This window comes from Ambystoma mexicanum, chromosome 7q (assembly GCF_040938575.1).
Source record: "Ambystoma mexicanum isolate Mex_15411 chromosome 7q, UKY_AmexF1_1, whole genome shotgun sequence".
In the NCBI taxonomy this organism is placed as follows: domain Eukaryota; kingdom Metazoa; phylum Chordata; class Amphibia; order Caudata; family Ambystomatidae; genus Ambystoma; species Ambystoma mexicanum.
The window spans coordinates 347,166,979-347,239,067 of record NC_090941.1 but is presented as its reverse complement, the minus strand read 5'-3'; positions in this window follow the sequence as shown (position 1 = coordinate 347,239,067).

The following is a 72,089-nucleotide window of genomic DNA, read 5'->3' as shown; positions in this document are numbered from 1 at the left end:
GGCGGCAGCTGCTGTCTGATTTGCACATGGCTGGTCCCCTTTTGCAATGGCGCAGATGGGCTAAAAAACGGTGGTGTGGAAGGTTGCCCAGAGCAATTGCCATTGGTTTAGATTCATTCGAAAACCTTCCACCCATCACTTTTGTGGTCAGTTTGTTTCTCCTTGTGAGAGAGGGTATGCCCAGACGTGGGTCCCTTGCTTGCTGCGCCACAGGGAACCAGGCTGCACCTCACTGAGGAGGTCCAACAAGGCAGAAACATGTCTGGGGTTGCTTGGTTTTCTGTGCAGAGGGGACCTGGCCTAGCAGTTCGGGCTGGGCTGCTACCTTCGGTGGCGGCAGCTGCTGACTGATTTGCACATGGCTGGTCCCCTTTCGCAATGGCGCAGACAGGCTAAAAAATGGTGGTGTGGAAGGTTGGCCAGAGGAATTGCCAGTGGTTTAGATTCATTCGAAAACATCCACGCATCACTTTTGTGGTCATTTTGTTTCTCCTTGTGAGAGAGGGTATGCCCAGACGTGGGTCCCTTGCTCGCTGCGCCACAGGGAACCAGGCTGCACCTCACTGAGGAGGTCCAACAAGGCCGAAACATGTCTGGGGTTGCTTGGTTTTCTGTGCAGAGGGGACCTGGCCTAGCAGTTCGGGCTGGGCTGCTACCTTCGGTGGCGGCAGCTGCTGACTGATTTGCACATGGCTGGTCCCCTTTTGCAATGGCGCAGATGGGCTAAATAACGGTGGTGTGGAAGGTTAGCCAGAGCAATTGCCAGTGGTTTAGATTCATTCGAAACCTTCCACCCATCACTTTTGTGGTCAGACCATTCTAATATAGTTGCATAAACCCGGAAACTGCTGAATTTGTCTCACTGTGTTCGGTTTTGGTATTTTCATAATTGCCTCAGCCTTTTCAGGTGTCACTTTCTTTCCTTCATGTGAAATTAACCTCCTGACAATACTGTGATTTCTCCTTGTCCACCTTATATCCTTTGTCGGCTAAAATATTAATCAATTGGAAAGATTCTTGCCTACACTCATCTTCTGTTTCACTGCAAATCAAAAGGTCATCTATGTACTGTATCACCTTACTCTTAAGATTGATATTGCCTAGGTCCATCTGTAGGACTCTGTTAAAGATTGATGGGGACTCACAGTACCCTTGAGGCAAATAATTGTGTTTTAGTCTCTTTTGGGGAAACATAAAGGAAGTCAAGTCTTGTTAGTCCTTGTGAAATAGGATTGAGAGAAACAAATGTTTCAAATCGATCACTGTGAAGTACTGAGCTTCTATTGGGATACTGCACAATATTGATACCCGATGAGGAACTAAAGGAAACTTAGCATCTACAATCTGGTTCAGAGGTCTCATATCCTGTATAAATCTCCACGACCCTCCTTTAGATTTTTTAATCGGACACACTGCGGTATTGCACGATGATCCCGATGGCACCAGAATCCTCTGATTCTGATGGCACTAGAATCCCCTCATTCATCAATGCTGAAATAGTCTGAAATATGGCTTCCTCAGCTTCTCGAGACATGTCAGGATATTGTACCCTGAGAGCCCTCCCAACATCTGCCCTACAATTATTAAAAGGTGCTCCATCATGCACTGTGTTTTGTGCAGTCACACTTCAATATCCCGCTCATCTCCTCTATATGTCATCAGCCCTCTCTCCAAGAATGACGTCCAGGAGATCCTTTATGTCCCCTATGCCAGTGTATTCTGTCCTGTCATTTTTGCAGCCCCCAAAGTCAAACTAGAGAGCTTGCATCTTAAGTTATCCTTGTCCATCTGTGGCCATGAAGTGTATTGCGGTCTTGCTTTCCCCTTCTCCAACAAGGGGAACTGCGTGAAACCCATCCCATAGTTGGATCCCACTATTAGTCTATAAATGGCAGGGATAATCGTCCTTGCCTTTCTCCTTGTCGGTAATGCCTTTAACCTGATTATACATGGCAGAGACTCTCCCTTCTGACTATGTGATCATCATCTGGGACTCTCGGGATATGCTATGGGATGTGGCATTCTTTCTTTAGGCTGTTCCAGATCCAACCCTCTCACTTCTTTATCCAATTGTGGGCTTCCTACAGGGACACACTCTTTCCCTCCTTCTGCTCTAAGATCAAACTCTCTTTCTTCGTCTGATATTGCTAAACCCCAGCTGGTGTGACTATCCTCTTGTTCTTGGTCTAAATTTAATATACTTAATGACAATGCTCTGTGTTCATCACTAAACAGGTGTCCCTCCTCACTTCATGATTGAGATATTGGGGATCAATCATCATTCCCTCGAGGTCCATGCTCACTATCTCATCTTTATTGCTGATAAGCCTTTTCAATCCTTTCTCCAATGCTTTCCATATCATACCTTTCATCATATAGCATTTCCCTAGCTGAATCTAGCATCTTCTCCTTTATTGGGAGAATATCTCTCCCTCTCTTTCTCTATCTCTGCCATTGTATTTCTGGGCTCTGCCTAATTTGCTCTTTTCGAATAAGACTAGTATCCGAACCTTGCTGTCTTCTATTTTTTCTATTTCTTCATCTACTTCCCTTCGCTTTCTCACATCTCTTCTAACACGTTCATCCCCTTGCCTTCATTCTTCTCTCCTAACTCCTTCACTTCTTGCCTCTTCTTCCCTTCATCTCTGTATTCTTTTGTCCCTTAACATTTGTGCTTATTCCTACCCTCTCTTTCTTTCCTTTCTGTCCCTTTCTTCTATCATGCTTTGCAAATTCTCATTCTCCCTTTGTCAGTATGCCCGCTTTTCAACATTCTCCAGCTCCTCCTGATATGTCTGTTCTCATATCTCCATACTTTTCCATCTCTGCTCATCCTCCTATAATCTCTTCTCTTGTTCCTTATCCTTCCTTTCTTGTTCGTCCTTATCCTCTCTTTGCCTAACGTACACAATACTTTTCACATCTATTTTGAGTAATATCTCTCCTCCCATCCATTTGTTTTATACGAGTGCTACCTCGTCAGCCTTATCTTTTTCTCCTTCCCATCTCTTGATTTACATGTCTATATCTGTCGACAAGTTCGACTGTTTGCTTTTTTCTTCATTGTCTTGTATGACTTAATAATATCTTCCTTTCTATTATTCACTTCTGGACTGTTGTCACCATTGTAAGCGGGGGTTCATATATCGGATTACTATACCCTGTTGCTGCTCTTAATTCCTTTAAAGGATACACTCCTATCTCTTCCCGTGCAACACTCTTTGCTTCAGAAAAGGTGATGGGAGCTGAGGGCTTGTCGCCTTCCTCCTTATGCTGATTAAGCATACATGCCTCAGGTGACACATCTTCCTTTTCCTCTTGGTACATCTTCCAAAGTTCTAAAGTTGCTTATCTTTTCTCTAGTTTCTTCCCTGTGTATGTGGCGTACAAGTATGTGGTCATGTGGTGCAATACCGCTTTTGACAATGATCCCCTTGTGGCCACGGCATGAACATTTTATCCGCTGAACCCTTTACCCATTCTGCACTGTACTGTTTGAGGTTGGGCATATGTTTGTATAGGTGCATGAGAGAAATATCCCCCATAATGAAAAGTCTCAATTAACTGTCAATACTTACCAGCTCTTTAACTAAATGTTTGCTTTTAACTTAAATCACCACTTTTAACGTTTTAAAATAATAAATATAAGCAAGCACCATCAATCACTACTCAATCCTCTTATTTCATTAAACTATCTATTCTTTTTATTGGCACCAATCGTTTTTTTGTTTGTTTGTTTCTTTATTTATAATGCGCGCCAGACCCGAGGGTTTTGCTAAACTTTATCTTTACTCACTGTTATATTTCCACTCTTCGCAATTCTATCACACCTTAATATTTAACTCAACAAACAACATTTAGCTTAGTCAGACATTATACTTTATAAAAAACTGTGATACCTCTTCTCTCGCCTTTACTTTTTACCCTGTACAGGGTTTGATACATCACCTTACATGGTCCTGACCTGTGTGTTTTTCTCTATTTCTACTCCGTTGAAGTTTGAAATGTCTCCTTCTAATTCCCTTGAATTAGGACTCCTAGGTGGTCTCTCTTCAATCCGACCACTCCACCCTCCATCTGCAGAGTACCAGTGGAAACTGAGCAGGGATTTCTTCAAAGTGGGACCTGCCCACTGTCTTGATTCTGCTAGCATGTTTATTTCTATTCGGCCGGTCTCCAAAGGAAACTCTGCGTACCTTTAGCTAATGGCGGAGGATGCCCAATTGTACAAAACTCTTGATATGTACTAGTTTGGATCTTTAAACCATCCACACTGCTACCACATGAGCTTAAGGCCCTTTAAGAATGGGTATGTGATAGATGGGATCTCACAGAATAACTCCAAATCCAAATAACTGAACCAACTCAGGAAGGTGGCAAAGTACTGTTTTATTAACAAATATCTAAAACAGGGAGTTTAAAACAAACATCAATGGACGTATGCTTAGTTTTTCTGTCAGTGATCTTTACACAAACAGTAACTTTTATATCAAACATACATCAGAGGTGACTTCATAATATGTGGCAATAATGCAAAATCTATCAAGGGTCAGGATTGGATAAGGGGAACATCTACGTATGTCTTCTATAAGAGCTAGTTTTGTGATTGGCTGCTCACTATCAGGTGGACAACATATGCCTACTTCTAAAACATGTCATCTTCAGAAACATTTAGATACACAGTTTCTCATTGGTTTTCAAGCTATAAGGTCCATAGTTATATGGATTACTACAATTGGTTGGCACGCTTGTACCATGTCTGGAACATTAGGTTCACTTAGAAGCACATGAACCCATACCCATGTGCAAGGGGATGGGGCATGTCACTACCTCCCCATCCAATTAGCCCAGCATTTCTCATCAACCATGCCTTCTGCCATGAAGATTGTGTTTGTACTTGGCCTTGTAAAAGTACCATTGTCTTTTAGAATGCACAGAAGTGAGGGCAGTCACTATTGTGTCTAGGACTCCAAGTTCGAACTCTATTTTCATGCAAGGCTGGCTCACGTGACAGGAGGCCACAATTTGGTCCACTTTACAGGTTGTAAATGCTCTAAATGAATTAAACTTGGCATTCTTGGTGTTCTTTCTTTGCACATTAACAAGGGAAGATTCATCCTCCTCACGTTAGCTCCTTTCCTGAATAGATAACTGAGCTTGGCTGCCTCAGTCTTGACTCCAGGCCAGAAAACCTTGCCATGCAGCTCCATGATTCTGCTTATTCTTGCTGCGACACAGTTTTGCCTTCCCACTTCCTGACTTACTAAATTCATGATACCGATATCCAGCTTCTATACAATGGTGGCCTCACCTGTTTCTATTCACTAAGTATAGCCAGCTTCTATGACGACTTAGTCTACCTTGCATTTCAACATCTGTACATTTATTGAACAGTTGAGTCCCTGCAGCACTTTGTGCACAAATAATCTTCTTTGTATTTAAAAGTTCACTTTATTCTTTACTTCGTCATTCATTTCCTTAGGATCTTTACATCCTCTTCAGTCTGTATCCTGGGACTTTGTGCATACTTTTTGTGATGTCACTGGCTTCTTTTCTTTGCTCTTTCTCATATTCCTTCAGCGAGTTCCTCCCTTAGTTTGTCATCACTTAGGGGATACATTCGGAAGGGTTGTCTCAACGATTATTTTATTTCGAACACACTCTGTGGTATCGGTACAACGGCAGGTGTCAAATGCGGCACTGTCTCATTTTTCCAACATATGGGCGGAAGGAGGGCAGGGTCTCATGCAGAGGTGTAAAGCTGCTCCTCTGCAGCTGCCTTCCTCACCCTTGTTCCATTGAACTTTACTATGCTAACAGAACCAAGTGCCCTGTTTAGTACTATGGATATGTTTGCTTTCATTTATTTGTATACGGCTCGTACTATGGATATGTTTGCATTCATTTATTTGTATACGGCTCAGAACAAATATGGTCACACACTGCCTACGAGACAAGTATTACAAATCTTCATTATGTACATCTGAAATGTGTTTAAGATCTGCTTTACTTATAACTGTTTGGAATAACTTCTTTTATTGAAATATGTTAGGGCAACATGTTCTATATTTTTGAGAAGGCATACAAAGAAAACTAGACAAGAGCCTTCCATTTTTCCATGTCTCCATGACCCACTAGGAACCTCTGTCATTTATTATCCAGTGATTTGCCGTTTACTCCCCAGGTTGGACAAGTATGTTGGATACACTGGTGGGACAAAACCTACATGTTTGCACAATGTACGACAAGCAGATACTGATCGTGCTTTCTCTTGTACAGAATGTAAACAAGAAAAACCCTACAGGCTGCTATAACAGGCATTTGCATAACCAAACAAATGGCAACAAGTTTTTAAAAACAACAAAGATAGTCTTCCTGAACATATCATTCAACACACCGCTCAAACAGCGTTTTAAATCTGATGAAACTTGTAATTAATTGAATCCAGTAATATTTAATGAATTCAAAAATCGTTAAAACCTTCAAACAAAGACAAAGGGGCTGATTCATGGAATTATTTGCACCGAAAAACAGGGATTTGTGTGCCATTCTGCCCGTAAATCCCTGTTTAACAAATGGGGATTTGTGGGCAGAATGGCGCACAAATCCCTGTTTTTCGGCGCAAATAATTTCATGAATCAGCCCCAAAGTGAAATTGCACTGTATCCAGAATCCCTGATGCAGCATAAAAGATGTAAAAAAAAACATAAATCACACGTTTTATCACTTGAAATGTGGACATAAAGTCAAATGCACTTTTACACACAGGGAAGGGTGCCCAGGCAATCAGGTGTTTGAAGAAACGGGTGAGAGTACACAATGCCGGCCCGCTGTTCTAACCACCGAAGGCCCGTCGCCTGGTGGCGCTTCTTTTCCTTTTTCTTTTTTTTTCTAACGTGGGTAGGCAACAGGGAGGCTCTCCCTGTTGCCTCCACACATTAGAAAACCCCAATTCCCCTTCCACCCATCCCAATGTACCTGCGGTGCTGGAGCCATGTGCTCCGGTCCCCAATGTCCTCCCATAGAAAAGGTCCCTTTTCGGATGACAGCAGCCATTTTGGAACATATTTTCCACGGCCGCCGTCATCTGAAAAGGGACCTTGTTCATTTTCCATTTCAATGGAGGTGGCCATTTTTATCGCATTTTTTTTCTCCGACAGAGATGGGCTCACGCCAGGCTAATTTCCCAATGTGATGAAAACAAACAAAAATGTACGTACCCTGGTTAATTCCAGGTGCGAATAGCTTTGACGGGCCGGCCACATCCCGACCTACCAAAGCGCAGGCTCGAGGGCCTTCAAAACCCATGTCCGCCCCCCCGAGCCGTGGTGTGAAATCTATATTATCATGGAAAAATACATATACAAAGGATGTTGCACAGTCTGGGTTTTTGTAAAACAGGAAAATTCATTTATCATTTCAATATTTACATTATAAGGCATAACAAATAATTTGTCAATTTTTAAATCTTCTTCCACCGAATAGTATCTCTAAGAAATGCCAACTGGAGTTTCAGCTGTGATGTCTGTTTGGTCAGGCCGTCTTTAAGGAGAAACATCTTACTTTAGTGGTAGGTTCCCTTTCTGCAGTCCATCTTGAAATACAATATTGAGTCTGTATTCAATATAGCGTTAATTCTAACTGTCGGCTGTTTAGAAAAAGATATGTACTTCAAATGTTTTTTGTTGACGTCCTCTGAAGGGTATTCTGAAAAGGGTACATCTTAACATATGAACTACGTTGCACACAAATCAATCATCATGCGTGATCACAATCTATAATGCTGCAAGACAAATGCTAACAATGTTACTTATTAAAGAATGTTACTTTATGCATTTGCATTCAGTCAGTCAAACAAGTTTATTCAGATTTAAAAGTTCCATCAAACAGCATAAAAATTATACAAACAGCTCAAACATTACACATTTCATAATTGATTTCTAAAATCCTACGCAAACAACAATTAAGGAAAGAAAAATAAGAAAGACAAACTAGAAAACGGGGCACAATAGGGTAAAAACAATAGTTATTTCATGATCACCAATCCCTAGGGTCCAGTTTTTACAAGAAAACCTTTAAATCATTGTAAACAGAATAATTCCTCCAATATTAGGCTTTTTATAGTTGGCTTTCAACTCCCTGAAGCCTCATCAAACTTTTCCTAAAATACATCGCTCTCTTTAAAATAGTGAGTAAGGCCCAGGCCGTAAAAACAGTGTCTGCACTCAGAAGAAAAACGAGTGCAGCTTTATAGTGAGGTATCTTACACTTTTTTAGCGCAGGTAACAAAGTTGCCCCACGACTACCTGCATAACCAGTACAAAAGAACAATAAGTGAGCCAAGTCTTCCAGCTGATGGCCACAGACCGGACAACAGGCCGCATCTGGGAATCCTTTCCAACTGGCTGTGTTCGCTTGCAAGAGGAGGGAGTCAAACCGTGCCCTCTTTATTAGCCACCTGTCTTTTTTGTAGGGACTCCAGGTTAAATAGGGTTGAATCCCAGAGGGCCTACTGATCTTGGAATGGCATTCATCAGATTTATTACCATATTCCAAGAGTATTATTTTCCTTGCCATAGCTTCACCTACCACAATTTTTTGGCTAGACCCCTCAGGTTTGGTTATTAGAAGGGCAGTCGGGAAAAGAGCACTAAGGTTGACCTCCCCAAGGGCATTAGATATATAAGCGATCTATGGGATTTTTTGTCACCCCACTGTGCGCAACACAGTCCCGATAATAAAATGACACAAAGATGCAAATTCATAGGTCCACAGCCTGACCCAAAATAAAAGTGGGGCCAGCGCCCACTGCCCTTCCCAAAACTCCATTCCCAGTTCTCTATGAATTGATGCACTGGCTGCAGAGTTCAGGAGCCCCAACAGTTGCCTAAAAAATGTATTCTCTTTGATTTGAATTTCCGCAGTCCTTTAAAACCCCAAATAGGGGCATCGTACATAGTGACCGCCAAAGTTTGGGCACCATAAATCTTGGTTATCACTTCCAGAGGCTGTCCCTTGCACCTTGACATAAATCGGAAAATGGCCCCAAACTGCTGGCTCATTTTGGCAGATTGTTTAGCCACATGTGCCCTACCAGTCAGGGCTTCCGAAAAACTAAAGGCCAAATAATCAAATGCCTTAACTCGGGGTATGATTTCTCTGGCACACAGCATTGGTTTCATAGCCACAGGCCGTTTTCTGCCCACACATGCCATCACTGCCGATTTTTTGTCATTGATTTTTAAACCCAATTCACACATGAAGGTTGCATTAATCAGGGCCTGTAATGCTCTAGCGGTTCTTGCTAGCAAAACTGTGCCATCAGCCTATGCTAAGACTGGGAAAACCTGTCCCCCCAGGACTAAAAAATCCACCTGAATATTAGTGAGATCCAGAGAGAGGCCATTAATGTAAAGGCAGAAACAGTTGGGAGCTATCACACAGCCCTGCCGTACACCGCACCCCACCCTAAAGCAGGCCCTGCAGTATCCCCCTGGACCACTACGCACAACTAGTACGTAGGTAAATCATTTTTAACAGTATTTCGTTTTTGGGGGTTTGATTGTTTTCCTCAGTTCTTGTTAGGTTAGCGCTGAAATACAGTGTTTGAAACGATACCAAATGACAGGTCATTGTAGGAGCATTCAAGAAACAATTTGCAGCATTTCACACATTATCACAGTATTTTATTTCTATTTATGCACCTTCTTACTATTATTTTGTCACCTGGTGAACTGTTTCACACGTATGCTTCTCCCTTTGTGTCGTCGGGGTGATCGGGTTGTAGGTGCGCAAAAAAGCTGCTATTGCCAGCTAAAGAGTGCCCGCTGCAGCCAGATTTATCCAGGACTCAGACCTGCTGCAATTTCAGGGATAGTTTGTGAACTATTTGAATCTTGATAATGCCTGTATAAAAATGTACACTTATCAAAATATTTTAGCAGAGTAAGGCTTGCCAATATAAATCCTTACTCAGACCCGTCACATGTCTTGAAAATCTCTGAATTCACTCTTGTTCTAGTTTTTGTAATCTGTTGGACTTTGAAAAGCTTTATCTGCTTTACGTAAATCTAGAATGCTCCAGTCCAAGTCATTATCTGTATGATGAACTTAGAGGAAGCGTTTCACCAATGGTGCTTGTAACATCTGGTTAGATATTTTGGACAGGTGTTTTATGATCCTATTAGACACGGATTTAGTAGTCATTCCAATGTATATTTTAGCCCATGGGCAAGGGATCATATACATGTCATTTTTGATGTTGCAATTACTAGAATTAATAAAGTCTGTTTCCTCGTGTATGCTCCTACAATCTCCACATGGATAATGGCGCAGAACAAGGATCGGTTGTAAATTCCAAGCTCTATCTATTGTATTCGGTTAGTTGCTTAGTTTCTGAATATTTAGCTTGAACTAGTTTGTCTCTGATATTCAAACCTCTATTCAATGCAAAAATAGGGTAATTTACTAAATTGCAACCCGTTTTGAGTAAAGTCCAGAACTGTTTAATAACTTTTTTGGTTTTGGGTGTGTTATTGGTCACACCATCCATTATATATTTGGACACATCATCCATTATATATTTCCTTTTTTGTCTCAAGTAAGCAGTTTTACTAATCTGCGGGGATAGCCTGCAGCCAGTATTTTTACCATTAATTGATTAGCATGCATAGTCATAATCTCTTTATACGTGCAGTTGCGCTAAATTGTCAGGAACTGCTCGTATGGCAGATTATTTGAGAAGTTTAGGATGTTTGCTGGAAAAAAGCAACATAAAATTCCAGCCTGCCAGTTTAAAAAAACGAACAGTTCCTGCTATCACTTTCTCATAACATTCCAGCAAAAGATTTCCTGCAGTGTTTCTGAAGTTCCACATCAAACCCTTCTGGATTTGCAAGAAATGTCAAACATATCCCATGCTCTCCCCAGACTGCAACAGAGTGATGCTCTGACCCATGAATATTCTGTAATGTTATTGTATCCAGTGTACATTTCATAATGTTTTATGTCATCAGCTTGGTATTGACACCCCTCTGACCATTATTTCAACTCTGCAGTATATCTCTCGATTCCTTTGCAGAGAAACACAAGTTTAAATCTCCCAGGGATTTGGCATAAGAAGGCAACTTTGTGGCTTCTTAAAGTGCACAAACAGCATAGCCTGTTGAGATGATATGTCACATTAAGCCACATTTTCAAATGTATTTGGTCAAATGTCTTTATATAATTGAATTCATCAGGGGCAGACCATGTCTTCCAAGCAGACACTGTCACAATTGGAGGGCATGGCAGATGTTCAATGTCTTTGCAGATGATGAAAATACAATTCCTCACGCATTGCAAAATATATTCAACATGCGTCTTATGTGAATGATTCCCCTACACCACCATCCAATATATCCAAAACCGAAGAGAGCTTTTCAGTTTTGGGACTACCACTGTTGTGGGACCGAATACCCAAGTGTCCCATTCACTGAATGTCATGCAAAGGAACCAATGTTACGGCAGAATAGTTACAGAAGCATAGCACATCAACAGTAATGGACAGGACTGAATCATCTCTCTAGACTACACACCAAGGAGATTGAATTTTGGCAGTACATTGGACAATCAAGGTGTTAGCCCTGAGCTGTCAAGGACCTCACACTAAACATCCACTATACGGACTGCAGCACTCGCAGGACTGCTCACAAATCTGGCCCATATGCAGCACAGAAATGGCTACCATCAAGATGATCGCCAATGGTCATCAAATCCTTGATGATGCCATTCTTGAATCCTGGTTCTCCTTGACCTCTCATCAGCATTTGACACAGAAGACAACCAGCCACTCAGCAACAATTTACATCATCACATGGGGATCAGAGAGATTATCCTCAACTGGTTCAAATTGTTACTTGCTAATCGCCACCAGTTTCTAAGAATGGATTCCTCCAGATCACCAACTCTACTCATATTCTATGGAGTCCCGCAAGGATCCATCCTCTCCCTAGTAATCTGCAATCTTTACATAGAACCCTTAGGAACCATCCTTGCTCGACACAACATCCTCATCCACCAATACGCAGATGACATGCAGCCCTACCTCAAGATATTCTCCATCGATGACATCCACAGCTTTAAACCCTGCCTCTCAATGATCCACCTTGTGGATGTCCAGTGCTTACCTGAATCTCAAACCCCCCAAGACTGAATTCATACTGCTGACCAACAATATTGAACACCCGGACATCCAGATCTGAAAGGAATCTACAAATTCAACCACTTCACCCTTACCCTCATCGAACTGTACTGTCTCCCACTGCAAGCCTGTATCGTCTTTAAATACTGCTGCATCATCTACAAGGTTGATGCCCCGAAGCCCCAAAGTTACCTCACTGAGAAACTCAGCATCTCTGGAGGTCTCAAATCCACCAGAAGTAAGGACATTTGCAGACTTTAACTCCACCGGTGCAGGAAGAAAAACAACAGACGATAGGCCTTCTCTTTTTAAACGGAATATCATATTGCGCCTCCTTTTGATTTATATTGGCCTAATCCTAGTCGCTCTGTGAAGAAAACCACATTGCAAAGTTCGGATTTTAGATTGACTTCGCCACCATTTTAGAATCATCTGCCATTTTGATTTCTGTTCGAATAATTCTCTGTTCTGAAATGGTGGACTGTGTTTCTAACTTGCAACCAAGCCTTCCCGACCTTTGAGTTCTGTTAATGGTTAGACTGTCCGAGGACCGACTGTTTAGACTAGGTAATGAGACCTTGTACTGAGTATGACTTGTTGTCCTAGGATTGTCTGTGCTAACATCCTCCTCCACGAACAAACATAGTTGACAATGTTATGTAAATGCCAAGCGTGGACACTGGCAGAACTACATTGTGAAGGGATATGTTCTAAGGCTTATTGCTGAATCCAAGAACATACTTCGCCATTGTAACTTGATGGAAATGCAAACTCATGTAATCCATGTGCATATTATTGAATAAGCTGCATGTGAACTCGGCACGAACTGTAGACCTCAGATTATTAACATGTAGAGGTGCTGGACAATATTGTTAGAAATGTATAAAAGTTTGAATGTTCAGATGTCCAGCACTCTCCCTCCTCACTCTGACAGGCTGGTACTCATTGCGGGGTGTCGAGAGCCAGATAGCTATCTGATCTGTATTTCTTTGTAACTGCACAGTATTAAAGATCTGTGAATCTTTATAGCCTGTGTTTGGTGTATTTCCTTGTGTGGCACTCAGCCTCGATATTTCCTTGCCTTTACAGATGGCGCCCGGATAGGTTCCCTCAAGATTGATGCCATCTCATTGAAGTGTTGACGCAGCCATCGGACCGGGATCGGACAGTGAGAAAGGCGGCCCCTTCTTGGATGAGATGCAATACCTCAACTGTACTGCACAACCCGATCCCTGGAAGGTGAGCCTGCGGTCCGAGACAGCATCTTGACGAGGGTCCATATATCGAGGCGGGCAGTTTTGCCGAAATCACCAACCACAAGGGTCCTTTGTTGTCCTTTGTAATCCGATCGGAACTCCCTTAGTTCTTTGATCAGGTGAGTCGTGCCCCGATTACTAAGTATCCTGATAATTTGATTTGGCGCATTGTCCTCGCAAGAACAATTATTGACCAGTTAACACCGGGAATCTGATATGCCTGAGACATTGTCTGCCTGTTTCAGGGCATTATTCAGCAGAGACAGAGAATCTTTGGAATTTGGCCGTCCAGCACCGCATGAGGGGTCGCTGGCGTGTACTATGCACTTTAAGCACAGCATTGGTAGTATATTGTTTAATGATATTTGGCACAGACAAACTAGACATGCTTCTGAACTTCAGTGGCCAATCAATGGTAGCTTTGAGATTTCTTGCATAGAATATTTAGAGTCTATATTGTTAAAGAAAAAGGCTAGACCTGCAGCATTTGATGTATTACAAAATTGGAAAAAAGAAGCTATGCAGCAACTTAAAAGTAGAGAGACACATGCGCGCCGACATATGTCAAACGCTGAGAAAGCGTTATTGTATGATCAAAACAAACAGTCAGAGTCAGTTAGAAATATGGATAGGGATTTTCAACTTGGCATCCAGAAGATATATCCCTCTAAAGATTTTCATGTGTCTGATGGATTAATTGACAAAGTTCTAAATGAACAAAGGTCTGGTGCCACTGCACCACCTCTGTATGTACCTATTCCTGTTGCTTTACCTTTTCCTGCTGGTGTTCCTCCTCCCGTAGCAATTCCTGCTCCTCCTATGATTCCTCATATTGCTCCTCTTCCTCCGGTTATTGTTCCTCCTCCTTTCGTTGCTCCTCTGCTTGTACCTCCGCCTTTGCCTACTGTTATGGGTCTGGTAGATTTGTCTTTTGCACCAGTGATAGCACCTTTGTTACCGATTGTACAAGATTTGTCTACTCTTTTTCTTCCAAGTGGTTCTGTTCCACTTGTAGTTGATAAGGGAGCGAACCAAAGATTGTAAATCATAGTACAGTGTCTAAAGAGAGAAAGCGTGACTTGAATGCATGGGCTAGACAGTGCATGGAGAAGGGTGAACAATCTGATGTTTTTGCTACACTCGCTAATCTAGAGAGTTTTCCTGAGAAAAATGTTTTTATCGAAGGACTGGGAATTCATTTATCTGTAATGTGGAACAGACTGAATAATGTAGATCTCCCACAAGGATTGAGGGATCTGAATGTTTTAGCATTTTCAAGAGATACTGCGGAGAAAGTATATGAGCACGTCGAGAGGGTTTTTGAGTATAGAAGGGAGTTAGAAAGGTTACGGAATGAAGAAATAGATAGTGATAGTTTGGGCGCTATGTTTGTGCAGAAACGGTTACTTCCTCTTTGTAAATCGATGAGTGAGCTAACGCGAATTTGCACAAGAGATGCATTGAGAGGGATTTCAGATATGTCGATATCCCCCGTAGAAGTATATGACACGTATAGTCAGTATACGCCAGAAATGCAGAGGAAAGTGATACAGGTTATGGTAGAATACCTGCAGGATGAATGTATTAAAAGAAAGATTTGTTGTCCCACAGAATTATTGAATATCTATAAGAGAGCTTTTTCGTCTGACACTCCTTCAGAAGCGTTAGCGCTCGATTTAGCTCTGTTGCTCAGTAAGCGTTCGGAGTTTCCTATTTCTCAGTTGCTTATGAGAAAGGTTCCTCTGACATTCGTCCCAAAAGTTGAGGTTCCAGCTAATGCCGCAGCAGGTACATTCTTGCACATTATCTATCACAGTTTGTTCACGTCCCGTTTTCAAGACAGGAGGTGAATACTATTAGACAATCCATCCCAGATATTAGAAAGAATCCGACAGGTTTCTATAAAGAAATATAATCTGTCTTGTTGTCATCAGTATTCACTTTGGGTGATATAGATCTGTTATTTCCTGTGCTCCTACCTGCTGATTTGTGGAAACAGATTAAGACAGTAGACGATGCGCCAGGGTTAGGGGACACATGGGATAATATGGTTAGACAAGATGGAGATAGACCAACTGGCGAGAGACCGCCACAGGTAATACTGATAGAATAGTGCCAAAATTGAAAGCTTTAATTCCTGAGAGAAGGATTGTCTGGGACAAACTTACTTCTTGTGTCCAAGGAAAGTCTAAGGGTGCTACCAAATTCTTTAATCGGTTTGAACAAGTGTGTTCAGATTTCAGTGGACAAGATTTAAGCACAGAGTCTGGAAAACGACTATTTGTAGACAAATTTGTGCGTGGATTGTTACCTGACATCCAGTCGCAAATGATGACTTCTGAGAGCGCTTGGCAACTTAAGTCTCAGTCTGAAGTGTTGCATATGGCTCAGTACTATGAAAACCTAGTCAATAATGAAAAAGAGAGGATCGAAAAGAAAAAGGGAGACTTGAAAACTAAGGTATTGTTGCAACAGATTGTTAGAAGTCCTAGAGGGGGTAGTATACATTTTAGGGGACAGCATATTCCACAAGGTAATAGGCCGTTGGGTCCTGTACACGCGAACCAATGTGCTTATTGCAAACAAGAGGGTCATTGGCGAGCACAATGCCCGATCCTCCAGCAGAGGTCGAATAATGCATTTGGTATCATGGGTAGACGATCCAGAGGCCACCCTGCGGAATGGGGTCCTGGTAGAAGTCAGTTTTCTAAGAATCCTCAGTCTTTTGCGCAAGATAATCAGCCACTGAGAGTGGATAATAGAAACATGTTTGATCATCCTCTACTGCATATCTCTCTGAAGACCTTCCCTTTGATGATATATTGTTTCGCTAGGATTGCCCGAAGCAGGGATTGGAACCAAAGCCTATTCCCATTAATCAGAAAGGTCCCTACGTTGAAATGATAGAGGGAAATTGGAAACATCTGTTCTTGATAGATACAGGAGCACAAAAGTGTTCCATTGACCATTCACGGGTTCCAAACATTTCACTGTCAGGGTAAACCAATGTTTCTGTAGGGTTTTCTGGTATGCCAGTGGTTTGTCCGGTTTCTTTGCCGGTACTGATTACAGTGGGTCCATTCATGGATCACTGTCCGTTTCTTTTGACATCGAACTGCGGTGAGAATTTGCTGGAGTTGAATCTATTGAAGGAATTAAATGCGGTAATTCATTGTTCTTCGGATGGAGTGCGTTTGACGATTTCACCACAGCAATTTTCTGCCTCACAGTTCCTGACTAGACCTTTGCCGCCGGAATTTAGTGACGTTCCGGAGTGTTTATGCGCAATTAAAGACAATGATGTCAGTGTTTTACAGATTGAGCCTGTTAAAATTATTTTGAAACAAGGAGTAAAGTTGCCACGTATTCCTCAGTATAAGATTTCGGTTGATGGTGAGCAAGCTTTGAAGTGTATAGTTTCTGATTTTGTACACCGTGGGGTAGTCGAAGAAATTGCTGGTAGTTTGTGCAATAGTCCGATTTTACCGGTGTAAAAGAAAGGTGATAATGCAATTCCTTTTCGTTTTATTATTGATTTACGCGCTATGAATAAGATTGTTGCTCCACAATTTCCTATTGTGCCTGATGTAACAACGATATTAACTATGATCCCAGCTTCTGCTACCCATTTTAGTGTTGTAGATCTTAAGAATGCTTTCTTTACCATTCCTATACACAAGGATAGCAGATATCTGTTCGCGTTCACCCTAGGGGGACGCTCATTTACATTTGCCCGTGCACCACAAAGGTACACGGAAAGTCCGAGCATTTACAGTAGGGCTTTGAAAGAGCAGCTTGATACACTCGAGTTGCCCACTACTTGTACAATGCTTCAGTGCGTAGATGATCTTCTTTTAGCTGCAGATTCAGGACGTGCCTGTAAGGAGGGCACTGTGTTGTTGCTTATTCACCTAGCAAAACGTGGACATAAAGCTTCACTGAAAATGTTCAATATTGTCTACAGGCGGTCTCCTATTTAGGCTATCTCCTGTCAATGGAGGGAAGAAGATTGACACCTAAGCGGATTAAAATTATTTCTAGCATGTATGTCCCAAATACACAGAAGGAAGTCAGAGCCTTGATAGGAATGGCTTCTTACTGTAGGCAGTGGATCCCCAATTTTTCGCTAGTGATCAAACCAATGTTGGCTTTGACAAAGAAGGGCATTTTTTGTCATTACCATGGAACTTGGAACACCAGAAAGCTTTTGATCTGCTCAAGACTGCACTGTGTTCAGCACCAGTTTTGGGCACACCAAATTATGAAAAGGCCTTCGAGTTGTATGTGCATGAACGTGATGGATGTGCTTTGGCTGTGTTAACGCAGGAACATGGGGGAAGAGTAGGCCGTGTGGTTACTTTTCCTCCGCCCTTGATCCTGTTGCATGCGCTTTGCCGAGATATCTGAGAGCTGTCGCTGCTGCTGCTGCATCTTTAAAACAGAGCAAGGGTATGTTCCTAGGCCATGTTTTAACCTTGTTGGTACCTCACTCTGTAGATGTTCTATTAAATAGAACACAAACACAATACCTCACTTCCGCTCGATTAACGAGATATGAATTGATCTATTGATCTTGTTTGCACTGCATATACAAATTAAGAGGTGTTGTGTATTGAATCCGGCTGAACTATTACCTTTCCCGCAAGGTACTGCTTGCAGTGACGAAATGTCACATGACTGCCTTTCTACCACAGAACAAGAAACTAAAGGCAGGATTGATCTGAAAGATATACCTTTGAACGATCGACAAGGGGAGCTGTTTTGTGATGGCTCCTGCTTCAAACTTCCGGATGGTACATTCACTGCTGCTTATGCCATCACTACACTAAGCACGATCGTAGAAACCAAAAGAATTTCGCATAACTCCGCACAGGCCGCAGAGATTATTGCACTGACTCGAGCTTGTGAACTTTCCGAAGGGCTTAGAGTAAACATATATACTGATAGTAGGCTTTTGGGGTAGTTAACAACTTTGGTAGACTTTGGGCAGAACGGGGTTTCTTGACCTCACATGGAACGAAGATTCAATATGGCACATTAATAGTTTGGTTACTTTCAGCGCTTACACTTCCCACTCAGTTAGCAATTATGAAATGCGCAGCGCATCAGAAAATGACAATTGATGTAGGAAAAGGGAACACTTTCACTGACCAGATAGCCAAACAAACTGCTACTCTATCCAGATATGTACACTACAAGGAAAGCCACAAATGTTTGTACCATAGATGAGGGAATTGAATCTATAAAGAATATCCAAACTGATGCCACTTCAGAGGAAACTAAGCAACGGGCTGAGGGCTTGTCAAGGTTGGATGATGATGGATGTTGGGTGGATAAGTTAGAGGGAAAATGGATGCTGCCAGATGCGTACAGCACTATGATGGTCGCAATGGCTCATGGGCCCACCCACATTTGCGTGAGGAAGATTTGCAAACTGTTGGAAAATGTCTGGGTGAACGATAACATCTCAAAAACAGCTGAGCGTTTTGTCCAAAGTTTCATGATCTGTTAACAGCACAATATGGGGAAGGTCACATCGACACCAAGGGGTAGTTTTGGTCCACCTTCTGTCCCTTTTGAAGTGATCCACTTTGACTTATTGAAATGGAGCATTGTAATAATTTCAAGTTTGTCTTAGTCGCCATTTGCGCTTTCAATAAATGGGTTGAAGCCTTTCCTGTAAAAGATGCCACAGCAATGACAATGGTGAAAACCATGCTTAAGGTATATTTTCCTAGATTTGGTTTGGCAAGTATCATCTGGTCGGACAATGGTCCACATTTTATCGCTACTGTAATTCTGCAGATATGCGAGGGATTACAGATTGATAAACGGTTCCATTCGGCTAGACATGCTCAGAGTGCTGGAATGGTAGAGAGACACAATGGGATTTTGAAGAACAAGCTCGCTAAAACCTGTGCCGGCACCAATTTGAAATGGCCGGATGCCTTACCGATAGTGTTACTTTCAATGCGCACCACCCCACAGACTAGGACTGGGCTCTCCCCATACAAAGTGGTAATGGGTAGGCCAGCTATCATTTGGAATCTCCCGAAACCCAGGGCACTAAGGGTCATTGAGCATGTACTTCTTTCTGATTATTGTGACCGGTTAACAAAAAATCTGTATTTGATTTACCAACAGGTGCGAGAAGCCCTCTCAGCAAAATATGAGGGGCCAGGTCATAGTATCTGACCTGGGCAGTGGGTGCTCGTTAAGGCATTCGAAAGAGCATCCTGTCTCGCACCACGGTGGAGAGGGCCACACCAGGTCCTCCTGGCCACACAGGCGGCGATTCAGGTGGATGGCAAGAGGCACTGGATACATGCGTCGCATGTCAAGAGGATACCCTTCCCTTTGCCACACCACAAAGAAGATTCAGAGAAACTTACTTGTCCTTCTCCCAACGATCACTCAGTATAGAGCAGTACTGAGAGTGCTTTGGAGACACTCCCTGAGCTGTGGGTCCTGGGGAAATAGCTGCTTCATCTCCACACTCTCCTGCAGATCCTTTTGCATCTCCGTCTGGTTCTGCTGCAAATTCATCACTTCCATCAGGAAGCAACAACGCACTGTTCGCAGATCACACTGTACCAGGAGTCACAAGTTACAATCTGCGTCCACGGAGCTAGACTTACTGCATGGTTTGGCTGGGCCAACAAGGAAAATAATCACAGGGCTTTTTCCTCTGCCCCATCTCTTTTGCATCCAAAGGAAAGTAGGTGGCTGGGGATAGGGAAAGACTAAGAAAACGAGTGATCTAGAGATCACCAGCAAACAGACTATGGAGTTTTCGTTTCAAAGGAACAATGCCTGTTATCGCCTCTACTTGTACCGAACAAATGAGTGACTGTGTGGCCAGCAAAGACAATGGACGATCAAATACATGGGCCCTCATTACAAGTCAGGCGGTGGACCATGGTGCTATTAGCACCATGGTCCATGCCGGATTCCGCCATGGTGGATGGCGGAATTACCACCCCATTCCAAGGTGAGTGGGGCGGTAATTCCCCATTCACCATTTGCCCTTCCCCATGCCCATTTTTGCCCCATAGGACATAATGGGGATGGGGAAGGCGCTAATTACGGCACCGTAAATTACGGTGCCGTAATTAGCACCAAGGTCGCTTAGCGCCTTGGACTTTAACGCCTGGAAAAAGCAGGCGTTAAAGTGTGAATCAGGCGTTACGGGTTTAACGGTGCCAACGCTCTTTACAGCGCCGTTAACCCCTTAACACCTGACTTGTAATGAGGGCCATGGTCTTTCAGAACGTATTGTTTTCTTGTAATCATGTTAACCGGTTTCACAATAGTAGTTGCCTTAGGATTTTGGTACATGGAAGAAATACGTCCGCTCGAAACATTTTTGCCTACTGAAAATGTACCCACTGTATCTGCACCTTTCGTGCATCTGCACACTCTACCTCCTAGAGACTCTCAACACAGACAGAGTTACCACAATGACACATTACTGCTTATAATGAATGCAACACATGCTATTTTGAAAAGGTCTAATTGTTGGGTCTGCTTTTATTTGCCGCAACATGGAGACAAAGGGTTGGGATGGTATATTCATCCTTTGCCTCTGACTACTGCATGTTATGCTTCTCTAAGGGCACTATTCTTTGGCCGATGGAATGGCAGCATCTCGGGGAACCTTGATGGAACGAATTTGAACGAGTTTGAAAGACGAGTTCTAACGCCCCTGGGATGCTCACTCTTTGCAAATAGGAGCAAGCTTAATGTTGCTTCCATGAGGCCTTCTGATAGATTGTCTCAACCTTTTCAATCTCTGATCTCTTTCAAGATGGCTCCTATAGGCAATAGGGATGCCACACCACCTTCATATACTGTTAACCATAGTCCCAACTCAGTTTCGTTCTGCATACAAAGGAATGGTACTCAGTCAATGGGTGATTTCGAGGGTTGCACCAATGTTGCAAACTTGACCAGTGAGGACAGACCTTTGTATGTAGGTGAACCTGTCTACGTTGTTTGCGGTAATTAAGCTTTCCCATGGCTACCTAGGGATTGGCAAGGAACCTGTTTTTTAGGAATTCTGTTGCTAGGGGTATTTATAGCTAGTACCACAGAAATCTCTAGGGCTCGTCCAAGGCATGACGAGAATGGAGATACTTCATCACAAGTTCTGGGTGACGTAGCAAAATCCTTTGTACCTTTTTGGGGGCAAATACTTACCTCCGAGGATATCAGGAGACTAGCGAGAGTACTGGATAAAACCATCAACCGGATCACTGACATACTCTATAACATGACTCTAGAGCAGAAAGCAATCATATTAGTGGCGCTACAAAACCGGATGGTATTAGACGTCATCCTGGCTGAGCATGGTGGAGAATGCAAATTAGTGGGGTCACCGTGCTGCGTTTTCGTACCAGATTCCTCCCCAACCATCTTTAAGGCTATACAAAATCTGCACGTCCTAAGTTCAGAAGTGCATGTACAAAGGGAAATTGGGATCTTAGCACTTGGTTGTGGCACTTCTTACGATCTTGGAGTTGGAAGCTGCTTTCAGTCTTATTGATAATTCTGGGCATTCTGTTGTTCTGCTGTTGCTGTATACAATGTCTTCCTGCCATATGTTCAATGTTAGGGGGATGTTATGCACAGACTATGGGGACATTAGGACAAAAGGTACACGCACCGGAAAGAATGACCAACAAATTTGTGTTGAAGGAAATTTCTGTTACACACCTTATGGCGATTGATATCTCTGATGATTGTGATTCAGGTTGTATGGACATTGAGACGTGGAGTTACTTGTAAAGTGACTAGTTGTAGTTTAGCACTTGGCTTAGTCCAAAAGGAGGGTTTGTTAAATGGGAAATTGTGCCTCCTTTTGATTTATATTGGCCTAAGCCTAGTCGCTTTGTGAAGAAAACCGCATTGCAAATTTCCTATTTTAGATCGACTTCGCTGCCATTTTAGAATCATCCGCCATTTTGATTTCTGTTCGAATGATTCTCTGTTATAAAATGGTGGACTGTGTTTCTAACTTTCAACTAAGCTTTCCCGACCTTTGAGGTCTGTTAATGGTTAGACTGTCCAAGGGCCGACTGTTTAGACTAGGTAATGAGACCTTGTACTGAATATGACTTGTTGTCCTAGGATTGTCTGCGCCAACAAGCCTCATCCACGAACAAACATAGATGACAATGTTATGTAAACGCCAAGCGTGGACACTGGCAGAACTACATTGTGAGGGATATGTACTAAGGCTTATTGCTGAATCCAAGAACATACTTCGCCATTGTAACTTGATGGAAATGCTAACTCATGTAATCCATGTGCATATTATTGAATAAACTGTATGTGAACTCGGCACAAACTCTAGAACAAAGATTATTAACATGTAGAGGGGCTGGACAATATTGTTAGAAATATATAAAGGTATGAATGTTCAGATGTCCAGCACTCTCCCTTCTAACTCTGACGGGCTGCTACTCATTGTGGGGTGTCGAGAGCTAGATAGCTATCTTTATCAGATCTGTGTTTCTTTGTAACTGCACAGTATTAAAGATCTGTGAATCTTTATAGCCCGTGTTTGGTGTATTTCCTTTTGTGGTACTCAGACTCGATATTTCCTTGCTTTTACACTCTGTCTATACCCCAAGATTCGGGAAGCCCCTCCCCATCAACATACAATTCGTACCCTCGCTGCTACAGTTCAGGAAGGAGCTCATGACTCTCCTCTTCAAGGAATGGCTCCTACCTAAAACCAAGATCCATACACCATCAACTCCCCACCACACCTTAGGCTGGGTGATCTGATTCCCACTTTTTCCTCCCCTGGTTACTGGTAGACCCCATTTCTGACAATTGCCCTCCCTCCCCTGTTGTTAGATCCCTACGCCCTTGTTTCTCTGCTCTCTAACCATGTTCTTCACCCTATGATTGTGAAGAGCTCTGTTGATTCCCAAAGCTAGATCAGCCCTCAAAAAATACCCTAATAACCCTCATAAAAATTACCAAGGCACTGACATGTCTTCAGCATATCTTTGAAAGGGTACATAGCAGCTGGCCACCAGGCAATCTCACAAGTGGGAGGCATATCTCATAACAAGTGCAAGAATGCTCCTACTGTAATTCAAACCAGAGGGATTTTTGTAGGTAACCACTATTCTATTACCACCAAGGGACCCACAACAATTTTGCCAGATACAATGTGTCCAGGTTCGACAATATATCTAGCTCCTGGTATTGCCATGATTAACCCATTCATTATTACTGGTTACCCCTTGTCTCAATGTACCTGACCCCACTTTGGATTGATCCTGATGTCCATACAGTGATTGAACAGTGAAGCATGTACGCTGTCTTATTGTGTCAGAACCAGAGCTACTTGCTCTTATTTGTTATGCATTGAACTCCCCGTTCTTACTCACTCTAATTTAGCATGTGTCACTGCACAGTGCTGTTTGTAGTCTACATGATTTGTTCTGAGGTTTCCCAGACTTGCTGTGATTGTCTGTTGTGAGTAACTCTGCTTGTGCTTTCAACTGTCTTCGAATATCCTATGCATGCCTCACAACAAAATGAAATGACAAACCTGTAGGAATAGAACAATCCCCTACAACAATAGAATTCACCTGTGTGATTTAAGGTAGGGTTAATTCACAAGAAAAACACAATACCCAACACCATTCTGATGCATTCTGTAGCATAGTTTCCATGAAAGAACAATTCCTATCATCGACCTGACCCTCACAACCCTAACTAATCCCTCCTTGCAGGGAAAGTGTTCTCTCTGAGCACCATCAAAGCAATTCCCACCTGGGAAGTAGTAGTAAGCAGAGCTGAAAAAGCTTGCAAATAAAACATATTTCTTCCAACATGGACTGGTGTGTGTCATTCTACACATTTTAGAGTTTTTTGCAAGTGAAAGTATGCAGTTGCAAATGTTACAAGAGAGCCCAGATGTAAACATCTTATACCATGGTACAATTCAGCATAACAGACTGTACTAATGTGACTAATTGACTCTTGACCTGCAAGATTACTCAGCCCTCACAATTTTACAAACCAAGAGTAAACCCAATCATAAAGGTAAGCACAATTTTGTGTTTTGTATTTATATGTATTACATTTTATATAGCGCTTTAATCCAAAGTGCTTTACATGAAACAACAAGAATACATAAGAAGCAATATAATACATATTATGAGCCAAGGAACCAAGAACAATATAAAGTACAATTTGCTGAGATCAATGGAGTCAAACCTGAGTAGGATAGAGCAGATGAGAATGGAGCTGTCAGGAGGGAGGTTGGAGTAGGTGGGATTTTAAGGAGGAGCAGAAAGATGGGTGTGAGGAGATGGAGCAGATAGGGAGAGGGAGCGAATTCCAGTGGAGATGAGCAAGGAGCTCGAGGAGCGGAAGTGGGAAGGAGCGCATGGTGCCGGTGGGACAGTGAGTAGGAAGTGATCATCAGAACGGATGGGGCGAGAGGGGGAGTAGAATGAGAGGAGGGGGGATAGATATGGAGGGGCAAGATCATGAAGAGATTTGGAGACTCGACAGAGGAAGTTGAATTTGAGTTGGGAGTGAAAGGAGAGCCAGCCAAGGGAGGAGAGTGAAGAGGAGATGGAGTCATGGGGAGAGTGGGAACAGAGAGTATGGATGGCGGAATGGCAGAGGGATTTAAGGGAGGCGAGAAGTGAGGCGGGAAGGCCAGAGAGGAGAGCAGAGCAGTAGAAGAGGCGATACAATATGAAGGAGGATATTAGGAATTTGGTGGCGTGAAAGTTGAGGGAAGATCGAATTTTGTGAACATTATAGAAATGGAAGCGACAAGCACGGGAGGTGAGAGAGATGTGGTGGGTAAAGTAGAGGTTAGAGTCGAAGTGGAGGCTGAGATTGCGGGTAGAGGCAGAGATGGGGAGTTTTGCAGGGGGAAAGAGGATAGAGAGAGGGGGAGGGGGAGCAAGTGTGTTCGCAGGAAGGAATACAACTTTGGTTTTGTCCGTTTTTAGGGTGAGAAAGTGGGAGGACATCCATGATTTGATAGCAGTGAGACAAGAGGGAGGAGAGTTGAAGGTGGATGTCGGGAGTAAAGGAAGAGAAGGAGAGGAAGAATTGGGTGTCGTAGGCATATAAGTGGTGGGAGATACCGAGGGACGAGTTGATGGGAGCTAGGAAGGAGGTATATAGCGAGAAGAGAAAAGGGCCAAGTACAGAACCTTGGGGAACGTCAAAGTCGAGTGAGTGGGTAGGGGAGGTGTGGCTGCCCAAGGAGACAGCAAAGGAGCGGTTGGCTAGGTAGGAGGAGAACCAGTTGAGGACAATACCTCCTTTGCCTTTTCTGGTAACATGGTGTGAGGGAAGGCTATACTCTCAAGAGGGGTGTGAATGCGAAACAATAGCAACCCATACATAAAAGTGCAACAGTCCAAAATAGAGGACTTTCCAATGTATAAAAGTATATATATTTTAATTAATCTCAACAAATGCAATAATAACTAAATAGAACATGCTACAACAACCAACCTGCATAGAAAGAAAACAGAATATGTAGAATAGCAAGATGTGACACTCTGGAAAATGAGACAGGGAAAGAATGGCAGATAATTGCCACAATCTTATTATAACAGATAGGTTCTTAAGAGAAAGAGGAATTTAAGTGCCATAGTCAATCTCTAGGACCCAAAATCCACCAGGGCATGGGAGGGGCAGATAACACCTTTGCAATATCTTGTTGGTCCTCAACAGTGAAACTGGCTTCCCACTGATGTTCAGCGGTTTGATTCTGATCAAATAAGTTACAGTAGTCAAGCAGCATAGAGATGTCAATGCTGGGCAAAACCGGTGCATGCAGCAGTATGTAGCGTTAATCAGGCAATGCGGATCGTGGAATTCACCAGGTTCAGTTTGACGGTTGAGGCTCGACAGCAGTTGGTCTGATGTCAAGATGTGCAAGGCTAGTAGGTTTGATGCTGTTCTCGAAAATCATGGTTCGTGAATACCATTGACTGGATCATCGATGAAAAGGATGGCTGTTTGAATGGTAGTTCAGGTGTTGCAGGTTCATCAATGCTTCTTTGTTTGCGCCAAGGCAACAACTCCCTTCAAGATGGTGCGGTGTGGCAGCAAACAGATTTGAATGTGCAGGACAGCTGTTCTAAGATTGTCAATTGCTGAAGGCAGCTCCTGTAGAGTCTGATCGGGGTCGAATTGACGGGAATCACGGTTCACAGGGGTTCACTGACAACATTGAATGAAACCTGTCTGTCATGACTCTCAGGTGCTGTGAGGTGTCAAGCGCAAAAGTCATCCTTTATATGAGCTTGCAAACACAAGAGAGGCCTGCACACATCTGTAGGTGTCCTACAGAACATTGAGGTCCTGGGAATCAGTGTAGCTGGCAGAGAGGCAGGTCTTGCTCCAGCAGCAGCCTACCCCCAAATTTACCCTAGGCATGCTTAGGGGAGGGAACTTGCCTCTATCCCGGTCTACCTGTCTTCACCTGACAACTGGAGCACTTTGGAAAGGATATCTTTCCCAAAAGGGTCCAATTTAAATGTTCTTCATGGGTTGACATCCAGAGATGATTTAAGGGAGTGGGAGACACCTTAATTTAAAGGAAAAACTTTAGGTGAATGGAAAAAAAGCAATATTTCCTTAAACATTCAATACCTGTTCTTGCAGCAGGTGTACTTTACTTTCTGAGATTACACACAAAGAGCTTTGTGTTAAAGGATGTGGAGGGGATAGGAAGGAACAGAGATACAGAGAAAAAAGAATTTTGAACCTTCCTTCAGCTGATCGCAGCTGCCTTTGTCTACACTAACCTCACAGCTTCCCTAGTCAATAGCATCAAAGGCTCTTTTGGTATGCAGCATAATGGTGTGACACTAGTCCTTTTGTGAAGGATATACCCTTTTATTCTGGTTCCCAGTAGAGCTTCCTGTGGCTCAGTTACTTCACTGACAAGAGTGTTACCTTGCCTCGCAATGTATCAAAGAGAGGCAACCTCTATGGCTACAGTCTCGCTGGGAGCCATAGAGACAACTTGGCTGGGGGCAATACACATCACTCTTCCACAGCTGAGCTGGGCTCACAGGGTTGGCATGTGTTAGATCAATGTAATGTGGATTGGATAATTATGAAAGATACTAGACACCATACCTTAAACACAGGTATGGCTTAAATGATTATATTTGCAGTTGAATGGGCCACCAGGATGTTAACTGTCTTAGTTATGTGCTTTCGGGACTAGGGGTGAATGTCTTCAATGCAGCCACTGAGCTGCAGATACTTGTCTTTCACTGCAGCTGTCCAGAGGGCACCCATGCCCTGATCTGTGCCACTGGAGAGCAGGTGCTGCAGATCCAGTAGGGCACAGGTGTACACTATGTTTTTTGCATAGAGTTTCCAAAAGGGGGACTTTGTTGACAAGTCACCCTTTCTGAGATGCAATTAGCTCCATCATTTTATTAGTTAATAAAACAAATTAAAAAACAAGGGCTTCTACACCCTTGCTAGTGCATTGTCAGCCCAACTTATTACAACTGCAATATTGAAAGTTGGGAATGAAGGACCCTGTGTATTTTAATTCTGTCTCTATCTCTTTCTCTCAATAGATGCTAGATACATTGTACAGATTTTGCAACATGGACTGGTAGGTGAAGTGCACTATGGTTCACTTCAAATTCACATGATGATATATAATGCTAAATTCATTCAATGCCTGCAAATGCCTTCTCTGCATCAAGATAGATGATGGCTGGGACCATGTGTTGCTTATGTTTGGTTATCCATAGAATTGCATTACAGCACATATGGTGAGCAGCTGTTGAATTATCAGTTTAGTTAAAACTTTCCACACATATAGATTTTCATGAATGAAAATAATAGTACACACTTTTAAATGATTGACATTGATTTAAAAGGACACAACAAAGTGAAAAACATTGAAATAAATTATAAAATTGACTTAAAATGGATGCTATCCAGATGGTAAACATAGAATAGGTGAGATCCTAAGGGCAGGCAGTACTTAGCAAATAAAGAGTAGGCACTGCAACGTTGTTGTTGGCAAAGCAAAAGAATGGAAACAAATTATAGCTTCTGTGTTTTCTCTTCTGTCGACACTTACCTATCGCTGGTGTCTATTTCCTTTTCTCATGTTGCCCTTTCTTCCCTAAGATAATTTGCTGTAGATCTAGTGGCCATTAGATTCAAGACACCTACCCGGTAAAACATATCATATTTGTGTCCCTATTCCTTTCCTTTCTCGTCAACAAGTTTAGTACATTACTCGACAGGTGTCATGTAATGAAGGGCAATGAAGGATGAAATGCCGCTAACCTCCCATTCAAGCTCTGCGACAAAGGCAGATACCACTTATTCCATTTTTTAAACTGGCCATCAGAGTTGACAACGTTGTTCACTCTGATAAGTGCAAAGAGTTTTATTCCCTGAGGGCTGCAACTGAATACCATGCAGATTTGAAGCTGCTATGGAATTTGAAAGACAGCACCTAAATAAATGGTGTTTCATTTGATAAGCGTTCCCAATATCCTTTCATTTTTGTTGAAGATTGCAAATGTTTAACTGCTCAAAGAGCAATGTTTTGTGGTTTTGTGATGGGTGGGAATATTGGGCCCCCATGGAATGTAAATGTAGGTCTAATTTTATGAGGTCCTCTTCTGGCACCTGTCTGAAGGGGCATAATAGACTGAAATGTTTCCTGCTAGCAAGGTCTACCAAGTACTTGTAGTGTAATAGTTCCCTTGTGAAATGCTGTTCGGGCATGGGAGTAAACCTGCACTGCAAACTGCTGGAGGAGTGGTCCTGACATGGCTGTAAACCAGATGGAAGTTGAAGAAGTGCTTAAAAGGGGTACTGACAAATACAACCTATGTTGAATGTGATTTTAAATATATCTGTGGCAAATCATCCTGACCAAGACTTAATTTTTGTTGGTTGGAATACTAAAGGTATATACCAAATTGAGTTGAAACTTTCTATTAACCAGTTTAAGATCCTAAAAGTATACCAAATTGAGACAGAACTTTCTTTTGACAAGTTAAAGCTGCTAAAAAGCATTTGTGGAAAATTATCCTGATGAAGACATGTGTTGCTACTATTGATGAACTGAAGAATTTTTCATGGAAGGGAAATAACCTTCCATTTTCTGAGTTGGAAATTTCTACTGACAAGTTGAAGCTACACCAAACGGAGCTGGAACTTTCTTTTGACGAGGTGAAGTAGAAACAAACTGTGTTACACATTGTTGCAAATCAGGATTTCCTTGTTTTCTTTTCTTGAACTGTGAGACAGAATCACGTTTGAACCTGGAGACCGGGAATTCACCCAGCTTACAAAGAGATACTGTAGTGATATTACAAATTCAATAATTATTGTTTATTTAGAACTGCTATGTGTTTCCTTGTTTATTTGTTGTATGCACATATATCCTTTGTTAGAATGTTTCCTTCAGTTTATTTTAGGCAGGGAAATCCTCATCAGAGTATGGATAGTGAGGCATTCACGCAACCTTATTTTATAATAGAATCACATGTGTTGAGAAATCTTCACAAAGTTGTCCACCTCACATTTTTGATGCGTCACATATGGTGTCAGTTGGTGGGATCAGAATCATTGATACAAACTGGGGATCCAACATGTATATGGCAGATTCTGATCAGACAGAGGCTGAGTCAGAAGACGATTCGAATGGCCGTACCCCCCCTCTTCTTAAAACATATATGTCCCTTGAAAACCCTGCTTCCGATGCCTCCCTCAATAGGGAGGAAATACATATTAGTTATTTTTCCATCAAAGGAACTGGGAGGATAAGGGAAACACCCTGTAATCAATGGCCTCTTAAGGTAAATGTGGGATACAATTTTGATAAACTTTCAGCACAAATTATTGCTAAAGAAACACAACCAGTAGAAGGAAATATATACAATCAATTCTTTCCCCAGAACTATATTATCCCCATGAAGAATAAGCTCATAGTTTCTCTAATGTTAGAGATAGAGTGTCCAGTGAATATATACACTTACATTATGCCTGATCAAGGACCAAGGTTCAAAATATATCCTCTGATTTCTAGTTGTAAGGAGTTCATGATCTTAAATATTTTGACTACTCCTATTATCATATTATCTAAAGGCCTGTAGTTTGTTAAACATTCGTATTTTAGCCATATCCAACACCTAAGCCAACTATGTCACTTAGCCATATCTCGCATCTAGGTAGTTTGTGTTAGTCAGCCATATCTCACATCTAGATAGATTGTGTTATGTAATGCCTAAATCCTGTATATTAATGTAAATACTTCTGCCTGTAACTCAATGTAAATTTCTCTTGCCAGTAACTTAATGCTGCAAAATACTTTTGCCTGTAATCAAGTAATGCACCCGGTTGCCCTCAGGCCTGGTGCGCTATACAAATAAAGAAAATACAAAATACAAATACCTAACTCACATTCAGACAGATTTGGTCAGGAGGCAACATCTCACATCTAGGCAAATTGTCCACTGTTGAACTCAAAGCAAAGTCATTTACCCCTCCGCCCTGGTATCACAAAACCTTGTAGTCACTGCCTGCATTGTTATACCCCCACTTAGGCATTCCTTCGGCTGTGCAGATGTCACAAATCTAGGTGCTACTGCATTTTACTGTGTACTGTGGTACCCCCTTTTAGGCACCTGTCCTCTATCCAGGTGTCGCAACCCTGCTCCAACTCCCCCACCTTGAACGCTGCTCTCCCTGACCAGGTGCCTCAAATCCAGGTGAGTACACATCTACTGCTGTACCCCAGTTGGACCTACCCCCTCTACTCAGTCACATAATCCAATGTACCCTTCCCAAAGGTTAGACACCATGCCACACACTGCCCTCAGAGCAGCACGCTGGAGCATCAGTAGGCCTGAAAAGACCCACCACACCCTAACCCAGCCATCTCCAATACACAACCCATCATCCCAACGCTCCACCTCGACTCGCAGCCCCCTGCCCACCCTCCAAAACCCCACGGTATATGTCCCTCTGAAGCACCTGATCAACCCCCCTCTTCACCACCTGCTACACCCTCCACATAGATCTTGCTCTGCTTAAACAAGAGTTGGAAGATGGAGAGCGGGAGCTGAAAGCATTTACCCACAGGACATACCGGCCCACCCAGCGACCCAGGTAAAACAACCTTTCCACATCACCCCCCAATCCCGCTAGCTACTCACCTTCTGCTGGACCCCCTTGCAACCAACTTCTCTTAGTGCAGCACAAGCAGCCCTGGCCAAAGCACCAACCTCCACTGCCTCCCTCTCACACACACATCACATGGGCTGCCCGAAAATCAAGGAACGTCCCAGGCCAAGACCATACCACCTCAGGCCCCTCCTAGCATCAACCATTCTCCAACCCAGATCCCAAACCCTGCCACCCCACTTTCGGAACCAAACTCCTCCACCGGCACACAACCCAGTCATAGCCCTATTCACCTTGTTGCCCATCCTCCCTGGTCCACCTCCACCCCACCACACCCTCCACCGCCCACCCCTTTGCCCATACCCACCCACACTAACCCAATTTCCCTAACACCTCTCCCTGTTCACACCCTCCCCAACCCCTGGCCACTCCCCTTCCTCCACTCCAGCTCCTCCAACCTTTCCCAACTCGATCCATGCAACACTTCAAGCATATCCCACCAACTCTTTTGCGCTCTCATCAATGCCAGGTTTGTCTCCAAAAACAAATTCCACATCTTTGACCTCATCACAGAAGTAAATCCAGATGTCCTTTTCATTACAGATACTTGGTTTGCTGATGATTACAAGCCCATTGCACACAAGCTCTTCCGACCTGGATACAACCTTCCTGTTCAGAACAGATCGTGAAGGGATGGAGGACGTGTGATCCTACCTAAACACCAATTCCCACTGATAATTAAGGACAGCTGAAACAACAACATAGACTATGAATCCCTTCTGGTAAAACTCCAACTCTCACCACCCGCTTCACAAAGCTTCCAACTCATCTACAGACCCCCTGGTTACAACAACAACTTGGCAGACACACTCTGTAATGCTCCGACAACCAACCTCATCCTCCATCCAACACCACTTATCATCAGACCCTATGACCCAATCTCTCACAGACTAACTAGAAGCATTCATCCTGACAGAACACATTTTCACACCAACCCACACTGGAGGTCACACCCTCAATGCAATCTTCAGCACCCCAAACATGCCACACTGCCCCCACACCCCATATAATGGACAGATCACTCAGAAATCTTCTTCTTGGTACCACTAATCTCAGCGGTTCATACCCAAGGCCATGCTCGACCACCACCAACCCCACACCTCTCACTCCACTATGGAATAAAGTTGTTATCACCCCAGATCTAGCCAACTCCCTATTCAGCTCTCTCCCAACACTGTCCCTCCAGGAAGGGCCATCCCCCATCAAACCAGCTAGTACACAGCTAACCTTAAATTACTAAACACCCTCAAGCATAGTCTGAGATGGACATGGAGAACCATCCATATGGCCCAGAACAAAACCGCCCTAGCAAGAATAACCAGTGCATACAGATTGGAAATCAGAAAAACCAAGAAAGCATTCTATGGGAACAGAATCTTAAACTTTCACAACCTGGCCCAAACACAACAACACTCCTATCCACCAATACCCATGAAGGCCAGCGTTCGCATTGGCACACCATGACAAACCATTATCCTCCCCAAACATAACAACACTCCTACCCGCCAATAACCCAAGGATGCCAGCAGCATTCGTAGATACACACCATAACAAACTATTGTCCACTCTTCACCCTTGCCCGCCATTCCTCCCCTCTCCCATTGATCAGACCTTCGTTACAGGGAGACCACGAATAGCAAGACCAGGCAAATGCATTGGATCAAGAAAAAAGAACACTGCAGTTGAACTCCATCCAAATATATGGTACGTATACCTTACACAATGTCACACCCATCCACGCACAGTGGAATGCAGCTATGGCTATGGTATTCCGGTCTGGTGGCACACATAGCCGTCAACACTGAAACCCCTGTCGCACCTCAACACCTCTTCCATTAATATACTGTGACAACCAATACAAGAAAATCGGTTTAGCTGGGCACACATCGAATCTTCAGCACCAGTACTCTATCTAAACCACCAAGAGCACCCACCCACGTGCCCGACCTCCGGGCTGCATACTAGAGCCTAGCCAGCCCACCTACGTCCTAATTTAGCAAAAATGCATACATGTATCTTTTAATGTGAACTCTGAGATCCATCCTCCTACACATGGGCTGCAGTCACTGAGGGCATTCCAACAACAAAGTGCATTGAGGAAAGGGGAAAGGGCGTTATATAAATGACAAACACAATACAACATATAGAAAAGGAAGTCAATCTACCAGGCAATCCTTTAGTCCGATCGCACTACTTTCCAGATCAGCTAATCTCTTTGGGAGGGTGAGACATGCCAGATTGAATTTATATAAAATAATATTATGTGATAAACAACTTGGTTTATGACAAGGCTTTTGAACCGCCTGCCATTGACTGATCCCTCAATTATGCGTTTATAAATAGTTTATGATCTAAATTCTTCAATCTAGTCAGCATAGATGGATCTGACGCATCTATGTGGCAATGGAAACAGGGAACATCTGCACCTTTCATTAAAATAATTGGAGATCTGAGTGGATCTTTTAAATACATTTCTTGTTTTACAGATATAATACAGCAAGTGTGTGTTTATGGCATGAATGGGGACTTCCCTAAAACAATTGGAGTGTATAAAGCTATACCACTGGGCTACATGCTGGCCCTACACTCTAACGTTTGCACTAATGTTTTCCTAACGTTTCTAAATGCCATAATCCCAAGAACATAAAGGAGATAGCTGACCAGCCTGATCAAGGCAGTTGATATATTTCTTCTAGCTAGAACCTCTGAATCCCTGAAGAAACAGTTTGAGGCTTACACATTATTTATGAATGGTAGAGATCTGAATGTGAATTATACACAAAAGCATGTGATGGGATTTTTAAAAATTATAATCTAAACAGGAACCAATATATGCGAAATAGCAAAAGCTACACATATGCTCACAGTTTAACCATGTAGACATTTGTTTCAGTCTGACTGTCTTGGGAGCGACATATACACCCAGCCAATAAAATGGTGCAAGTGAATTGGTGTATGGAGTGAATGGGTAAATAGGACAAATGGGAGAATCCTTTGCCTGGTGAATAATATCAAACCTAGACCAGTTTATTTAATGCAGAAGATTTATGAAACATAATCAGTTTCTATTCGATTATATCATTAATCAGTTTGGAGTTAATTGCTCAAAATAAACGTGCATTTTCATTATTGGGGATTCCGAGTACAGCCACATCATATCATGTATTTATTTATTTGTTTACTAATACATTACACCTTAATAAAAGCTTTTCGTAAAAATGTATCAAAATAACACTCCAACTATGGAAGAAGGCAATAAGACCTGCCCAGATAAAACGAGTCATTTATATAATTTAACATTTAAAAGAAACATCTCTATACTCCACATAGTTTCATAAAATAATGAACTAGAACAACATCATTCCACTCAAAATAACTGAACCTAAGCTGGACACACTGATGTAAGGATCAGCTCCAACACATGCCAACAGATAAAAACTTCTAACGGCATTCAGGGCATCACACTCCAGCGTCAAATTTCAAAAGTTTCCAACTTCCCGATTGGAAGACACAGGCGTAATTCATTTATTTAAGATTTTGAGAATTACTGCAATCCTCCTTCTTAGTTTTGTAAGGTGGTAGATTAAACCAACATATTTTTGCTCAAAGTATTTAAAGCATATATTGATCACGCTGTTATATCAACTATACCACAAACCAGCAGATGAGTAATCCTTCGAGCATGCAAAGCTTCACACTCCAGCATCGGGGGTTTAGCAGTTTCCAACTTGCAACCTCTGCACAAACAACATTATTGCACGTTCCTAATTAATCCCAACTGTCCTCAAACAACTTCATGTGTAAAGATCAGAATGCATTTGATCTTTATTTCATTATAATCCAATTCTTACGATATGCCGTTAAGTACCCTCCCACTCTAATAGACCTCATAAAGTAAATTATATATTCCCCCCATAATGAGTTAGTAGCCACATTGCTCAGGGAGTGCTCATGGTCACATTCACAAATCATGGTTTTGTTCCTAGTATTTAAGGAATAGTGAATAGGTATAATGCAAAATCTGCTAAACCATTTAGATGATTCTGTGTGTAGCTTGTTAATGGTGACCTTCCCGCAGCCCAGGGCAGAGCATTCTGTTAGCTGCCTAATACAAAACAAGAGCGAGTTCTCTTCTTCCTGTATAACTTTCAAATATAGATTCAGTTTATTAATTTCCTAGACACTAGAAAACAAACTGAATGGGGGAGTTAGTTGGGAACTTTAGTATTGTTTTCAAACATTGTTTCTCAATTATGCTTCATTTGTCCACCTGTTGCTTGGTCCACACCTCGGCTCCATATACCAACACAGGCCTTATCCTCATTTCTACAGATTAATAAATGTAATAAGTTAAAAGCCTGCAAGTGTATTCACGAAATTCATTAACCCCCAGTTATTTGATGGACTTTCACTCCAAGATTACCAATATGTGCGTCCCAGCATAACCGTGGGTCAAAAAATGAGTCAAGGCAATTATAAGAGAAGACCTGTTCAACGCAATAATCCTCAAGTTTTAACACAGCCTTTCTTTTCCTTGCAGTTGCCAATGGAAAGTACCATGGACTTGGTCTTAGTAATATTAATGTCAAGACCATCCAACAGAACATCCTGTTGTATTCTCGCTGAGGAAAGTTGTAGTCCGCAAGGTGTATAAACCAACAACACCAGGTTGTCGGCTAAACAAACCAGGCAATCTGATTAGGACCTAGTCATGCAGGACACACCTTCTCTGTAGTGCGGCCTCAGATAAATCAGCAAGATATAAATTAAATAATAGAGGTGCAAGGTTGCAGCCTTGTGGTAACCCAATATGTATGTCAATGTAATCGGTTGTTGCTCCTGAGTTAGAAACCCTCACCTTGATTTTCATCTCAGCATATAATGCAACCAACATCCTGAGCATCCCCAAGGGGATAGATAAATTAAAACATTTGCACCACATCTGTTCCTGAGAGACCGTCTCCAATGCTACACTGACGTCAATTAAGAAAGCATATGTACAGTGTTTGCTAATGATTCCCAAACATTCGATAAAATCTACAATAGTGACATTAGTCAATGTTTCAGCCCCCTTAATGAAGCCTTTCTGCTACATAGGAATAAGGTTAGCAGCGCTGGCCCATGAATTCAATTTGTGTAACAATACTGTAGCAAATACCATTTCTGGAACATCCAACATGGCAAGGAGCCTGAAATGGTTGGCCTCACCTTGCATGCCTTTCTGAAATGGTTGGCCTCACCTTGCACGCCTTTCTTATGTAACGACACGATAAGACTTTCATGCCAGGTTCAGGGAATGATGTTGGTATAACTGGTAAACTTAAACAGGATAAAAACGAATATCCCCCATCAAATGGGGTTCAATTTTAATAGTGAGGTACAAACCCCATCCGGTCCGGGTGCAGAAGAGTTTTTTAAGGTGCTAATGATTTTACTCAAGTCAGCCGGTGACAGGGTGAAAGTCCAATTTTCCTTGGTTAACTCAACGGCAAAGGTGGAGAACGGCATCTTACCAATGTTATTATTGATAAATGCCTCCCAATCTCCCTTAGAGACATTGACAGGATCAGTAAATATTTTGTCGGAGGCCGTACCAACTGCCAAAATTGGCTATGATTATTATCCATTACAAAACAAGTCAAAGCTTGCCACGACTCTAGTTGTTGCTCATGCATATGAGACTTCAGCCAGTTATGGTAATATTTGTTCCTAGCTTTTTCCAATTGATCCACAATAGTGCCATCAACACTGTATGAAATAATAAAATGGAGATCACTGTGTAAGGACTTTTTGGCTTTGCTTATCTCATTATCAAATGTATGTCTATGCAGCATGAAATTAAGAAATTCATGACGATTAGATGTAAGGCCAGGAAGTTGGTCAAGAATATTGCAAAAGACTTTCAGATGCAATTCCAGTATGTAATTGTTCATCAGAATTCCAGGAGATGCCACAGTCTCCACCTTCGAAGTGTTAGAGTTCAAGGAGAGAGAGATCATAAAGGCTCTATGTTTTCCCAAAGATTGTCTCTGAGTTTACTATGGCTCCATCAATCAATTGCAGATAGAAACAGGTTGGTCCGTGTCAGATTTGGAGGGTTCAAAAGGATTCTAAAGTTACGCAGATTAATTTCTAATGGACCACACCTGTCTGATAAATCCTAGCCTTACATCTAAGTTACTAGCAAGTTTTCTGGACCAGATCACTGCGAGCCTGCCGGTAGGGGCACGGAACCCCCGTCAAGCCTGACCTGCCGGTAGTTCAGGCCCCCATTGGCAGGCTTTTCATTAAAGCACCCCACCATTACTAACGGTGCCGGTGCCTCAGGTTCCCCATTCCCATGGAGTCCTCTGGGACTCCATGGGAATGGGAAATAACCATACTGCTGCCGCAGCCTGTTATATCTCGGTAGCACTGGGATGTCAGGCGGCGGTAACAGTGTTACAGGGTTGCAGGTAACCCGCCACCTACTCTTGGGTTTTACCGGCACCTTGTAATGAGGCCCTATCTCCACCTCCACTAATGTGGAATTGAGTACAGGCAAGTCTTACTAAGGCAGGGCTCAAAAGTATGGAGAACAGCAACTGCATCGGAAAAGGAACTCTCGCTTAGCAGCTCCTAGGGCAATAGGTAACACAGGCATCAAAATCTCCCAAGGTTGGGTAGTGTTCACAATAGAGGGGAGCGTAGAGCCATGCAGACATCAGATGCAGTGAGAGGAGGCTGGGGAGCAGAATTCCCTTTTTCAATCAACTTGCTCCCCAAACATTTCAAAGTAAAAAAGGGCGGTGTGTTTGTCGAGAAAGGTACGTTTGATTCGCTTGGGATTCTCGGGGGAAAAAAACTTGTTATTTTAGGAGCGAAGGCCAGACCAACCACCCTTGGTGCTTTAATTATTTTAGGAAGACAAGATCTAGATTGTCATAAGTCATAAGGATGGAAAGAAAGATTAATAACAGCAGAAATGTCTTTCATGCTTACCAATCTCATGGTACCGCAGACACCATGAAGGTAAGAGATTTCCAAATGAAAGTGCTGCTTCAGTGTTGGTATGTCTCCTATAATGAGCGGTTCAAAGGGCTGATATGGCCTAGAGGTGCCGCTTAGAATGCCGGCCACAGGAGTCCATATTCCAACAAACACTGTGCAGGTAAATGATTTCCAAATGAAAGTGCTGCTTCAGCGATGGTATGTATCCTATATGTACACTCCAATTAGGCAGGTAAAAGGTCCGAAATGCCCATCAGGCGCTGCATAGATTACTGGTCACAGGAGTCCATTATTCCAGCAAACACTGTGCCAGTAAAACATGTCCAAATAAAAGCATATAATGTACATTTAGCACTGGGGGCGGAGTATCGACTTGACCCATGGCAGAACAGCCTAAATAGTGGACTGTGAATATCAGGATTCATTAAAGGGTAACATGGGAACGCATTTAAGCTTGATAGAAGATTGTTCCTTCAAAGGCAGAAACTAAAGAGGGACGAGTTTTGGAGGTCCAAATCACGTGTTAAGGATTATCTTTCAATGGTGCTCCCCCAGATACTCTGGCTAGGTATCTGAACAGAGTTTTGAAGTCTGCACATATTTTAATTCTGGAAAGGTTTAGGTTTGGCTTACGAATTATTTACAGCCAACAGCGTAGGTGGACCATGAATAAAAGACATAGAAGATCTATGAATCCATAGCCTTGGGCAGGAACTTAAACATTGATGCATTTCGTGCTTTTTTTCCACACTTAATACAGAGATATCAGACTAAGAACATTGGTGCAAACATAGAAAGACAGGGGAATTATTGTGCAAGCGTTTAAATAAGACACGTTATAGAAGAATAATTAGTTGCGAAGAATGTGAACACATTTTAATTCGTTTTAATGTAGTGTAAGATTTATGCCTATCAAAGATTAAACATTATAGGTAAACGGTCATTTCCGGCAATGTTTTTCTTGTATGATTTGTTTATATGTGTAATGTATCCTTTGTTAATGTGTATGTAAATTTGAAATAAAGTATGTTTTAATTCATTCATTCAATAATGGAATGGTTTGGTAATTTGTGTAAGAAGCGGAAGACAGGTGTATATGTTACATTTTAGGTGAGAAGGCTTTTTGTGGAAATCTACAGAACGGTGTAAGGCAGGGGCCACTATCCAACTTAATAGGCCGCAGCTAAAGAAGGAAATTAAACAAGGGTGTGAGGCTCTTATTACCTGGTATAGCCCACCATGGATATCATAATGATCCTCATAAGAATAGGATAATATTTGGAGATCAAAGGGCCATTTATTTTAGAGTAAACAATATATCGTTCATACTACACACTCTGTCATTAAAAACACAACGCATACAGTGGAAACCATATACATATCAAAGGGACGTTTGAAAGAGCCCCATTTCATTTCCATGGCTAGATATGAGCAATGGCAGAGAAGTAAGTTGTGAATGAGGAGCAGAAGCAAAGATAAATACATTCCGATGTTTCTATTTTGTAGGTCGTAGGAGGAAGAAAGAGGCTGGATGTGGATAGAATACGAATAGCCAAAGGATTGTACTGTTAGATAAAGGCTGTGGTCCAAGCAAACTAATGAGCCACTCACCCAGCCCCAGGTGATATGATATGGCATTTATAACGCGCCTATACACAAGTTGTTCAAGGCGCGACGAGGCAGGGGAGGGGGAACAGAGGGAAGACAGACAACGATCTTACTAGGCTAGGTGTCAATCAGATTGCGCACGTGCATGGGAAGGGGGAAGGGGAAAAGTGCGGAGAGAAGTGCAGTACATGCGAGAGGGGAAGTGCAGTACATGGCATAGTAGAATACATAAGAAAAATAACGTCTGGATGGTGGCAAGTGCAAGGTAAGAGCAGACATAAGTGCTGGTGGGGGACTGTAGGGATAAAGAATACAGTCCACAGGGGCGGGAGTTGCCAGGGGGGCAGTGTAGGTGTGCAAATGGCGGGGCCTGGGCCAAGGTCACAAAGGGTGACCAGGTAGCCAATGCAGTTTCAGCCAGGAATTCAGCAGAGTAGAAGGGGGAGGAAAGCAGAAGTAAAGATGTTTTGAGGTGCTTCTGGAACCAGAGATGGTTCTCCTCAAGTTTCAGGGAGGCAGGAAGACTGTTCCAGAGGGAGGCCCCTGCTGAGGAGAGAGATCTACCACCAACTCGTTGCTTGGAGAAGCGACAGACCCTGAAGGAGTTGGAGGCGGATGAGTGAAGAGCTTGAGAAGGAAGATATTTGGGAAGAGAGAGTTGAAGGTATTGCGGCCCCAGGCCCCAGAAGGCCTTGTGGACAATGCAGATGGTTTTGAACTTAATCCTTGCAGCCACTGGGAGCCAGTGCAGAGATTTCAGTCCTGGAGAGATACAATCCCTGGGCTTGAGGCCAAGGACAAGTCATGCAGTTCTTGATAAGTGGCAGAGGGCGGAGAGTAGAGGCAGGATGATTTAGATAGAGGCTGTTGCAATGGTCCAGCCTAGAGAGAACCAGGGCTATGGAGACGGTGAGCTTCTGGGGGAAGGAGAGGAAAGGAAGAATACCTCTGAGGAGGTGCAGCTGGTAGTGTGACTTCTTAGAGACATCAGAGATGTGAAGAGAGAAGGAGAGTGTGGAGTCAAAGATGACCCCGAGGTTTTTAGCCTTGAAGGTGGGAGCAGGAAGAGGGCCAAGAGAGGCTGGCCAGAGAGATGCAGGGAAGGAGGGAGTAGGTGTGCCAATGAGTAAAATCTGAGTCTTACTGCCATTAAGGCAGAGGTCATTGGTGGCACACCACTCCTGGATAGCAGACAGGCAGTCAGAGATGAGGGAGGGTGAGGAGGAGGCTGAGGGTAGCCTGAAAATGAGCCGAGTATCATCTGCATAGCAATGAAAGTTGGGGCAGAGCGGGGCGATCCGGTGGGCAAGGAGTGTCAGGAGAGCAGTTTCGGTGCTTCTGGCAGCTCTGATGCCAGACTGATAGTCATGAAGACAACCAACAGATTCGGTGTGGAGATTAAACTGGGAGATGGCCAGTTTCTCCAGGAGCTTGCCCAGGAAGGGAGTGATGGAGATTGGTGATAGTTAGCCGGAGGTGTCGGCAGAGGGTTTCTTAAGAAGAGGGTGCCCAAGGGAGTGCTTCAGGGGGAATGGGAAGACTCCAGTGGCGAAGGAGTGATTGCAGAAATCAGCCAGGGCGGGAGCCAGGGAGTCGATATGGTCCTTGATAGTTTTGGTGGAGCAGGGGTTAACATGTTTCGACGAGACTTTCATAGATCAGACTTGTCTAGAGACCTTGTCATCAGAGAAAAGGGGCGAGGCAGAGAAGGAGAGAGGGGGGGTGGCTGCAGAAGGGCCAGATGAGGAGCAGGGAATGGAAGGGGGGCGGCAATAGGAGGAGAGTGAGGACAGGATGTCCTGAGTTTTCTAAATGAAGTGAGAAGCCAGTGCGTGCAGAGGGCCTGGGTAGGTACAGGAGAGGTAGAGAGTGTGGCAGGATTGGCCAGTTCCTTACAGATTTTAAAGAGTTCAGCTGAGTTGTTAGATGCCGCAGAGATGCGGGCTTGGATATGAGCTCTCTTCTTGGTTAGACGGAGAGCCGGTATTGCCTATGCAGCGGGCGGCGGCAGGCCAGTTTGTCAGAGGATGAACATGAAGCACGCCATTTCCTCTCGGCCACCCTGCACTTGTGTTTTAGGGTGATGAGATCTGAGTCATACCAGGAGTTACACTTGGCTTTGGGCTTCATGCGGATTCTCATGACAGGGGCAAGGATATCAAGAGTATCAGATATAGAAGAGTGGAGCATGGAGAGGGCTGTGTCAGGGTGAGAGTCAGCCAAAGAGGGAGGTGGGGGTGAGAAGGTGGTGGCGAAAGCCTCAACTGACACACGCTTCATGGGTCAGATGACCGAGAAGGTGGGTGGCAGTGATGGAGGTGGCTTGGCCTAAGGGGTAGGGAGGGTGAGGTGATAGGATAGGAGAAAGAGATCACTTCAGGAGAGCAGAGTGGAGAGGGGGACAGAGAGGGGAAGGTCAGAGGAGATAAGAACATCCAGAGTGTGCCCTGCAGAGTGAGTCGGGCCTTAGGGGAGAATAGTGAGTGAGAGAGAGTCACAAAGGTCACAAAAGAGTCCAGTGGGAGCACAGGAGGCATCCAGGTGGATGTTGAAGTCTCCAAGAAGGAGGAGTTGAGAGGTTGAGGCCAGGAGTGAGAAGGGGAGGTCCGCCCAGTCAGAGAGGAAGGAGGAGATCTGACCAGGTGACCGATAGATGGTAGTCACAGTAAGGGAATGGCTAGGAGAGAGAGCCTGCAGACAAGGCATTCGAAAGTGGAGTAGGCCTGCATGGGAATGACAGAGGCAGGAATCCACTCTGGGACGATCAGAGCTACAACCCCTCCAGAGCGGTTTCACCTGGGTGCTGAGAGGATCTTGTAGCCATCAGGTAGGAGCGTGTCAAAACTAGTGACAGAGCTGGCCATGAACCATTTCTCGGTGAGACCGAGGACATCAAGGTCAAGTTCTTCCAGAAGGCGGCAGATGTCAGAGGAGTGTTTGACAGCAGAGCGAGAGTTAAGAGTGGCAATATGGAGAAGGTTGCCATCCTTGAAGGACTTCCGGGGAGGGGTACAGATCAGAGGTGTAGAGGGAGCCCGATAGGGGGCAGAGAGGGAGGGAGAAGGTAAAGTAGCCCCTGAGGCAACAGAAGGGGGAGGCAAGGTAGTCAAGGAAGGTGGAGAGGGGACAGCAGGAGAAGAAAGGAAATTTATGAGGTGAGAAGCGCCTATCAAAGAGGTGAAGGTTGGCCTGAGGACCTTGGACCAAGACGGTCCCATTCGAGTAAACATTAAGATTGAACTTGGAAGAGTGGAAGGATGCCAGGGGGGCGTCCCCATGGGTGCCACCATTAATGGGAGAAGAGGAGAAAGGAGAGAGCACAGAGACCATATGAGGGGTCCATAGGTCTGGCAAAGGAACGACAAAGAGGATGTCGGTGAGAGTTTCCTTGGCAGAGGCACTGGTGTAGGTATCAGCGATAGGGAGGACTGGTTTGGAGACCAGGATATCCTTTTTAAACTTCTTCCTACCAGATTTAGTGAGGAGAGCAGGATAGTCAATATAGAAGCAGTTAGAAAAGATAGGTGAGACAGAGAGCACCATAGAGTAGGTGGGAGAGGAGAGAGGTGGAAGGGAGAGGGGGAGACACTAGAGAAGGACACTAGAGTAGGCAGACAAGACAGCGAAAGGCAAGCAGGTTGAGCAATAGGACAAGACCACGACACTCAGGATTATGGAGCTCACAAAATGCACTTTTTTAAAAAACACACCTAGTTTGAGAATCCTGAATGGAGGGAGAAAAGGCCTAGGTTTCACAATGCAATTTTACATAGTGATACAATGCATATTATAAAAACAGCGGGGAAAAAAAAACACACACCTAAGTTTGAAAATCCTGAAAGGAGGGAGAAAAGGCCTAGGTTTCACAATGCAATTTTAATTACTGATCCAGTGAATATTATACAAATACAAATAGGCGGAAAAAACCCTGAGTTTAAGAGACTATTGATAGTCTCACCAGCCCAGGAAGGGCAGCTGCAGCAGCAGGCTCCCGCTGAGCCAGGTGGAAATGGTGAGCGTGGAGCACTGCTAGCTGCTACAGGAAGCAGGGCCATAGCACTGGCCAATCACTATGAAGGGTGGGCAGGATGGGAGGAGGGAGGGAGGGGAACAACAGCAAGGGATCGGGGAGGGATAGAGAAACAAGCGGGACCAGGGGCACCTGCAAACAAAGGAATTTTCCCTAAAAAGCACAAAAACCCCAAGAGGGGCTCACCAGCATAGGAGGGGCAGCTGCAGCAGCGGTCTCCCACTCAGCCAGATGGAAATGGTGAGCGTGGAGCACCGCTAATGTTTAGTATTTTGTTTGACATTGTGATCAGGGCTGATTTGTTTCCTTGGTCTCAGCAGGTGACAGAATTGTACTGATAGGGAAACAGATTTTGCAGTGTCTTCAACTTCTGCCACTTCATAATCAATGATGTTTGGCAAACCATGGCAACCAGCATGCAGGATCACTTTTGCCTGCTGCGTTTGGGTCGAGCAAGGTTTTTTGTGATGAAACAGTGTGCTGAGAGAGAACTTCAGAGTATGTGGTTGGACACAGGAAACAAGGTGCTGTTCATGACCTCTGTCACATAACTGGCTAAACTGTCAACACAAGCAGGGACACTCTTTCCACCTACACATCCCAAAAAGGTAACTTCAATCTTTCTCAGATCTAAAGGCTTTAAGCAGATATTGCACAGTGACCTGTTTGAAAAGTTTACTCTGATATTGGGCCTCATTACGAGGTTGCAGGTAAAACCCGGCAGGTTTATAGCAACCCTGTAACACCATTACCACTGCCTGACATCCCGGTGCTACCGGGATATCACAGGCAGCGGCAGTATGGTTATTTCCCATTCCCATGGACTCCCATATGACTCCATGGGAATGGGAAACCTGAAGCACCGGCACCGTTACTAACCATTACCGGTGCTTCAGTGAAAAGCCTGCCAGTAGGGGCCTGAACTCCCGGCATTTCAGGCTTGCTGGAGGTTCCATGCCCCTACCGGCAGACTCGTAGTGACCCGGTCTGGAAAAGGTGGCAGTAACTTGTTGCCAGTACCTTTATTTCCAGACTGGGTGTAAAGACTGGAGGGGGTTTCTGTACTCCTTCACAAACACTCTGGGGAGCCTCTAAGCTCATCCTAGTCAATTTAACATTTGCAATATATTCCATTGCTTGTAATGAATTTATCTAGTACACGCTTAAACCTAAAATTCACAAAGTGTGGATATTTTGTAAGTGGCAATTTTACACACTGATTACTAAAACCATAAGCATCCCACCTCTGCCACCAGTGTAAAGACTGGAGGGTGGTTTCTGAACTCCTGCCCTCCATATGGCAGAGAAGAAGCACCGAGCACCCCAGACAATATTCTCTCTATGGTAACAAAGGTCAAGCAATCAAGGGTTAAACTCTCAGGAGGAATGCAGGCTGGTTCTTAAGTACAGTGTAGTCCCCAAGCGCCCACAAAGGAATGTCCACACACTATGTTAGTAAAAACACAGTTCTTTATATAAATAAGTTTCAATATATATACAATCACAATAACATACTTTGTGCTCAGGCAATACTATAATGATAAATATGTACAATATATATTTAGTACCACAATTCACTCTTGACTCCTTTAAAATGCACCAACTGCTGGCAGTTGCAATGACATACAGGTCTAATAGCAAAGTGAACCAACACCAGCCATGGGAGGAAAACAAGTTGGGTTAAACATATGGCAGCATACCTGGTCACTACCAAAAACACAGTTCTATGTGAGGATCCCCTCACCGGGGCAACATGTAAATAAAGTATGTTAACAAGCCCAGTCCAAACATTGTTTCGTAGGGCCTTGTTTCCTTCTAAAAATGTTCTACTACCCCAATGTACCTGGCTTAGCAGAGTTCTTGGATGAGTTGTCGACGGATCCTTCTTGAGCGAACTCCCTTTAAGGCAGAAGACATGGATCGTTGAGTTTCCATGAAGAAAAGGTGAACCATGTCATTGAGGCAGCTGCTTCGGTCGTTGCAGTGCTTGTCGATGATCGGACATGGACGTCCTGTGAAGGTGAGGCGTGCGGTGCAACTAGATGATGAGTGTGTGTTACCACAAAGAGTACTTGCTGATGAATGTAGGCTGGGCAGCGGGCGTCGAGTGTTGGCATTGTCGGCGACGATTGGGACATGAACACGGCTGGATTTCGGATCTTCATCAGCATCTTTGTGGACTTCGGGTGGCGCAAAACCCACCAGCAGATTCTCATCAGTTCGTCAGTGACCTCGACTTTTTTCGGTGGGATAAATCGGTGGACGGTGATGAGCAAGGGAGTCCTTGATTTCAAAGTGTCTTAGGCAATAGAGCGTTGTGGCTCTGATTAACAAGTTTACAGCAGTTCTCCGAACCTCAGTTGATGGTGAAGGTCATCAATGTCTTTGACATCCTGGCGCTTTACTTCAGATTCCTCAGTGGTCCCTGTCTCCTGGTCAGCAGCCTTTTCGAGGACTGACTTCCAGGGAGCCCTGGTGAAGGTTATCTGTTGCACAATGTTCCCTCGTAGCTCAGGAAGAGGTCTCCTAGCCAGGTACTCTCTTGGATCGGTTCTTGGAGACACAACAGCTTTCGGATTGCGTCAAAGGAAAGTAGCAACAAATCCTTCTTCCAGCTGGGCTTCAAGGTTAAGCATCAAGTTTCGACTTCAGCTTCTGAACAATACCAGTAAGTGAGAGGTCCCCAGATACACTGTTCTGTCTCTCATTCACACTGCTGAGCCAGGCCCAGGCAGCCAATCATTCAGAAGGGCATTCAGCAGGCAGGCAGCCAATCAGGGTCACAGTGCATTCAGGCCATTCTTCTCCATCCAGACACTCACAAGAAGGAATGTGGATTGTGACAAGTACCTAGCCATTCAGCACTCCACACTGCATTTATACCAGTTTCGGGCATGACTGTCTCATTCTTTGTGGCACACAGCAGAAACCAGACACACATAACATGAAATGTATATTGGCCACACACTCCATTCACCCAGCTCCCAACCCAAGGGCGCACCCACAATACGCAGCCATTGGGAAGGCTCCAGCCAGTCTGGCCTGGACTTCCCCACAATACCATATATGGAAATTCCACCCAACAGCCAGTCTGGGGAAGGGACAGAGTCAGGGCTTCCCAGGGCTTTGGCAAAAAAAGGTAACAGGCAATAGAAAGCAAGCGGCCACAGGGGCCATCTTGTCTCCTATCAGGAATCAACTGATTCCAATGTCAGGGCCTGGGTATCCCAACATGGAGGATACTCAGAGCACCTGTCAAAGTCAGCATGGAGCTGAATACCCTGCTATGTGGGCCACACACAGGTTCCCAAAAGCATACACTAGGGGTATAGGTTTGTACCCCCACCCATTGGTCCCCTAAGGGTATCCCAAGGGACTGTTCACCACAACCAAAAATATTAAGAGCTGCACTGCCAGGAGTCCCACATGGACTCCTGTGCAAAAAACAACACAGAATACACATAATAAAAAGATTACAGGACAAGGACATGGACGCCCTGTCCCTCAAATGCATTTCCAGCATCACACCGGGTCACTTGTAATGAGGGCCACTGTCTGAGTTTCACAAGGATTCTGATGTAGGCCCCAGTATAGGTTAGGTAGCATTATTCAAGATGCATGTCTGTTTTTCTAGTATTTATATTGTGTACCGGGCACAGCTAACAGCATATAGGCGCATGTTTGAACAAAAAACTTAATCAACAGAATTGAGCCAGATGAGGTACTAGGATGGGATCATCGGAAAAGGTATGTTTTGAGAACTTGACAGAATGCAACTAGGAAGGTCATTCATATGAGAGACAATGGTAATGTATTCCATAGTCGAGATCCATAGATAGCATAGCGCCTGTCTCCTCTCTGGACACAGAAGGATCAAGCTATTACAAACAACCTTTTATCTTCTGACAGAAGTGATTGAATTGGGTAGTAATGAAAGATCCTGTCAGCAAAATATGATGAAGCAAGACCTTTGAGGCATTTAAAATCTAGACAAAGGATTTGAAACACATTTTTTGGCTAACAGTTAGCCATTTGAGGAAAATGCATAAGGCAGAGATCAGAGCATTCTTAAGTAACCAGAAGATTAGTCTAACCACCACAGTTTATGCATTTTGTAAGTGCTGTAACTGTCTCACAGGGATACCATTTAGAGTAGCATTGGCATAATCAAATTTTGAATCGAGCAAAGAAGCAACCACTGCTGGATAGACAGAAGGAGCGATGAAAAGAACGGCATGGTGTAGCATGCATGCCATCCATCCATGAAGAAGGATGGCACAACAGCACATTTAAATTGAGGATCAGACAAGCATTACCCTAGCGAGGTGCTGCAAATGTTCTCTTTATTTTGAAAACTGCTAGATTTACCTTTTACGTTGCAATATTTTTACTATTCATGCTTAAGGCTTCTATATTGAATTTTAGATGTTTGTTTTAGACTTTAACTGCGTGTAACTGTGTTTTGATTAAACTGCTTATGTTAGGCGTCTGAAACTTTGGGCAATATTTGCATACACACCAAGATTGTCGAAATTAATACCCCCATTCATTTGACTTCTTACTAGCTTTTATGCTGTGTGACGACATGGCGAACAGTAGGGTCTCAGGCTTTGGGTCTTTTCAAAGAAAACTCTTTATTATGCAAGTCTAAGACAAAGCACAATTTAGTGGTACCTCCCTGTGTGGATAACCAATAAGTAAGGTGCACTTCACCAATAGAGTCAACAATGTGCCCAAAGTACTAAAAGCCCTAAAGTACATTATTTGTCACAACTAATCCCCAACTTGACATAAAGGTTTCCATAATCCAATGTTCCTAAAAGAGTGAGTTGTCAGAATGGCTACATGAAATAGTGAAATGAGGAAAATAACTTAATGTTCTTCCCTTAAGTGGAAAGGTGTTGAGGGTAAAATCTCTAACTTACAGTCCTTCCCTAAAATAACAAAGTCCATCAATTCAGAAAGAACTTCTTTCCTGGATAGACAAGAACAGATCTGCTTATGTGAAGAACTGCAAGTGGGACCTGCAGTTTCCTTTCAGGTGCAGGGCCTCTTAGACAGGGGATCAGCTGGGTCCTGCTTCTTTGCTTTCTCAGTCTTCTGGTCGATTCAACCTTCTCTCTCTCTCTCTCTCTCTCTCTCTCTCTCTCTCTCTCTCTCTCTCTCTCCCTCTCTCTCTCTCTCTCTGTCTGATTCTCAATTGTTTATTATGTTGACCCAACCACCGGTTGGGGCTTCTGAGTTTCTCTCTCTCACTTTCTTCCACAGCCCTTAGCTTCTGCCCCTCTCCTACTCCATGTGTATTTTGTGTCCAAAATCCTGTTGGGGCCCATTCCCCTATTTGCCTTTTACCACTGTCTTAAATTCAGGGGTTTTGACCTTTCCCCATCTTCCTCCAGGGGTTGTTGTCAGTCCCTCTTGGCTTCTCTCTCTAAAACCCTGTGGGGTATTCTCACTTCTTACTTTGTGCCCTTTTCCTCTTTATATTTGCATTGCCTCGGTCCTCTTTGGGGGACTTGGGTTGTGCCCCTCTTCTCTTCAGGGGAATTTCTTCTGTCCTGGTCTCTCAACCAGGGTCTTACTGCCTCTTCCCAGGCAGGCGGTCAGCTCTCCCATCTTTTAGGCTTAGGTAGGGCTGCAGAGGTACTCTTCTTCTTCTCCCTGGGTCAATCAGTTTCCTCCAGGCTCTTCAGGCTGCTTCCAGGCAGGCAGTGTGGTAGGGTAGTCCAGGCACCTTCATCCAGGCAGCAACTCCTCATGCAGGATACAGCTCCTCTTCAATTTACCAGCATCTGGAGGGAAGTACAGGGAACACATCCCTGACTGAGACAAGTTCAGAGTGAGTTGGCTCTGCTTTATACCTAGGTGCCTCCTCATCCTGTTGGCTGTTGATTGGTGGAAAGTCCTGCTTACAAGATTGGCTGGCAGGCTATTTCCTCTCTGGTCTTCTTGCATTAGGCTCTCTCTCATAATTTTCCAGTTGGACGTCTGTTATTTTAATCATGATTTCACTTTCTGTATTTCATTTATTTATTCTTCTTTTATCCGGGCTTCTTTTTAAATATTATTTGTCCAATCCTTTGGGGCTCAGGTTTTCCTTTTTAATAATTTTGGTGCACTCCGACATTCCTATATGTTCCTCTATAGTGATTCAAACATAGGTCTTCCCACAAGTAATCTGGTGTTGCAAGCATCCTGGACTTGTGCTAGTGCTGCTGAAGAAAAGGTCCTGCCAGTGTCGCTCCTCCAGATCAATCCCTCAGATGGAGAATGCCACCCTCCTGGCCCCAGTGTTCCAGCACAGGCATGCTGAGAGGCAGTTTCCCCATTGTTCCTCCACATGGCCCAACTGCTGTTGTTGTACTGCTACAGTAGTTAGAGCTGCCACTGCTGACCACCGACAGGGCAGTTCTGGGTTAGTCTCTTGTGGGGTTTGCAGCACCACGATTCACCACAGCTGCCAGTCCACGTTCTACCTGTCTACCATCATTGGGTAGACTGTTTCACAGATATAAACCATGGATGCACATATACGCACATCAGGCACACTGCTGGCGCACCAAAGGCATTCTTAAGACAACTACTATTTTCACACAACTACACGTTAGCTGCAAGGACAATCAAGGTTTTGAAAGTTGATCATTTGTAGCATGATTTCTGTTGTTACAACTTTAAACCAGATCTAGAGTCCCCCATGCCTCAAGCTTAATTTAATTAATGATCTAGCTGACAGGGTTTCAAGCCTTCATTAAAGATACTAAGCTGATGGTCCTAGGTGATTTTAACTATTGGACAGGAATGAAGCTGGAGAATAATGTTACACAATTCTATTACACTCTACAAGATGTTTACCCTTGGCCATTATTTGATTTCCCCACACTCAAGGCAAGGTGGGCCACATGCTTGATCAAATATTTATGCAGCCCTCTGTCAAAAGCATTACCAGATGGGGTTGAGCGGGTACAGCTTGTTCAAATATGAACTGTCCAAGTGTGTTTTATGTCGATTTTTAAATTTATTTGGTCCTGTCGCCAAATGATACTCTACTTGCTCAGTGGAGTGATATGTGGAATTAGCTAAATGTTTGTAGGTGTTTGGTAAACCAAATAGTTGGAAGGACCTGCATGGACTCCCACTCTGAGTTCTTTGCTGTTTTGTTCTATTATATTCTATTCTCCTCTTTTGATGTAGAAAAATGATTCGGCAATTCAAAATAATTCAAATGTTTGTACATTTTTTATTCCAAAAAAAGGAAAGAAAAGGCCTGTGAAATGTATGTCCAATGCATTTCGGTACTAGTGACCATTTTCAGGGACAATTTCTAAACAAAAAAAATGGATATATGCAGAAAATAATAATTGATATAAACATTCTTCAAAAAATATATAATTTGTTTTAATTCCAAAGAATATTGTCAACTCAATCATGGTTGTGCACTCATATTTAGGGAATGCCAGCCTTCCTCTTTCTTTGCAGGAAACTTTGCTTTTAATATTTACCTTATAATGCCAATGTTGCTCTACACTGATTATAATGACTTTGACACGACCATTTCAAACCAGTTATTGTGTTTTTAGTCAAGCCAGTTGAGACATAGGTGTTTGTTATGTTATGGTATAGTGCATTTGTATAGCACTTTATGTACCATTGGTATGATCTCAAAGCCCTGTGGGTTGAACACCCTTGGGGACCGTGGTCTGTATCAGTTGAACGAGTAGTTTGGCATATAGTGCCTGGATGCAATTGGAATGTGAGCCGCTGAGTGGTTTTCGTGGGTTGGCTGCATTCTAATGCTACTTGAGGTGTGGTGAACATGAGAGATCAATGTAATGTGTGTAGCTATGAGGGTTGTCTCCGAGTCAACATTTTTGCTGTGTAAGGCAGGCGTAGGAGATTATGTGTGCTGCCAGGACGATCATTTTAGTGGAGTATAAACGTTAAATGCTGAATTATTTTGGACAGGCAGTCCTTTTAGGGATTCTCAGTGGTTGGATTATTTAGGGCCCATTTTCAGGATCCCTGTGGGGATTTTAAATTGGGCTGTTGGATGCTTCTTGTGATATTCTGCGGCAATGTTTCATTTCACGTTAGATTGATTTTCACGGCACAATGGTTGTAAGGGGAGGGGTATATGGTCATGGGCGGTCCTTTTCGGGACGCTCTGTGTTTGGACTTGGGGGGGGCCCATTGTTAGGGTCCTTGTAAGGATTTTGGGTTGGGTTGTTGTATTAATTCTAAACTCATACAAACTGGGATTATTTACCTAGAAACACTTGTACACTATACAGATAGGTCTGGATTACTCACGTTCTAATGTAAGTGTTTGGTGTACTGATTATAAGAATTCAAATTGGTGTTATACTACAATTTTACCTGCTTTAGGAACTGTTACAGTGAGTGTGCCTGTTAATATCTGTGAATAATACAAACTCTGGATGAATGTAGCTTAATATTGAATATTTACCTTAATTATTGTTTAATTTAATGCAACCTGCTAAGAATAGATGGAATATGTATGCGTTTATTATGTGGATCTCTTTGGTTTACTAGTCCTGGTGAACATGTAATGTAATTTGCACCAAGCCTACCTTCACCAGATTCTAAGGCTTGCTTCTCTTCCACTTTACCATTAATAATTTGGTTATACTTTAGTGTAAACCTTGTTGGAAAACTATGTTGTATTCTCAGGACCCAACACCATGATAGGTTCTGAAGAACCATCCCAAAAGTGGTGGATGTATGGTGGAAATCGGGTTTAGTGACTCATTAAAGAAGCCTAACTTTCAAAGTCACACCTATTTGCAGTTAGTATAAATGCTAATAAAGTGACTTAGAAATGTTCAAGCACTTACAGCAAAGACAATGGCCAAATTCAAATCAACTGACTTAAGGAATTCTGTCAAGGAAGTGTTTCATTTCATGGGCCAAAGCTAATTTGATTAAGAATATGCTTGATTTTCAATCTGAATTACCTTGTTCTTTAGTAGCCTGGAATAACGCCCGAGTTTCCTCTCCCAATACTGCTGCTTGCTCGCCAGGTCCTTCTGAGTCAGCATCTTCTGATATCCCCCTGTAAACTGTAAAAGAGACATAGTAGATTAAGAAAATTGTACTGCACATTGTAGCTACAAATCTTGAATTAGAAATGAAAAACCTTGTCAATTGAGGAAAGAAAAAAGGTAAAATATGTGCTCACCAGACGTGAAAGAGTGACACAAAGCTTTCTAACTCGAAAAATAATATCTTGTTGTGTCTGATAAAGTCTAGCTCTTTCTTGATCCTAGAATCAACATGTATCTGGTGAGTATTCATGATGCAAAGAATGATATTTGGATTGCTTGTTGCCTTTGAATTACCTTGTGAAATGTAATATGTTTAGTGGGGATGGTTGTTGTAGGATCAACTTCGGAATGTTTATAATGCTATCCATGAGTTGGTAGCTGGTGACAGAAGAGTGTTTGCCACAATAAAATAATAACTCTCCTATATGTTTGAGAGCTCTCAACCAATTCTTAAAAAGCTTCAGAGACCACAACAAAAAACAGATTGTGTAGCAAGTGACTTCAGTTAATTAATGGAATTTCCTGTATAGATGGCCACAACATAAAATCTTTTGAGGCCATGGTTAATTTGGCCCCTGCTTGATTCATGTACCCCTGTGTTAACTTGTGTTTGGACTTGTAGGACTTTCATCCTGAGACATTGGCATTAGCTACTGAATTATGCGCCTGATACAGAGTGTCACATAAGAACAACAGCTTCTCAAAAGCATGAGGATGGCAAGAATCAAAAGGAAAAGTCCTTCCAAACAGGGACACAAAAGTTATTAGGAGGTAAGCCATTTGGGAGGTTCATTGAGCATAGAGGTAATCCTGATACCAAACAAGAGTATGGCCACCAGATACCCCCATATCATAAATCATTTGGAAGTGTAAAGTTTGTAATGCAGGTATTCATGTGAAGGGGGGCGTGCAAGGATAAGAGCTTGGGATTCCCATCTGTGAGTTTAGCATCCTTTAAAGATGAGGAAAACATATTCACAGGTACACCCATATCCTATGACAAAGTACATAAAAGTGTTCAGGCTGAAGTTGTGTTAGTGTCCCTTTGGTCTTCAGACCAACAAACAATAGATGTTTTTAATTTCATCCCTGACAATACCAAGAATATTTAAACAATAGTGTTGTTATCCATGGTCGGGAAACTAGTGCAGTAATGTACACTGGGGTTAGTAATACTGTTTTGGATCAATCACTAAGAAACCCAGAGGCAGTTGTTAAATCTCCTCTGGTGATTCCAAAACTGGCTCAGGTACCTCTAAAATGTTCCCAGTTATTCATGTCACCTTGTCAGTAAATGAGTTAACTGTTACCAAACCTTTTATCATTGAGAATAAGGTTCCAGGGAAGGTGCTGTTAGAAATTATTTTAAGGCATTATGACTTAGATGCAGGACCCATACCACATAGGAACAGATCTCCAATTTAAAAAGCCACTGACTTCAGTTAAGCCTCAGCCTGAGCAAAGGGGAAGCCCAAGACCAAGAAGGAGAAGATTTGCTCTGTCCCTTCAACAACTCCATCTGAACCTGAGGTGTCTAAACTTACTGCTGATCCCTCTCCTGGTGGAGAGGAAGGAGAGATGCGTCCTTCATTTGGAGAACTCCAAGCCAGAGACTATGATGAATGGCAGGACTTGCTTCCTGAAGGGGGGCTCTCTATGGCTGATGCAAGGGTCAAATGGACTGTGTATATCTTGAAGGCCTGATATGTCAGCCCTGTTCCCAGTTGGAGGTTGAGGCCCCAGGGAAACGAAGGATCTACATGGAAGATTTACTTCTTTATAGTGAACCCATAGAGCTCATAGCTGGAGACCACAGGAGGTAGTAACTACCCTAGTCTGTGAGGCACTACATATTGAAGCTGGCACCTGTGGTCCCCCCTTGCATGTGATGTTGGTATCGAGAAGATTAAGAAGTGGCGTTACTTATATCTCTATTGGCCCAAAAATGATGTACTGTTAGAGTGCCACTCAAACCGTTGTGCCTCTTGTCAGCTACTTAGTAATACTGCTGCTAAGATCTAGAAACCTCTGGTATTTCTCTTTATTGTAGGGATTCCTTTTGAGATGGTAGGGGTTTACATAGTTGGTATGATTAATCCTCCTACATTTCAAGGATACAAGATTATCCTAGTGATTGTTGACCACAACACAAGAGATCCTGAGGCCATCCCACTTAAAACAGTGTATGCAAGTCAGGTTCTAAGGCTTTTCATTCTTGGTAGTTTTACCAGAGTTTGATTCCCAAAGGCAGTTTCAAAGTCTCCTCATTTCTTGGTATTTCTACCAGATGTCAATTCCTAAAGACAGTTTTGCCCAGTAAGTGGACCTACTTCCTACCATGACAGCCATGTGGAAGGAATGTGGTATGACATGAAGTGCTGACCATGGAATATGGAATATATAATGCCTAGGGCCTTACAGGGCACATCAAATAGACTGTATAAACTTGTATCTAAACTTGGTGAGGTAAATTATTTAATGGATATGCTGGGAGGATCCACGTCCCAACTACACAAACAGATAAAGGTGTTAATTCCTAGGATTGAAGTGGGACCCCTATTTTGGTCTCAAATAGGGAAGAAGCAAAAAGTGTGCCTCATCTATATCTGCTTCAAAGTAGTCCTTTTGATGGCTGCGGCAGGAATGTAAAACCTTTCTCACACAATTTGTTTGTCTGTTTCTATGTTTTCACTCTCCCAGGGATGACACCCAGAATCTCAGTTAGGTGAAGTTAGGTGAAGAACCACATCAAGTCTGAGATGAACAAATTTTTGGGCGTTGAAGTGATTGGGTCTTCAAATTGTCCTTAGCCAGTCCAGGGGTGTTCAAACTAAAGCAGGATCAAATTACCTGAAATGATTCACTACAGAGCTCTTAATGCTGTCACTAAGGCAGATGTTAAATCTCCTCCATGAACTGATGATTTAGTGGACAGGCTAGGTGCATCCAAGTGCCTAAGTACTTTTAACATTAATGATAGTATTTGGCGAATAGCGTTAACCAACCATGCCTGCATTCAGCCTGTCCCTTCCCCAACCAGTGCTTTAACAATTCACGGTAATACATTTTGGCTTCCAGCATGCATCTTCCAGTTTCTATGGGCCATTTATTGATTTACTGAATGGGCTTGGTGTATTTTCCATAGCATACTTAGATGATATTCGAGTCTACAGCTCCACTTGAAAAGAACATATTCCACACCTCCAAATATTGTTGCAGATCAGTCAGCATGTTCACCTGACAATAAAGGCATGTTAGCGTCAATTTAATCAGAGCACAGCACTCTAGCTTCGATATCAGGTAGGAAGAGGTAAGTTTCAACATATACCCAGTAATGTACAAGCTGTACATGCCTAGGAGACCCCACAACTAAAACTAAAGTTATGATAGGAAATTCATGACTGAGTATGGGACCATGATACAAACAACAAAGCTTCCCTACAAAATGTGTATAGCGATACAGAAAAATAGTCATCACTTTATCTGTCAAATGTTTTATTTTATGTACACATTTATACAAAAGTAAATACAACACCTTACTATAACTACCTTTATGAACACATATATCACATACAAGAACACAAAAACAAACCAATTCAAATTTAAAATGACAATTCACACTTTAAATACAATGGTCTATATGTAATATGCCCCTATTGGAACCCAGTATATAGAGTGGTCATATCACCATTTATAATTTGTTTAACCAATCAAAGAATTTTATGGAAGACAAAGCATCTCTCCTAATTGCCTTCTGCTTATTTCTTAACAGTTTTTCATAGTTTTACTGCATATCCTTCTATATATATATATATATAAACGTTTTTTGTGGGCATGTGGGCTTGTGACATGGTGAAGCATTGTTTTTTCGTATTATTAAAATGTTTTATTGGTTTCTGCATAAACAAAATAAACCTTTAACGTTATTGCATCTTCCATACATAAAATCCAAACACTCTAATAGCTATCATTATTTACTAAATTCTCATATGACAGCTTCTAACATTTTCATTACAGCAATTACAAGCTTAGTTTGGTCCCCTAGTAGCATCCAATTCCACCATTCTTGAAGAGTAAGGGTAGCATCAAACACTTTGAATTCATCCAAAAAGAAACATCGTATTTCCTGTAAGCCATCACAATGCATCACTGAGTGATCTGGAGTTTCTACATACCTCTTAAGAATGCATTAGCGACACAAGGCATTTTCAACCCCAGGAGTTTTCCTCATGAACAGCATTTCTCATGTGTGTAGGATATTTAACCTACATCTAAGGAGAAGGTTTCTGTATTTAGAAGAGGGGAACTTCAAAAGAAATGTTGGGAGGACATTTACCTTTCCACTCTTCGAGGCTAATATTTGCCTAGATTTAAAATTCGCGGACTGGTCCAATGTGGATATCCAATCCCTTATCATTAGTTTCTTTTTTACCATGTCAGGATTTTGAATCAACATTTCCACTGTAATATCTTTTTTCCTGTAGCAAAGCCTTGATCTTTAATTTCCAAAGCTTAAGGGGCACCTCTAGTAGGGTTTTATTAAAAGCCAGGATTTCAAAAGGCTTTTTCACTACCTCCAATGCACACTTTCTATAAAGAGAAATGGATTTCCAAATTGCCATAGACTCTGAAGATTGAAGTCTGAGTTCACGCCTAATAGCACAAGACGGGAGAGATGAGGGCAATTTTAAAATCAATCTCCAAAAAAGGGCCTCCAGTTTTCCCCAACACTGCCAGGATAGAGGAGTGTATACTCTGCTCCATAGATTAGAATTTGGGCCACCATTGTAAATTGACCAAATCTGCATTGAAATACTCTACCTTGGTTAGTCAGTCATATTAATCTTAACCGCAGGTACTCTAATTTGGCAGCGTCATTACTATTTTTATTCAGTGTTACTCCCAAATACACTATTGATTCTACCATTTCAAGCGTGGGCACCCACCACCCTCCATGTGAACTTCTCTATTTTAGATTTTCCTGCTCTTTTCATTGGGAGGATTTTAGATTTTTTAATGTTAATCTTCATACCGTTTTCCTTCAGATCATCCGCAAACAGAACCCAAGGAATCTCCTTTCCATTTATTTTAGGCGGAAAAGCTTGAATATTCACCTGTGAAGATACCATATCTGCTATATATAAGCGGAATAGCAGAGGCGCCAGATAGCACCCCTGCTTCAACCCACGATAGGTGAAGATCTTGTGGGAGAGATTTCCCCTTGAAGACAGCCTTATTTTTACTGAGGTGCCAGTATAAAGGGTTGCAATTGCCTCCACCAGATCCCAGGGGCAACCATACTTTCGCAATTTAAACCATAGATGTCCTCTAATGACTCGATGAAAGGCCTGTTCAAGGTCCATAAAGGCCATGAACAGGGTGGGTCCATCTCCCATAGCCTTTTCCTTAAGAAGATTAATGCTAAAATACCCACCCTCTTTACGAAGTCTGTTTGTCTAGGGTCCATTATTCCCTTCATCTCCACCCAGTTGGTTAGGTTCCGCAATAAGACCATTGCAAACAGCTTTCCAATGGAATCCAAAAGGGCAATAGGGCGATAGTTTTTTGGATCGGTCCTATCACCCCTTTTAAAGATTGGCACAATATGCGCCTCCCTCCATGAGGGGGGAATCATCTTAGTAATCATAATTTGATCGAACATGATCACTAACAGTCTAGCCCAATGGTCTCTGTTGTCATGATGCCTACCCCCGGAGCACAAGGCCAGTCCCAGCACCCCCGGAAGCAGGCATCATGCCCTCGGGTAAAAGCCCAGCGCCCCCTTATAGGGGCTCTTTGGACTCAGTCCTGGCGCCTTTGGCGCCAGGCTCATGTTGGACATCAGTCCTGGCGCCATAGGCGCCAGGCTCATAAAGGGAGGTGTTTTGTGCACTTACCTGATGCAGACCATGCTGCACGCTTCAGGCCTCCCTGAGACCTGAAAGGGACTCTTTTTTCATAGGGACTATTTTTTCACTCAGGCGTGGCCAGGGAAGGATACATACCTAGTTGGGGAAGGATACATACCTGGGACTTCTTTGGAGGGTATTTAAGCCACGCCCAGACAGCAGCTCATGCTTCGCGTTGTTCTGCTTCCTGCAGCTTAACGCTCACCGTGTCTGCTCCTGCTCCTGGACTCCAGCCACGCCCGCCTCGAACCTGGAAGACCTGCAAGGAAGGAAGAGAAGAGAAAGGTGAAAACCAAGGACTATTTCAAACTTCTTACCTGCATCCGGAATCTTCTCGCCAGCATCCCTGAAGAAAGACTTCCATTTAAAAGCATTGCGTTGCTCGCTGCAGCGCCACGCTTCACTCACCTGTCCTCGAGACATCTCCCGGCTCCATCGCGGCTGTCAGCATAGGACGCCAAATCTCTGCACCTAGGGGAGAGAGGAAGAAACAAAAGGTGAGCAGAAGGAACACAGAAGGAAAGCCTGATTAACAGCCATAATACTTACCGGCTTTTCTTCCACATTTCGGGTCGGTGCCGCCCCGTTGGCAGGTACCGTACCCCGGGCCCTATGGGGAAAGGACAAGAGACATTTCTGGGAATGATAAGGACATTTAGAGGGATCACCCTCATCACTACTCACCTCGGCAGTTTAACCCCTCGATGCATCGCCTTCATTCTGCACCTGAAATAAAGGACAGATCACAGGTTAGAAAGACAACATAAAGGGGGCCTCACTTGAACTTTGAACTTTCATACTTACAGCGCATCGCTCAAGAAAGTCAAGTGGATTTTGCCAGCGCCATTCTGAAAACCAGTGAAGTAACTGGGTGAACACGCGCCCCTGCACCAGAAGCAGGATTTGGAGGAAGTTAGAGAGGAACGAAGGGGGAAGGGAGAAAGGGGGAGCTAGCACACTATTCTACAGAATGTTAATCCCCTTTCTCATCTGCAGAAAGATATTCCTACGGGCCAGGCAAGCACGATTTGGAGGTCCTGTCCAATCGGTGTTCCGGGTCCTGCGCATCAGGCTAGAAGAGGCCACAGCAATCCAGACTAGACCAGCGCCCCCGTGGGAACCAGGTGAGCGTTACAGAACGCGAAGCCTTCCTACAAATTCCCACCCAGGCGCTATGGAAACTTCCGAAACTGACCAGTTGGCCCAATTACTGGGGGAATTACGGGCGTAGTACACGCCGCTCATCAAGAGACTAGTGCCCTCAGGAGGGAAGTGATTGTAATAAAGGATAGAGCTGATGACCTGGCTAGACAGCTTTTGCAAGGTCAAGCTGGACAAACTCCTTTACCCGGTTCCGGGGGGAACCCCGCTCCTGTGGTTTCCAGTAACCCGGTGCAGATTAATCTACCTGGAAACATGCCGCGGGCCCCACCTGAAAGCTTAGCTGGGGACCCCAAACGATTTGCCGTATTCATGAATCAGTGTCGTTTGGACTTCCTATGCAGACCTGTGGCCTTCCCTAATGATCAGACCAAGGTAGCCTTTGTGTTGTCATATCTCAGCGGCTGTACTGCCGATTGGTCAGTCCCACTGGTAACTCAAGATGACCCGATTCTTCGTGATTTTCAAGGATTTCAAACAAGCATGGAAAGGTTATTTGCTCAACACTCCCAGGGACAGACTCTGGATGACGAACTTCTATCTCTGCGACAGGGCAATCAAGACCTTCTATCCTACATTGCAACCTTCAATAGACTAATTGTGGAAACTGGTTGGCCAGAGGATAAAAGAATCACGTTATTCTATCGAGGTCTACGCGGAGAACTTAAAGATGTCCTGTCACGAGTTGTAAATCCGCCCCAAGAATGCACTGAATATATAGACTTAGTGGTCCAATTGGATCACAGGCTGCAAAACAGAAAAGCAGATCGGTCCAAGTTTGAAACCCAGGTGTTGGCCAAGACCCATGCTAACCCCAAGGGGGCTGATGCCTCGGAGCCTATGCAAATCGGAGGTGTTAAAGGACCCCTAACTCAAAAAGAACGGGAAAGAAGACGACAGATGCAATTATGCCTTCATTGTGGGTCCTCTGGACACTTTCTACGAGATTGCCCGGTTAAGCCGCCCAAGAAGTTGGTAGGAGCCGCTGATAAAATCCATGGAAACTCTGTATCGGGAAACGACCACGCCCGGCAAGCGTAGGGGTCCGCTTGCCGAGCTTGAAAACTAACTCTCAGACCTCGCATTTCATTGTGCCAATGGTCCTCGTAGATCCGGAACAGCCTAAACGGTTGCATGCTATAAAGGCATACATCGATAGCGGGGCTATAGGAAACTATGTGGATCGAGAATTGGTCTCTAGGATAAACCTCCCTCTGCGTCCTAAAACCAACAAAGATGTCATCACCACAGTAGATGGAACCGAAATTGCCTCTGGACCGGTAACACATTCCACAGCAGAGGTGACACTTGTAGGTCCGGATGGCCATCGGGAGGCAGTTGTGTTTGATGTAATCAAGGCTCCACAGTTTCAGCTTATTCTCGGAATCCCTTGGTTAGAGACACATAATCCTCGAATTGATTGGCGAGCGAAGAGAATAACCTTCCCGGATTGTGCACAAACCTGCTACCCAGAAAATCCAAAGATTAATCTAGCATCAGTAACCTCTGTCTCCGTGCAACTACCTCCAGAGTACCAAGACTTTCAGGACGTCTTTCAAAAGGAACAGGCCAACACGTTACCTCCCCACAGATCGTACGATTGCCAAATCGATCTGGTGCCCGGTGCACAACCCCCTTGTAGCAGGATTTACGCCCTTACTGAACCAGAGAATCTGCATTTGAGACAATATTTAGATCAATACCTTGCCAATGGTTTCATTCGCCCGACAAAGTCCCCGGCATCCTCAGCTTTGTTCTTCGTGCCTAAAAAAAAAGGTGACCTTAGAACTTGTATCGATTACCGCGCATTGAACCAGATAACTGTTAAAAATCGTTACCCTCTGCCTCTGATCCCTGAACTCCTTGACCAGGTGAAGGACGCTTGCGTATACACCAAGTTAGATCTCCGGGGGGCTTATCATCTGGTACGAGTAAAAGAAGGCGACGAATGGAAAACGGCCTTCCGTACAAAATATGGACTATTTGAATACCAGGCGATGCCTTTCGGGTTGTGCAACGCGCCTGCAGCCTTCCAATTCTTCATGAACGATGTCCTTCCGGAACTCATCGATGTCTGTGTTGTCGTGTATATCGATGACATTCTTGTGTACTCCTCTTCGGAATCTGATCACAGAAAGCATGTCAGGGCCGTCCTAGAGAAACTGCGCCAGCACAAACTGTTTGCCAAGCTGGAAAAATGTGTTTTCCATACCATCGAGGTTGAGTTTCTCGGATTCATCCTGACACCTAAAGGGGTCCGAATGGATTCACGGAAAGTGGAGGCCATCCTCAAATGGCCATCACCTAGTTCGGTGAAAGGTGTCCAAAGCATGCTTGGTTTTGCCAACTTTTATCGCAGGTTTATCCCGGAGTTTTCACATGTGGTGCAACCCATCACTGCACTCTTGCGAAAAAATAAACGTTTTGAATGGACCGAGGAAGCCGAACAGGCCTTTGAGGAGTTGAAAGCTAAGTTCACGTCCACACCTATTTTGAAGCACCCGCGTCCCGATCTCCCATATATAGTCGAAACCGACGCATCCAGCTTAGCCATGGGAGCTGTTCTGTCTCAGAGAGACCCTGAAACCAACCAACTGCACCCCGTAGCATTTTGGTCCAGAAAGTTCTCGATGCCGGAGATAAATTATGCGATCACCGATAAGGAACTATTAGCCATTAAGTCCGCCTTCAAGGCTTGGTGGCATTATCTCCTCGGCGCCCGGCATACCATCACCGTGATCACTGATCACCAAAATTTCCAATATTTAAAAACTGCCAAGGTTCAATCGTCTCGACAGCTCCGATGGGCTTTGTTCTTTGCTGAGTTCGATTTTGTAATCACCTACCGCCCCGGCTATAAAAATGGTAAGGCGGACGCTCTATCCCGAATTGGAATGGAAGAAATAGACACAAACTCAGGACCTGTGCCGATAATTCCCGAACAAAGAATTTTGGGGATAACCACTTTACAAACCCTTGAAGACATTCAAGCACGAGTGAAACAATTCCTGGACTCTTCAGCCTTGCAGGATTGGATCAAAAGGGGGTCTAACTTTTCAGTCAAGGATGGCTTACCTTACTTCCAAGGACACTTATTTTTGCCAGAAAAGGAATTGCAAGAACTGGTTATTTTCCGTCATCATGTTACCCTGATGGAAGGACATCCTGGCATTGCCAAAACAGAGGAAAAGGTTAAACGACAATTCTGGTGGCCTTCCTGGCGAAAGGATATTAAATCTTTCGTGATGTCCTGTGGAGTTTGTGCCCAAAACAAAGGTCAAAAGACAAGACCCGCCGGTCTTCTTCAGCCCTTAGACATTCCACCAGCACCTTGGCACACCCTGTCACTAGATATTATCACGGACCTGCCCTCTTGTAATGGTTACAATACTATTCTGGTCGTGGTGGATTTATTTTCCAAAATGGCCCACTTTATTCCGTTGAAAGGGTTACCTTCAGCCTTTGTTCTTGCCAAAGAATTCCTCGAAAATATCATCCGTTTGCATGGATTCCCATCCATACTAGTCTCCGATCGGGGAAGCCAGTTTATTTCTCATTTTTGGAAAAAGTGTTGTCAACTGGCACAAATCGACATAAGACTCTCGACCAGCCACCACCCACAGACCGATGGTCAGACGGAGAGAATGAACCAGACCCTTGAACAATATCTACGATGTATGTTGCACCAATCGGAGGGTAATTGGAAGGACATTTTATGGGTGGCAGAATATGCATACAATAACTCGATACACTCTGGAACTGGTCAGAGCCCCTTTTATACCCTATATGGACATCACCCTCGTACTTCAGACTTGGACTCACCTCTGAGCCTTGAAATGCCCGCAGTGGACCATTTGCATTCTACGATTACTCAAGCCTTCAAGGATGCAACTGCACATTTGCAACATGCGAAAGGGAAATACAAAAAGAATGCGGATCTGCATCGAAGAGAGGCGCCTCCATACCAAATAGGGGATCAAGTATGGTTGGCTACCAAACACCTATCACTCAAGGGGCCTCGAACTTTTAATCCAAGGTATTTAGGCCCTTACTCGATCAAAGCTATAATCAACCCAGTGGCAGTCAAGCTCGATCTACCAGCTAACATGTGGATTCACCCCGTTTTTCATGTGTCACTTTTGAAACCAGTGCACCCAGGAACCAGATTAACAAAGCCACCAGAACCGATTAAGATAGATGGGGAGCCTGAATTCGAGGTGAAGAACATTTTGGATTCTAAGATCTCAAAATCAAAACTTTTCTATCTAATTGATTGGAAAGGGTACGGGCCTCAGGAAAGGTCTTGGGAACCCAGTGATCACGTACATGCACCTCGGCTGGTAAAAAAGGTTCCATCGGAATTTCCCAAACAAACCGAAACCTCCAGAAGGAACGATCTTGGGAGGGGTCTTGGGGGGGAGTGCTGTCATGATGCCTACCCCCGGAGCACCAGGCCAGGCCCAGCACCCCCAGAAGCAGGCATCATGCCCTCGGGTAAAAGCCCAGCGGGCCCCTATAGGGGCTCTTTGGACTCAGTCCTGGCGCCTTTGGCGCCAGGAACATGTTGGACATCAGTCCTGGCGCCATAGGTGCCAGGCTCATAAAGGGAGGTGTTTTGTGCACTTACCTGATGCAGACCATGCTGCACGTTCAGGCCTCCCTGAGACCTGAAAGGGACTATTTTTTCAGAGGGACTATTTTTTCACTCGGGCGTGGCCAGGGAAGAATACATACCTAGTTGGGGAAGGATACATACCTGGGACTTCTTTGGAGGCTATTTAAGCCACGCCCAGACAGCAGCTCATGCTTCGCGTTGTTCTGCTTCCTGCAGTTTAACGCTCACCGTGTCTACTCCTGCTCCTGGACTCCAGCCACGCCCGCCTCAAACCTGGAAGACCTGCAAGGAAGGAAGAGAAGAGAAAGGTGAAAACCAAGGACTATTTCAAACTTGTTACCTGCATCTGGAATCTTCTCGCCAGCATCTCTGAAGAAAGACTTCCATTTAAAAGCATTGCGTTGCTCGCTGCAGTGCCACGCTTCACACACCTGTCCTCGAGACATCTCCCGGCTCCATGGCGGCTGTCAGCATCGGACGCCACATCTCTGCACCTAGGGGAGAGAGGAAGAAACAAAAGGTGAGCAGAAGGAACACAGAAGGAAAGCCTGATTAACAGCCATAATACTTACCGGCTTTTCTTCCACATTTCGGGTCGGCGCCGCCCCGTTGGCAGGTACCGTACCCTGGCCCCTATGGGGAAAGGACAAGAGACATTTCTGGGGAATGATAAGGACATTTAGAGGGATCGCCCTCATCACTACTCACCTCGGCAGTTTAACCCCTCGATGCATCGCCTTCATTCTGCACCTGAAATAAAGGACAGATCACAGGTTAGAAAGACAACATAAAGGGGGCCTCACTTGAACTTTGAACTTTCATACTTACGGCGCATTGCTCAGGAAAGTCAAGTGGATTTTGCCAGCGCCATTCTGAAAACCAGTGAAGTAACTGGACGAACACGCGCCCCTGCACCATAAGCAGGATGGAGCGTTCATCGTTCCAAACCATAAGGTGAGCTTAAACCGAGGTTTGGAGGAAGTTAGAGAGGAACGAAGGGGGAAAGAGGGAGCTATCACACTATTCTGCTGACTTTTAATCCCCTTTCTCATCTGCAGAAGGATATTCCTACGGGCCAGGCAAGCACGATTTGGAGGTCCCGTCCAATCGGTGTTCCGGGTCCTTCGCATCACGCTAGAAGAGGCCACAGCAATCCAGACTAGACCAGCGCCCCCGTGGGAACCAGGTGAGCGTTACATCTGTGTTTTTTTAGTTCTTGAATACAGAGACCATCCGGTCCAGCTGCACAGAAACAACTCAGATTACTAATCATAGTAAGTGCATCATGCTTGTCAAAGATGAAATTCCACCTGCCCAAACCGGGCTCTTTGGTCACCTCTTCAACCCCCCCGGATCTGCAAATAGGGCTGAATAATAAAGAATCCAATCCTTTTCTGCTACCATAACTGTATTACTGGACTGCCTAAAGACACCCCCATTATTTATTAATTCCCAGGCGTTTTTTGAATTTTTGGAACAAACCACTCGTAAGGTCCGCTCCGCGTCTTTCTCCGATTGCAAGAGCTGCGCACATTCTGCCACTTCCTATAACCTTGACGAGTTTTCCTTATTTTTTCACTTGTATACTCTATCTGATCCCCTCTTATAGCCTTTATAGTATTCCACACTGTTTCACCAAGCTGCACCAAATTCTGCACTGTTGCCTGTTAGGACCCTCCAGACAATACTGGCTACCTTCCATTTGCATACCCCACCCTGTTCCCTCGATTTCAGCACGCATCTAAATGTGTTGGCGAGTTTGTGGCTTGGCCAAGCGTTGTTCCTTATATAATTCCACACCATTTCACCAATCTGCACCAACTTTTGCACTGTTGCCTGTTAGGACCCCGCAGACAATACTGGCTAGCTGTCATTTGGATACCCCACCCCGTGTGGATACCCCACCCCGTTCCCCAGATTTCAGCACTCATCAAAATGTGTTGGTGAGTTTGTGGCTTGGCAAAGCTTTGTTAGTTATACAATTCCACACTGTTTCACCAATCGGCACCAAATTGTGCATACTTACCTCTTAGGACCATCTGGAAATTACTGGCTACATGACATTTGGAAACTCCACCCCTTTCCCTGGATTTCGCCAAAAGTTACAATGTGTTTGTGGGTGTGTGCCCTGCCAACGAAGCGTTAAACCATGTTCAATGGGAAGGGAAATAAAAAATGTATCAGAGACGAATGGACCTTAGAGGCAAATTGAAGGTAGGTATAATTTCAGAAGTTTCAACTGTTTTCCTGCATCAGGTGAAATTACTTTTACAGAGGACTTTTACGAGATAGTGCCTGCCAACGCAACGGTAAGCCATGTTCACTGGAAAGGGAAACAAAAAATGTTGTTTCTAGACAACCTTTAGAATGCCGTAAAACTTGTTCACTGGGAAAGGAATAAAAAATGTTTGCCGCATCAAGTGAAATTACTTTTAGAGAGGATTTTTGCCAGATGATGCCTGCCGATAAAGCCATAAACGATGTTCACCTGGAAGGGAAACAAAAAAGTTTGTTTCTCAACGGTTTCTGCCACCATGAAAAAAGCTTGTGGTCCATATAATCATGTTTCAAGGCCCTAGAATGCATGTTTTTTGAGAGATTTTCACTGCAATGCACCACAACAAATTGCACCATGCCAGGTTGAGGCAGAACAGCAACCACATGATCATTCATTTTCAACAATTGATGAGAATGTTATCATGTCTGTCTACACAACCCCTTCGGAGATTGTGTACTGCAGTTCTGGGACCACACTTTGGGCCTCATCACAAGTCTGGTGGTAACCCTTAATTGCGGCGGTAGCGCTATTACCGCCGCATTTAAGGATATGATATGATATGGCATTTGTAACGCGCCTATACACAAGTGTTTCAAGGATCCGCCACATCATGGCCTTGGCGGATTTCCCCCCAGCTCTGAGCTGGGGGGAAATCTGCAGCAAATATGCTGATTTTCAGCGCTATTACCACTGGCAGGAAATCCGCCGACGGAAATAGCCCAAATTTTCCCCATTGGGCCCAATGGGGAATGAGGAATTCCCGAATGGGCCCAATGGGGAAGGGTCACTAACCATTCCGCCAAACCCGTGATCCGGTGCTAATAGCACCGGGGGGGTTTGGCAGTAGGGCTAATAGCACCGGCGTTACGGCCCAACTCGTGATGAGGCCCTTTGTGTGTAATTCAAAGCAGGGCTACAGGCGAAGTAGATCAAAGCACTATTGACTGAGTTGTAAATATCAAAAGTGGCAGAGCTGATATTCAATATAGCTTCTCAAAGTTCATTGTGGGTACATGATTCTGTGATCTTTTGGTGTAGGTGACCCTGCAAACAGAGGGAGTACTTTTTAGTAAAAAATATAAATGAAACATGTAAATCAACTAGTAATAGATAGTAATGAGAGAGAATGCTTGTGGAGAAGGCTGTGGAGAATACTGTTATTCACGTGATTTTTTAAAAAGGCCGGAGCGCGCGCCCTAGCGAAGTGGCCTTCGGAAGTGGCCTGTTACACCTGCACGCCTGGAGAGAATGCTCGTGGAGAACGCTGTGGAAAATACCAATGTTCTTTTCCTTGGACCCGTAAACACTGGACTCTTGTGTAAATATTATATGGCCCTTAATAATACAGAGGCCGATTCATGGAATTAATGTGCGCTGAAATTCCCGCGCAAGCGTTGAAAAGCGTGTGAATCGCAGGGAAACCCGCGCACAGCAATTCATGGAAGTCCGTGCGCATGTAAACCCATGGATGTGTACTAAAATCCTGCGTGGCGCACGCTGGCGCACACGTCTTCAAACAGCGTGCACTACACGCACAGCGAAAGCGCACATAGTGAAGCGCACACAACAAAAGTTGGCATAACACGGGGCGTAACACGTGCAATGGGGAACAACGCATGAAAATGTGGGCGTCACAGGGGAAGTACAGGTGGCAAATGCGCAGAACGCCCACACGCGCGCCTACAACACGTATTCATGGAATCGAACGGGGCAAACGCGTGTGCCAAAAAAGACACGCTAATCCGGAAACACGTACGCAAGCAGGAAGCAGGCGAACGTGGACCCGTGCAGCATAAAAGTGCGCTCAAACAACAAACAAGCTCAGACGCCAAGGTGAATATACCGTTCCTCGCAGCAGTGGTTGTGGGATACCGCAGGAGGAGGAGGAGGAGAATAGTCAGGGCCAGAATTTTTACACCCATAACCAGCCTTTTTGAGATGCCTGATGACCAGATGTATGGGAGATACTGGTTTCCACCTCACATAATACTCGATCTGGTGAGTGAGTGGGAGGATGACCTCACATCACCCACCCAGTGCTCCCAAGCATTGAAGAACCTTGGAAAAGGTGCTCAATGTACTGGACTTCTTGGCCACTGGTTCATTTCAGCAGACAAGTGCCATAGCGGGGGGGGTCTCACAGGCCACGCAGTCATGCGCCTGCACCAGGTGTTGGACATCATGACTGCACGCCCATCAGTCCGCAGGCACATATACCTACCCAGAACACCTGCAGAAAGGCAGGCTGTTGTCCAGGATTTTTACGGGGTGGCACACTTCCCCAAAGTGCTAGGTGCCATTGACTGCACCCATGTGGCTCTACATCCTCCCAGGGCAACTGAGCACATCTACAGAAACTGCAAGCACTGGCATTCCATCAACGTGCAGGTAGTATGTGATGCCAAGGGAATCATCACCTCAGTAAATGCCAACTATCCAGGGTCCACCCATGACAGTTTCATTTACAGAATGTCAACCCTAAACCGGGACCTAGAAGCTGGGCAGCATGGCGATACATGATTGCTTGATGAGTATAAATGCCCCTGCACATGCTTGCATGTCAGATACTGAGTAATGTCACAAACCCATTAATGATCCCCATCATCACCTCCCCAGGGGACAGTGCCTACCCACTGAGCACCCACATGATGACGCCAATTTGGAACCCCACCACACCACCCGAGGTAAGATACAACACCTGCCATGGAGGACCATACCAGGGCTTTGCGTGGGCTGCCTCCCATAGTGCCACCACCTCCTGATGCAGCAGCAGATGGTGAAGAGAGTGACAGCAGTTCTCCCACAATGGCATATCCATGCAGGCCATGAGCCCATGGAGGTATTTTTTTTCGCAACATCCACACAGGTGGGTGTTGGTGTGCACCCTGTCCTCCAACCTCCTTGGTGCCCCCCCTTTCCCCCAGGGTCAGGTGCCACAATGGGCTGGTCCAACAAGGGCTGAGCTGGGATGGTGTCAGCCACGTTTCCCTCAACCATGGGGGTGTATCATGGGTGTCCCTGATTTGTCCTCCACACATGGGGGTCTAGGGGCACCCTGCAAATCTTGGCCATGTCCCCTACCGTGCCCACCATACCCACCTTTTGGAGGTCGCCCACCTTTGCCTCCCTTACCGCTTGGTCGCCTCCCAACCATGGCACTGATGTTGTTGCGCGTATGGGAGTTGCAGTAAACAATTGTCCTGGGCAATTGGGGGTGAAAGGAGTAAGGTACTAGATGCAAATCGTACCCTAGTGCTCTAGCAAGGCTGTCTGTGACCCCTGGAGGAAGATGATTGGTCATGCAACACACAGGCCCCCCGAAAACAAAAGGTAACGTGCACACAACCCCTACTAGACCACATGCATGGAAAAATGAACCCGCACTACGCTGTGGCACCCAGAAGCACAAAAATAAGCGTACATGTGTTACACACAGCCTACAATGACCTCTTAAGGGGTACGCAACGCATGGGGCAAGCACAGTTGGTAAATATGTGCACGACTCACTGTCTGCCTGGAAAAAGAACGTGAAAAAGACGCGCCAAAAGAAGAATTGTAAGCTGTCTGAGGAGACGGGACAAAAGAAGTAGTGAACGCTGTTTGAGGAAACAGGCCCAACAAAAAAAATGAACGCTGTCAGAGGTAAAAGGGAGTACAAACTTGAAACGCTGTGAAATAATCGCGTGTGAACCGACAAGAAGTACAGAATTCACCCACTCGCTCTCCACGAAAAGCACGTACAAGGAAATGGGGTCCTACACGTACCCTTTAAACTGGCCCTACACAACGTCACTTACATGTGTTCGTGCTAAGGCCCCTTCCTCCAATTACACCGCTGACACTCGGACGTGCAGTTCTTGGACGTGTACACATGCACCCATGCTGAGGGAAACGCCTGCGCGTCATGTCACAGATGCATAGATTTTCACGTGCCAAATCACTCCGTATCAAGCTGGCCATGCAACAACACATGGAAGACCACGCTCCTGCCCAGAAGGCCGAATTACTGGCCCCCAGAGCCCTGAGCACGCTCCCACCTGCCATCTGCTGCTGCCTGCCTGCCTGCTGCCCACGTGCCCTGGTATTTGGTGCCGGCACATCAGCCAGGGTTCCAGTTGCTGTGTCCACCCCTGCTGGAACAGAAGACTCACGACTGGGATACCATCGCTCCACAGCCCAGTCCCAGGACCCAGTTGCCCATCCACATCTGCCTCGGGGGTCGCCATGTCGGGGCAAACACCATCTGAGACCACTGTCAACCCCCAGCCAGAGAGGCAGAGGGCCATCAGCTTCAGTGTGAAGGAAGTTGGTGTCCTGGTGGAGCATGTCCTGGGACAGTATGATGCCCTCTTCGGAACATCACGCGCCAACAAGGAAGGACGGGAGAGGATCTGGGACGACGTAGTGGTTGCCATCAATGCGAGGGGGTGGCAACCCGCGACATCAAGCACGTCAAGAAGCGCTGGGAGGACTTCAGGTCTAGGACCCTCCACAAGGCCTGGCGCCTCGAGGAGGGGGGCTGGGTCAGTATGGGTGACATCAAGATGAGGGTCCTGGAACACGTATGCCCAGCGCTCCATGCCCAGATCCTTCAGAGGAAGACCCGTCTGGAGTTGAGCGGTAAGTGGCCAAGCATCGTTGTGTGAGACAGGGCATCTTGCAGTGTGCTGGTAGTCTGATACTTGCCTGTATGTGTGACATGGGCCATGTATGGATGTGTGTGTGCAGGGACATCATGTTCATGCATGTAAGATCAGTA